Below are 71216 nucleotides of genomic sequence, written 5' to 3'. Positions count from 1 at the left end.
TATATTCCATGAACCGAGAACCACCTCTGCAGGTTACAAGTTTACAGTAAAGTCATGGATCAGGCATGTCTGCACCTCTTTTCAAATCCACCCATGCCCTGTTGTGTAGACCCTTGTCTGTACATTCACTTTGTATGATCAGCTACAGTGCATTCAACATAAAGCATCTACAGGTAACAGCTGGATAGTACCCAGGGACTGCTTTAATAATTGACCCATTTAGCCATGTCATTATCCAGTCCTCTGGAGTATAGGCACTCAGTTCAAAAGCACTCGTGTCTAGAATATGAAAAGTACTTGGGTTGACATTCCTTGTTTAAACGAGTCCACGCTGCTTGCTTAGCGAGGACCACTTCCTCCTGATTCGGCTCATACCGAGGTTGGAACCCAGGACCTCTGCCGCGCTAACACACGTAACCGCCCTCCTGATGTGTCTTACCAAGTCTCACCAACGAAAAGCTATAGCTATTCGGCAGAGTTCTAGAAATCGTCGGGGAGGTACTCAGATCCAGACACATTGCGGAGAAAGAAATTAACGTATGTGGGTGTGGCGTAGCATTTGCCCGGAGCAAGGAGTTTGGGTAGCCAGGCAACCTTATCCCTTCATCTATAAAATGTTTAGCACACATTGTGGTGTAGATATTGGGGGGTGGACGAACAGTAGATGTGTGGTCTGTGGGTCCTCCCCTGAATTTTACAATGCATTTTCTGCAATTCTACACAGTTTGACATGACTTACTATGCCTCTCTTGAGGGGTATTTTGAGGGGTGTTTTGAAAACACAGTATATGTGGAAGGATATCACTAGAATGGCGCTGGAGAAGATGGCTGCCGTTTTACAGCCCTCTAACCAATTGTACTGTTATGTGTGTTTTTCCGCGTTATTTGTAATTTATTCTGTACATAATGTTTATGCATAGTCACTTTTAACTCTACCCACATGTACAGTGGGGAAAAAAATTATTTAGTCAGCCACCAATTGTGCAAGTTCTCCCATTTAAAAAGATGAGAGAGGTCTGTAATTTTCATCATAGGTACACGTCAACTATGACAGACAAAATGAGGAAAAAAAATACAGAAAATCACATTGTAGGATTTTTAATGAATTTATTTGCAAATTATGGTGGAAAATAAGTATTTGGTCAATAACAAAAGTTTCTCAATACTTTTATATACCCTTTGTTGGCAATGACACAGGTCAAACGTTTTCTGTAAGTCTTCACAAGGTTTTCACACACTGTTGCTGATATTTTGGCCCATTTCTCCATGCAGATCTCCTCTAGAGCAGTGATGTTTTGGGGCTGTCGCTGGGCAACACAGACTTTCAACTCCCTCCAAATATTTTCTATGGGGTTGAGATCTGGAGACTGGCTAGGCCACTCTAGGACCTTGAAATGCTTCTTACGAAGCCACTCCTTCGTTGCCCGGGCGGTGTGTTTGGGATCATTGTCATGCTGAAAGACCCAGCCACGTTTCATCTTCAATGCCCTTGCTGATGGAAGGAGGTTTTCACTCAAAATCTCACGATACATGGCCCCATTCATTCTTTCCTTTACACGGATCAGTCGTCCTGGTCCCTTTGCAGAAAAACAGCCCCAAAGCATGATGTTTCCACCCCCATGCTTCACAGTAGGTATGGTGTTCTTTGGATGCAACTCAGCATTCTTTGTCCTCCAAACACGACATGTTGAGTTTTTACCAAAAAGTTCTATTTTGGTTTCATCTGACCATATGACATTCTCCCAATCCTCTTCTGGATCATCCAAATGCACTCTAGCAAACTTCAGACGGGCCTGGACATGTACTGGCTTAAGCAGGGGGACACGTCTGGCACTGCAGGATTTCAGTCCCTGGCGGCGTAGTGTGTTACTGATGGTAGGCTTTGTTACTTTGGTCCCAGCTCTCTGCAGGTCATTCACTAGGTCCCCCCGTGTGGTTCTGGGATTTTTGCTCACCATTCTTGTGATCATTTTGACCCCACGGGGTGAGATCTTGCGTGGAGCCCCAGATCGAGGGAGATTATCAGTGGTCTTGTATGTCTTCCATTTCCTAATAATTGCTCTCACAGTTGATTTCTTCAAACCAAGCTGCTTACCTATTGCAGATTCAGTCTTCCCAGCCTGGTGCAGGTCTACAATTTTGTTTCTGGTGTCCTTTCACAGCTCTTTGGTCTTGGCCATAGTGGAGTTTGGAGTGTGACTGTTTGAGGTTGTGAACAGGTGTCTTTTATACTGATAACAAGTTCAAACAGGTGCCATTAATACAGGTAACGAGTGGAGGACAGAGGAGCCTCTTAAAGAAGAAGTTATAGGTCCGTGAGAGCCAGAATTCTTGCTTGTTTGTAGGTGACCAAATACTTATTTTCCACCATAATTTGCAAATAAATTCATTAAAAATCCTACAATGTGATTTTCTGGATTTTTTTCCTCAATTTGTCTGTCATAGTTGACATGTACCTATGATGAAAATTACAGGCCTCTCTCATCTTTTTAAGTGGGAGAACTTGCACAATTGGTGGCTGACTAAATACTTTTTTTCCCCACTGTACATATTACTTCAACTACCTCAACTAGCCGGTGCCCCCGCACATTGACTCTGCACCGGTACCCCCCTGTATATATAGCCTCCCTACTGTTATTTTATTTTACTTCTGCTCTTTTTTTCTCAACACTTTTTTGTTGTTGTTTTGTTTTATTTTTTTATTTAAAAATAAATGCACTGTTGGTTAAGGGCTGTAAGTAAGGATTTCACTGTAATGTCTGCACCTGTTGTATTCGGCGCATGTGGCCAATAACATTTGATTTGATTTGATTTGATATGTCGTCACCATCATTAATGAAGGTTTTTCAAGGCAAATATTAAGAAGACACAAAAGATGAAGACTGAGTTGTCTCCCGACCATATTGTACTTGTTCTCGAGGCAGCTCTGCAGACTGGTCACTAGCTGGCACAGCCACAAAGTCATAAAATCAGATTTTAAGCCTAAACATAACGTTAACCACACTGCTAACCCTAATGCCTAACCCTAACCTTAACTGAAGACCAAAAACGATTTACAATATAGCCAATTTTGACTTTGCAGCTGGCCCATCTAGCGGAAATCGCTCAGTTCTGCATCAAGGACAAGACTCATCCCGATAAACGTCAACCTGCCCGTATCCTGTCAGCATCTCGGTCATTCTGAAAGTTTTTCTTCAAATGACATAGTCAGTCGCTTGCTAGGCTATGATTGGCATTGCTGCCCCGCCTCCTCCAGCAGGGCACCCAATGGAGATGCAGACCTAGGGTCCCACCCCGCCCATCAGGTGAGCTATAGAAGGACTCCACCAGACTGTCGAGCTCATAACGGAGCTCGTAATAGACAGTTGTCATTTTCTTCTATATTCTTCTTCTCTCCTCTTCGTTGACCCGATGGTGTTCAGATCGCAGCTAGAGCTCTTTCCTGCCCATCTCCTCCTGTCCCGCATGCTGTTACTGGAGGAGCCCCCCGCATGCGCATCTGCCTCTGCTCTCCCTGGGCTCCGCTTCTCTGCAGCGCAGGTGTGTGTGTGTTTTTATTTGTTTGTGGTGGGTGTATGTCTTACTTCTGGAGATGACAGTTGTTGTTGTTCTTGTCAGGTGGCCGGTGTGTGTGAGACTCTGGAGGAGACCGGGGATGTCGAGCGGCTCGCGCGGTTCCTGTGGTCCCTGCCGGTGGCCCCAGGTGGCGCGTGCTTCATCGCCGAGCATGAGTCCGTCCGGAGGGCGCGTGCCGTGGTCGCCTTTCACACCGGGAACTACCGCGAACTCTACTGCATCCTGGAGAACCACAGCTTTACGCGCCGCGCCTCGCACGTTAAACTACAGGCCATGTGGCTCGAGGCACACTACCGGGAGGCTGAGAGGCTGCGCGGGCGGTCGCTGGGCCCGGTGGACAAGTACCGTATCAGGAAGAAATTCCCTTTACCAAGAACCATCTGGGACGGTGAGACGAAGACACACTGCTTCAAGGTTTGTTCGTTTTATTGGTGATTATTGGTGTTTAATATTCACCAGGCTATGGCTATTCTGGAGCTGTAGCCCAATTCTACACTTTAATTGCTATGGATAGCCTACATTTCATTTCGATGTATTTACCTGTTGTTTGGATTACATTTTTTTTTTCTTCCATAAATAACCTACAGTTTATGATAATGACAGTGATGATGATGATGATGATGTTGATGATGATAACGATGATAATTTCCAGGAGCGGACGCGGGGCCTGCTGAGGGAACGATACCTCCAGGACCCCTACCCAGACCCCGCGAGGAAACGGGAGCTGGCGCGCGCCACCGGGCTCACTCCAACACAGGTCGGGAACTGGTTCAAGAACCGGAGACAGAGAGACCGCGCGGCCGCCAACAAGAACAGGTTAATACAATAAATAAATAAACGTGATTATATCATAACCCACAACTTCTGTTCAGGGAGAATTCCATGTAGGCTAATGTATGAAAATAGACGGGAAATCTGATTCTGCAAAGTAAACCCAAATGGAAAGCTTTGGATTTTACATGAGTTTTGGATAAACATCTAGGATTACTTTTACCTCTTTTGCAACAATTGCACTAAGTTTGTGTCTAGGTCTATAAACATTTGGGTGGTGTACTGGTGATGTCATGGGTAATAAAACTATTGTTGTGTTATTTCCCAGGCTTGCGCACCACGGTATGCGACCAGGTGCCATGCTCGCTCTGGCCAGGAAAGAATGCAGCCCCACCAGAAGTGCATGCAGCCCGGAGATGATCCTCTCGGTAATGGACAGCGACTCAGACTTTGACATCTGAAACTCAGCCCACTGATAACGGGTTGCATGCTACTAAGGGGCCGGGAAATCACGGAGAATTCCGGATATTTTTTTAGATTGTATTACCATTTTTGGCCAACAAGCTAGGTTATATTTCACCTGGCCACGTTTGCATCAGGATGCACTGAAGCCACATCTCCAACAGCACGCAATGGACATATTTCTTTCTTTATTTTTGTTATGTTATAAGAGTTTGCTGTTTGAAACAGGCCTACATGATATTTACAATGTGCAGAACATCCATCTCTTTATTTCGCTTTCTCTGTCTCTTCTGATGCTTTTCTAACAGTCATGGTGTCTAGTGCACCTTCCCTGTATGTCTGTCTGTCTGTCTGTCTCTCTGAAAATAAATTATTCACCTGATGTCAGGAAAATTGACTGAAGGTCCTTTGAAGCGCTGTAAAGGCCTATTTGTTCGTTTATAATTTACAAATACGTACTTTATAAAAAATAAATTAAGTTGATATAATTGTTAATTTATTATTGGCTTGAGTTGGTCGTTGTTCTACAAAGCATAAAGCGTTGTCATACACGGAATCGGACTGCTTTTTGCTATGAGGTGTTATTTAATCACTGCGTGAACATAAACTGGCATCAAGTCATGGGAAACAGCGCATTCTGGTGGCTACAATGAGATGTCATTATTCTGGCAGACGCACTTCCTCCTTGAGGCCACGAGATGGAGACAATAGACTGTAGAATGCAGAGCCAATTACCTATTTGCATGGCTCCAGTAGCATGTTCTTGGTCTTTTACACAAGTCAAATACATATTTATTGGTCGCGTACACATATTTTGCAGATATTATCGCGGGTGTAGCGAAATGCTTATGTTCCTAGCGCCAACAGTGCAGTAATACCTAACAATACAAAACAGAGGGGTTGGGTTAAATGCATAAGACACATTTCGGTTGAATGCATTCAGTTGTGCAACTGACTAGGTATCCTCTTTCCCTATCAATACAAGCAATGTCAGAGTCCGGTATATAAATATAAACTCAGCAAAAAAAGAAACGTCCTCTCACTGTCAACTGCGTTTATTTTCAGCAAACTTAACGTGTAAATATGTGTATGAACATAACAATATTAAACAACTAAGACATAAACTGAACAAGTTCCACAGACATATGACTAACAGAAATTGAATAATGTGTCCCTGAACAAAGATTGCCTGCAATGACAACAAGCTCAGTCCGATGATGCTGTGACACACTGCCCCAGACCATGACGGACCCTCCACCTCCAAATCGATCCCGCTCCAGAGTACAGGCCTCGGTGTAATGCTCATTCCTTCGACGATAAACGAGAATCCGACCATCACCCCTGGTGAGACAAAACCGCGACTCGTCAGTGAAGAGCACTTTTTGCCAGTCCTGTCTGGTCCAGCGACGGTGAGTTTGTGCCCATAGGCATGGTTGTTGCCGGTGATGTCTGGTGAGGACCTGCCTTACAACAGGCCTACAAGCCCTCAGTCCAGCCTCTCTCAGCCTATTGCAGACAGTCTGAGCACTGATGGAGGGATTGTGCGTTCCTGGTGTAACTCGGGCAGTTGTTGTTGCCATCCTGTACCTGTCCCGCAGGTGTGAAGTTTGGATGTACCGATCCTGTGCAGGTGTTGTTACACGTGGTCTGCCACTGCGAGGACGATCAGCTGTCTGTCCTGTCTCCCTGTAGCGCTGTCTTAGGCGTCTCACAGTACGGACATTGCAATTTATTGCCCTGGCCACATCTGCAGTCCTTATGCCTTTCAGCATGCCTAAGGCACATTCACGCAGATGAGCAGGGACCCTGGGCATCTTTCTTTTGGTGTTTTTCAGAGTCAGTAGAAAGGCCTCTTTAGTGTCCTAAGTTTTCATAACTGTGACCTTCATTGCCTACCATCTGTAAGCTACCTGGGGCGGCAGGTAGCTTAGTGGGTAAGAGCGTTGTGCCAGTAACCGAAAGGTCGCTGGTTCTAATCCCTGAGCCGACTAGGTGAAAAATCTGTCGATGTGCCCTTGAGCATGGCACTTAACCCTAATTGCTCCTGTAAGTCGCTCTGGATAAGAGCGTCTGCTAAATGACTAAAATGTAAAAAATTTAAATGTAAGCAGTTAGTGTCTTAACGACGTTCCAATGGTGTGTAATAGATGTATATCGTACTCTCCTTGCGTTGTGTTTTCTCTTAATAAATCACATCAGCCAGTGGTCCCAGTTGAGCATAATTTATTTCTGTTGTTAAATGGGAAACAGCACGTTAGTTGTGCAGAGTTTAACGATATTGATGGCTGTCGATGGCAAAATCCCTTGCATCACATTTTCATACTGGGCGAACAAAATACAAAAATACAATACAAAATATAACATGTGTAAATACCTGTTGTTAAATTTGAAACAGCACGTTAGTTGTGCAGAGCTTAACGATATTGATGGCTGTCGATGGCAAAATCTGTAACATGAAGGCAACTGTGTTAGCAGTGGGCTCATGTGACCATTACGTCGGTGTATGCTAGCTAACACACTTATCTACAGCAATCATATGCCAAAGCACATCCCAGAAAGCCCCTCAATCCCTAACAGGTACCATATACCCACACATGTATGAATCAGTAACGTACAGCAACCTTGCACACATTGTAAAATATATAACAGTATTCAGAACATGACCTACCCCTTGCATCACATTATCATACTGGGAAGACCTGACGTTCACGATCTCCCCCTAGCTGCAAGCGGGGCCAATCACAAAACGCCTTATTGTCATCAGAGTTGAACCAACCAATAAGAATGCTTGAACATTAAATACACATTTCTTTAGAGGCAAGTGGAAACATAACCAACCCTGTTACAGGTGCATGTTCATTAATTGTTTATGGTTCATTGAACAAGCATGGGAAACAGTGTTTAAACTCTTTACAATGAAGATCTGTGAAGTTATTTTGATTTTTACGAATTATCTTTGAAAGACAGGGTCCTGAGAAAGGGACGTTTTTTTGTTGTTGCTGAGTTTATATGTACAGTGGGGAGAACAAGTATTTGATACACTGCCGATTTTGCAGGTTTTCCTACTTACAAGGCATGTAGAGGTCTGTAATTTTTATCATAGGTACACTTCAACTGTGAGAGACGGAATCTAAAACAAAAATCCAGAAAATCACATTGTATGATTTTAAAGTAATTAATTTGCATTTTATTGCATGACATAAGTATTTGATACATCAGAAAAGCAGAACTTAATATTTGGCACAGAAACCTTTGTTTGCAATTACAGAGATCATACATTTCCTGTAGGTCTTGACCAGGTTTGCACACACTGCAGCAGGGATTTTGGCCCACTCCTCCATACAGATCTTCTCCAGATCCTTCAGGTTTCGGGGCTGTCGCTGGGCAATACGGACTTTCAGCTCCCTCCAAAGATTTTCTATTGGGTTCAGGTCTGGAGACTGGCTAGGCCACTCCAGGACCTTGAGATGCTTCTTACGGAGCCACTCCTTAGTTGCCCTGGCTGTGTGTTTCGGGTTGTTGTCATGCTGGAAGACCCAGCCACGACCCATCTTCAATCCTCTTACTGAGGGAAGGAGGTTGTTGGCCAAGATCTCGCGATACATGGCCCCATCCATCCTCCCCTCAATACGGTGCAGTCGTCCTGACCCCTTTGCAGAAAAGCATCCCCAAAGAATGATGTTTCCCCCTCTATGCTTCACGGTTGGGATGGTGTTCTTGGGGTTGTACTCATCCTTCTTCTTCCTCCAAACACGGCGAGTGGAGTTTAGACCAAAAAGCTCTATTTTTGTCTCATCAGACCACATGACCTTCTCCCATTCCTCCTCTGGATCATCCAGATGGTCATTGGCAAACTTCAGACAGGCCTGGACATGTGCTGGCTTGAGCAGGGGGACCTTGCGTGCACTGCAGGATTTTAATCCATGACGGCGTAGTGTGTTACTAATGGTTTTCTTTGAGACTGTGGTCCCAGCTCTCTTCAGGTCATTGACCAGGTCCTGCCGTGTAGTTCTGGGCTGATCCCTCACCTTCCTCATGATCATTGATGCCCCACGAGGTGAGATCTTGCATGGAGCCCCAGACCGAGGGTGATTGACCGTCATCTTGAACTTCTTCCATTTTCCAATAATTGCGCAAACAGTTATTGCTTTCTCACCAAGCTGCTTGCCTATTGTCCTGTAGCCCATCCCAGCCTTGTGCAGGTCTACAATTTTATCCCTGATGTCCTTACACAGCTCTCTGGTCTTGGCCATTGTGGAGAGGTTGGAGTCTGTTTGATTGAGTGTGTGGACAGGTGTCTTTTATACAGGTAACGAGTTCAAACAGGTGCAGTTAATACAGGTAATGAGTGGAGAACAGGAGGGCTTCTTAAAGAAAAACTAACAGGTCTGTGAGAGCCGGAATTCTTACTGGTTGGTAGGTGATCAAATACTTATGTCATGCAATAAAATGCAAATTAATTACTTTAAAATCATACAATGTGATTTTCTGGATTTTTGTTTTAGATTCCGTCTCTCACAGTTGAAGTGTACCTATGATAAAAATTACAGACCTCTACATGCTTTGTAAGTAGGAAAACCTGCAAAATCGACAGTGCATCAAATACTTGTTCTCCCCACTGTCTATGATGGTGTGTATCAGTAGAGGCTGCTGAGGGGAGGACGGCTCATAATAATGTCTGGAACGGAGTCAATGGAATGGCATCAAACACATGGCAACCATGTGTTTAATGTATTTGATACCATGTCACTCATTCCGCTCCAGCCATTACCAAGAGCCTGTCCTCTCCAATTAAGGTACCACCAACCTCCTGTGGTGTGTATAGACATTATGGACAGTATATCAATAGAAAAGGTAGTTATATAGGATGAGCCTTGACTAGAAGACAGTATGTAAACATTATTAAATTGACCAGTGTTCAATGACTATGTACATAGGGCAGTACTAAGGTGCAGGGTTGAGTACCGGGTGGTAGCCGGCTAGTAAAAGTGATTAAAGTTCAGGGCAGGGTACTGGGCGGAGGCCGGCTATTGGTGACTATTTAACAATTTGATGGCCTGGTGATAGAAGCTGTTTTTCAGTCTCTTGGTCCCAGCTTTGATGCACCTGTACTGTCTCCGCCTTCTATATGGTAGGGTGAACAGGCCGTGACTCGGGTGGCTGAGGTCCTTGATGATCTTCTTGGCCTTCCTGTGACACCGGGTGCTGTAGATGTCCTGGAGGGATGACAGTGTGCCCCCGGTGATGCGTTGAGCTGATCGCACCACCCTCTGGAGAGCCCTGCAGTTGCGGACGGTGCAGTTGCTGTACCAGGCGATGACACAGCCCACAAGAGGATCTCTCAATGGTGCGTCTGTAGAAGTTTGTGAGGGTCTGAGGGGCCAAGCCGAATTCCTTCAGCCTCCTGAGGTTGAAGAAGCGCCGTTGTGCCTTCTTCACACCACACTGTCTATGTGGATGGACCATATCAGATTGTCAGTGATGTGCACGCCGCCGAGGAACTTGAAGCTTTTCACCCTCTCCACTGGGCCCCGTCGATGTGGATGCGGGCGTGCTACCTCTACTGTTTCCTGAAGTCCACGATCAGCTCCTTCGTTTTGTCGACTGTGAGGTTGTTGTCCCTGGCACCGCTCCGCCAGGGCCCTCACCTCCTACCTGTAGGCTGTCTCGTCGTTGTTGGCAATCAGGCCTACCACTGTTGTGTCGTCTGCAAACTTGATGATTGAGTTGGAGACATGCGTGGCCACGCAGTCATGGGTGAACTGGGAGTACAGGAGGGGGCTGAGCATGCACCCTTGTGGGGCCCCCGTGTTGAGGATCAGCGTAGCAGAGGTGTTGTTGCCTACCTTCACCACCTGGGGTCAGCCCATCAGGAAGTCCAGGACCCAGTTGCACAGAGCGGGGTTCAGACCCAGGGCCTCAAGCTTAGTGATGAGCTTGGAGGGCACTATGGTGTTGAATGCTGAGCTGTAGTCGGTGAACAGCATTCTTACAGTATTTCCAGATGGGATAGGGCAGTGTGCAGTGCGATGGCGATGGCGATTGCGTAATCCGTGGATCTGTTGGAGCGGTATGCAAATTCTAGTGGGTCTAGGGTGTCGGGTAAGGTGTAGGTGATATGATCCTTAACTAGCCGCTCAAAGCACTTCGTGATGACAGAAGTGAGTGCTACGGGGTGATAGTCATTTAGTTCAGTTACCTTCACTTTCTTGGATACAGGAACAATGGTGGACATCTTGAAGCAAGTGGGGACAACAGACTGGGATAGGGAGAGATTGAATTTGTCCGTAAACACTCCAGCCAGCTGGTCTGCACATGCTCTGAGGACGCAGCTAGGGATGCCATCTGGGCCGGCAGCCTTGCTAGGGTTACCACGCTTAAATGTCTTACACACTTCGGCCGCGGAGAACGAGAGCTCACAGTCCTCGTGTGCGGCAGTGAAGGTGTTTAGTTCGCCCGGGAGCAAGGCGTCGGTGTCCGCGACGTGGCTGGTTTTCCTTTTATAATCCGTGATTGTCTGGAGTCCCTGCCACATATGTCTCGTGTCTAAGCCGTTGAATTGCGACTCCGCTTTGTTTCTGTGATGACGTTTTGCCTGTCTGATTGCCTTACGGAGAGCATAGCTGGACTGTTTGTACTCGTCCATGTTCCCAGTCACCTTGCCGTGGTTAAATGCAGTGGTTCACGCTTTCAGTTTTGCGCAAATGCTGCCAACTATCAACGCTTTTTGGTTTGGATAAGATCTAATCGTCACAATGAGATCAACATCCTCTATGCACTTCCAGATGAACTCAGTCACCAAGTCAGTGTATACGTACGTCAATGTAATTCTCAGAGGCAACCCAGAACATATCCGTGAAACAGTCCATGTGATCAAAACAATCTTGAAGCATAGATTCTGATTGGTCAGACCAAAGTTGTTGAACATTCCTTACCACGGGTACATCCTGTTTTTATTTCTGCCTATAGGAAGGGAGGAGCAGAATGGAGGCGCGATCTGACTTGCCGGGGGGAGGGCGGGGGAGGGCCTTGTAGCCATCCTGGAAGTGGGAGTAGAAATGGTCAAGAATTCTTGATGAGTGAGTAGCGCAGGCGAAATGTTGATAAAACGTCAGTAGCGTTTTCATAAATTTTGCTTTATTTTAAGTCCCCAGCTACAATAAATGCGGCCTCAGGATATGCGGTTTCCAGTGTAGTTCCTTGAGAGCCGTCGTGGTGTCGGCTTGAGGGGGAATATACACAGCCGTGTCGATGACCGAAGAGAATTCTCTCGGGAGGTAATTCGGTCGGCATTTGATAGTGAGTTATTCCAGATCGGGAGAACAAAAGGATTTGAGTTCCTGTACGTTAACACAATCATACCATGAGTAGTTAATCATGAAACATACTCTGCCTTTCTTTTCCCGGAGAGTTCTTTCTTCCTGTCCTCACAATATACGGAGAACACCTCTAGCTGTATGGACGGGGACAGTATATGCGGAGAGAGCCATGATTCTGTGAAACAGAGTATGTTACAGTCAAATCAAATCAAATCTAATTTTATTGGCCACATGCGCCGAATACAACAGGTGCAGACATTACAGTGAAATGCTCACTTACAGCCCTTAACCAACAGTGCATTTCTTTTTAATAAAAAAAGTAGAATAAAACAAAAAAGTGTTGAGAGAAAAGAGCAGAAGTAAAATAAAATAACAGTAGGGAGGCTATATATACAGGGGGGTACCGGTGCAGAGTCAATGTGCGGGGGCACCGGCTAGTTGAGGTAGTTGAAGTAATATGTATATGTGGGTAGAGTTAAAGTGACTATGCATAAATAATTAACAGAGTAGCAGCAGCGTAAAATGATGGGGGGGCAGTGCAAATAGCCCGGGTAGCCATGATTAGCTGTTTAGGAGTCTTATGGCTTGGGGGTAGAAGCTGTTGAGAAGTCATTTGGACCTAGACTTGGCACTCCAGTACCGCTTGCCGTGCGGTAGCAGAGAGAACAGTCTATGACTATGGTGGCTGGAGTCTTTGACAATTTTGAGGGCCTTCCTCTGACACCGCCTGGTATAGAGGTCCTGGATGGCAGGAAGCTTGGCCCCAGTGATGTACTGGGCCGTACGCACTAACCTCTGTAGTGCCTTACGGTCGGAGGCCAAGCAGTTGCCATATCAGGCGGTGATGCAACCAGTCAGGATGCTCTCGATGGTGCAGCTGTAGAATTTTTTGAGGATCTGAGGACCCATGCCAAATCTTTTCAGTCTCCTGAGGGGGAATAGGCTTTGTCGTGCCCTCTTCACGACTGTCTTGGTGTGTTTGGACCATGATAGTTTGTTGGTGATGTGGACACCAAGGAACTTGAAGTCACGTTGAGGGAGAGGTTGTTATCCTGGCACCACATGGCCAGGTCTGTGACCTCCTCCCTATAGGCTGTCTCATCGTTGTCGGTGATCAGGCCTACCACTGTTGTGTCGTCGGCAAACTTAATGATGGTGTTGGAGTCGTGCCTGGCCATGCAGTCATGGGTGAACAGGGAGTACAGGAGGGGACTGAGCACGCACCCCTGAGGGGCCCCCGTGTTGAGGATCAGTGTGGCAGATGTGTTGTTACCTACCCTTACCACCTGGGGGCGGCCCGTCAGGAAGTCCAGGATCCAGTTGCAGAGGGAGGTGTTTAGTCCCAGGATCCTTAGCTTAGTGATGAGCTTTGAGGGCACTATGGTGTTGAATGCTGAGCTGTAGTCAATGAATAGCATTCTCACGTAGTTGTTCCTCTTGTCCAGGTGGGAAAGGGCAGTGTGGAGTGCAATAGAGATTGCATCATCTGTGGATCTGTTGGGGCGGTATGCAAATTATGGTGGGTCTAGGGTTTCTGGGATAATGGTGTTGATGTGAGCCATGACCAGCCTTTCAAAGCACTTCATGGCTACAGACGTCAGTGCTACGGGTCGGTAGTCATTTAGGCAGGTTATCTTAGAGTCCTTGGGCACGGGGACTATGGTGGTCTGTTTGAAACATGTTGGTATTACAGACTCAGTCAGGGACATGTTGAAAATGTCAGTGAAGACACTTGCCAGTTGGTCAGCACATGCTCGGAGTACACGTCCTGGTAATCCGTCTTTGTGAATGTTGACCTGCTTAAAAGTCTTACTCACATCGGCTACGGAGAGCGTGATCACATAGTCATCCGGAACAGCTGGTGCTCTCATGCATGCTTCAGTGTTGCTTGCCTCGAAGTGAGCATAGAAGTGCTTTAGCTCGTCTGGAAGTCTTGTGTCACTGGGCAGCTCGCGGCTGTGCTTCCCTTTGTAGTCTTTAATAGTTTTCAAGCCCTGCCACATCCGACGAGCGTCAGAGCCGGTGTAGTATGATTCAATCTTAGTCCTGTATTGACTCTTTGCCTGTTTGATGGTTCGTCGGAGGGCATAGCGGGATTTCTTATAAGCGTCCGGGTTAGAGTCCCGCTCCTTGAAAGCGGCAGCTCTACCCTTTAGCTCAGTGCGGATGTTGCCTGTAATCCATGGCTTCTGGTTGGGGTATGTACGTACGGTCACTGTGGGGACGACATCATCGATGCACTTATTGATGAAGCCAGTGACTGATGTGGTGTACTCCTCAATGCTATCTGAAGAATCCCGGAACATGTTCCAGTCTGTGCTAGCAAAACAGTCCTGTAGCTTAGCATCTGCGTCATCTGACCACTTTTTTATTAACCGAGTCACTGGTGCTTCCTGCTTTAGTTTTTGCTTATAAGCAGGAATCAGTCCCTGATGTCTCTCTGGAAGGAGATCCTCGCCCTGAGCTCGTCTATTTTATAGTCCAGGGACTGAATATTAGCGAGTAATATACTCGGAAGTAGTAGATGGTGTGCATGCCTCCTGAGTCAGACTAAAATCCCACTCCGTATTCCTCTTCTCCGTTTGCGGCGTCTTGGGTTTACGAACAAAGGATCCAATTCAAGAAAGTAAGATTTCTGGTCTAAATGCTGGTGAGTGACTGCCGAGCTAATATCCCAAAGTTATTTTCGGCTGTAGATAATAATGCAAGAAACGTTCTGAGAAAATAATGTAAGAAATAACACTACAAAAAGAAAATACTGCAAAGTTGGCTAGGAGCTAGGAATAGGGCAACCATGTCTGTCAGCGCCATCTTGTAGATCGCTGTCAGACGAAAACCTCTTATCTCTAGAACAGAAACTTTTCAGGAAATGGAAAAAACTGCCATATTTTCCTATTAACGAACATACAATTATGAAACATCAGAAGCTATCCTTACGAAAAAAATGTGTGTGCATTTTCCATTAACTTAATGGCAACTTGTTGCCAGAAGTTGCTGTGAATTTGTACTTTTTTTCACTGGATACTACTTTCTGTTGACAACATGCACGTCACTTGCTGATTGGCAGCATACTGTATCAGCGGCAGCCTATTAGAAGATTGCATGAGTAACAGAAAGGAAAACGCTGCACACTGCTGCTCATGCTAGGTGATATTTATTTATAACAACGTTTCGACCCTTAGGTCTTCATCAGGCAGGGGTGCAGGAGTGGCTTATTTAAGGAGTGGCTTTTCAGCTAGCTCTTTTTGGTCTCCCGTGAGAGGGAATGTCATCCCAGTTAATGTGGTCTGTTGTATTCTGTTAGTAAGTAGTAAGCTTGCATACCATCAGTTCTGCAGCCTTGTTAAAGGCTGATATAAGTGCATGTTATACCAAAGAGCCATATGATATTTCATTCATAGCAGTCACCATGTTATTGTAATACTTCTTACTTACCAGACTGTCAGGTCAGTGACAGGTTACCTACAGTAAATTACTGTGAATTTTACAATAACCCACTTGCAACTAGTTGATATTAAGTTACTGAGAATTAAACAGTACCATCCTGTAAACCAACTGGCATTAAGCTTTTGGAAGAAGCACAATAATCTCTTAACATTGCAGCTCTTGATTAACACAAGTTCGTACACAGAATGCAGAACTGACAGTGTCAAAAGAGGTGCTCAACCTTAATCAACATAACAATAAAAACACTTAAACTGGTACAACATTTCCAGTGACGTTTATTTTCCCATGCCCCCAAATATGCTAATGAGCACATTGCCCGCACCTACATTTCAAAGTGCAGTAACGATTCGTAACCAAGTGGGAAGTGGGAATTTACGACATAGAACTGGGAAAAATCCATTTGAACGGCCCCCCAACTGGTAATTACTGGTGGGAAATGCGTATATCTCCCTGAGCTCCTACTTCTCCCACATGCTGACATCTGACATCACCTACTAAGGAAATGACCTTGATAACAGCATTTTCGGCAGTTAAATGTAACAACAAAACGTTATTTATAAAAAGCAATCTATTAATATGGTTTTTGGACTCATGATAGCTGTACTTTTAGTTTATGGTTGAGGCAGCTTGTTGGCTATTAGCCAATTGGTGTTTCTCAACGAGTTCAAAGCACATGAATGCATCTAATTGGTAGTTATGACTTCACAACTGGTAAATTCCCACCTCCCAAATGGTTACGAACACAGCATGATATTGAACATATTGTGTAGAAAAATTTACTATTACAGTGCCTTGCAAAAGTATTCATCCCCCTTGGCATTTTTCCTATTTGGTTGCATTACAACCTGTAATTTAAATGGATTTTTATTAGGATTTCATGTAATGGACATACACAAAATAGTCCAAATTGGTGAAGTGAAATGAAAAAAATTACTTGTTTCAAAAAATTCTAAAAAATTAATAACGGAAAAGTGGTACGTGCATATGTATTCACCCCTTTGCTATTAAGCCCCTAAATAAGATCTGGTGCAATCAATTACCTTCAGAAGTCACATAATTAGTTAAATAAAGTCCACCTGTGTGAAATCTAAGTGTCACATGATCTGTCACATGATCTCAGTATATATACACCTGTTCTGAAAGGCCCCAGAGTCTGCAACACCACTAAGCAAGGGGCACCACCAAGCAAGCGGCACCATAAAGATCAAGGAACTCTCCAAACAGGTCAGGGACAAAGTTGTGGAGAAGTACAGATCAGAAACTTTGAACATCCCACGGAGCACCATTAAATCTATTATTAAAAAATGGAAAGAATATGGCACCACAACAAACCTGCCAAGAGAGGGCCGCCCACCAGAACTCACGGACCAGGCAAGGAGGGCATTAATCAGAGAGGCAACAAAGAGACCAAAGATAACCCTGAAGGAGCTGCAAAGCTCCACAGTGGATATTTGAGGATCTGTCCATAGGACCACTTTAAGCCGTACACTCCACAGAGCTGGGCTTTACGGAAGAGTGGCCAGAAAAAAGCCATTGCTTAAAGAATAAAATAAGCAAACAAGTTTGGTGTTCGCGAAAAGGCATGTGGGAGACTCCCCAAACATATGGAAGAAGGTACTCTGGTCAAATGAGACAAAAATTGAGCTTTTTGGCCATCAAGGAAAACGCTATGTCTGGCACAAACCCAACACCTCTCATCACCCCGAGAACACCATCCCCACAGTGAAGCATGGTGGTGGCAGCATCATGCTGTGGGATGTTTTTCATTGGCAGGGACTGGGAAACTGGTCAGAATTGAAAGAATGATGGATGGCACTTATTACAGGGAAATTCTTGAGGGAAACCTGTTTCAGTCTTCCAGAGATTTGAGACTGGGACGGAGGTTCACCTTCCAGCAGGACAATGACCCTAAGCATACTGCTAAAGCAACACTTGAGTGGTTTAAGGGGAAACATTTAAATGTCTTGGAATGGCCTAGTCAAAGCCCAGACCTCAATCAAATGATACAAACCCCCAAAAATCCATTTTAATTCCAGGTTGTAAGGCAACAAAATAAGACAAATGCCAAGGGGGGTGAATAGTTTCGCAAGCCACTGTATACTAGATTATCCGCACATGTACCCTAAAAGGTACCGACCAGTACCATGTGAGTTCCTTTGTGTACTTCTGAAGGTACCTTATGTGTACCTTTGACCATTTTGTACACCAGGGAAAAACACTTTACCGTAACCGTACTCTTACAGTATATTTGAAAGTGTGTGGATATACAGGACCAGTCAAAAGTTTGGACACACCTACTCATTCAAGGGTTATTCTTTATTTTTACTATTTTCTACATTGTAGAATAATAGTGAAGACATCAAAACTATGAAATAACACATATAGAATCATGTAGTAACCAAAAAAGTGTTAAACAGATGTCAAGGGTGGAGTGAAGTGGGATGTGGAATCACACGCAGGACACAGAGAATAAATCCAAATAGTCTTTAGTGTAGTCCGTAGAAACACGCCAAACAACGGCCACAGGCCACAGGCGAAAATGACGCACACTAAACTATACACAAAGTAAGTGTGCCAAAAGGCAGGACTCTCCAAAATACAGCATACGACACAAGGAGAGAACAAACATAACGACCAAAACTACCACACGACAGTAAAACAATTACACACAACACCTAAACTCACACAAGGAACTAAATAGGGTGCTTAATGAGACATAACACAAAACAGGTGTGACAAACAGACAAAACCAATCAAACATGAAACATAGAACGGTGGCAGCTAGTACTCCGGAGACGACGACCGCCGAAACCTGCCCGAACAAGGAGGAGGGGCCGCCTCGGCCGAAACCGTGACAACAGATCAAAATATATTTTACATTTGAGATTCTTCAAATAGCCACCCTTTGCCTCAATGACAGCTTTGCACATTCTTGGCATTCTCCAAACCAGCTTCACCTGGAAGGCTTTTCCAACAGTCTTGAAGGAGTTCCCACATATGCTGAGCACTTGTTGGCTGCTTTTCCTTCACTCTGCTGTCCGACTCATCCCAAACTATTTCAATTTAGTAGTGGTTTCTTTGCAGCAATTTGACCATGAAGGCCTGATTCACACAGTCCCCTCTGAACAGTTGATGTTGAGATGTGTCTGTGACTTGAACTCGGCAAAGCATTTATTTGGGCTGCAATTTCTGAGGCTGGTAACTCTAATGAACTTATCCTCTGCAGCAGAGGTAACTCTGGGTCTTCCATTCCTGTGGCGGTCCTTATGAGAGCCAGTTTCATCATAGCGCTTGATGGTTTTTGTGACTGCACTTGAAGAAACTTTCAAAGTTCTTGAAATGTTCCGCATTGAGTGTCCTTCATGTCTTAAAGTAATGATAGACTGTCGTTTCTCTTTGCTTATTTGAGCTCTTCTTGCCATAATATGGACTTGGTCTTTTACCAAATAGGGCTATCTTCTGTATACCCCCCCCCCAGGGACGGCTTGTTCAATAGGGCGATATGGGCGACGCACTGCCAAACGGGAAAAGGAAGGGATTTTTTTTCTAATCAATTATATCACGGCAACAGCAGTTATCAGTGTTCACGTCTGATCTGCCAGCCACTAAATGTCAAATCAGGCTAAAGTCGTGCTTCAAATGGCCCCGCCCGTTTTTTGGGCGATTTCAGTCAGGTTGAAAATCGCCCAGAAGTCTCTCATAGCCTGTCATGTAAAATCTATTTTTTTCACATTTCAAAGCTTTCAATACATTCTCTATGGGTGTCTGTGGGCATGCACTTACGCGCTTTCGTCATACGTGACGTAACGTTGAACGTAACTAAGACAATGGCGGCTAGCAGCGTCTATGTTGCGACCTGCAGTGTGGCGTTATTTTATGTTTTTAATTTGTAGACTTAGTTTACAAACATTCTGAAAACATTCTGCTTTGGACTGATCTTCGGTTTTGGACTGATCTTGTTGATCGTGTACATACCCGCTACGAACGGACTAAATAATGAAAACGCTGCTGGCAGCGGAATCCCAATACAGCTGGGAGACTTGGCTGGATGACAGAGTCCCGGACAGAGAGGTGGAGCCGGCCGGCTTCACCCTGGTCAGAGCGGACCGCGATCCTGGTAAGAGAGCGACTCTGTACCCCGACATTGAACTGCTTTCTGTGTCATTGAACCTTACTATTGTTGATAAAACAAGTTTACTGGAGAACGGAGACCAAGTAGAGACTTTTGGACAAGGTGGATAATTGTATAATATAAGGCAGTTTATTCAGAGGTAAAGATATCTGGAATCGCGTGCACGGACCCGTTCGTCAAACACGTAGGGAGTTTATCAGAAGAGCCCCTAAACATTGTGTGCTGACATTTTATACAATAAAATGAAGTAGGTTGAATCTAGTAGTTCTGATCTTCTGATTGGTCCTGATGAGTTGGGCGAGGTCACCTCCAGGCTAGTGTCACTGTTGCATTGGCTCTGAGTCGGGTTCTCTGTCTTCAGATGTTCAGCCTAAGAGAAGAGGATTTGTGTGTGTGTGTGTGTGTTTGTTATCAGTGTGTGTGTGTGTGTGTGTGTGTGTGTGTGTGTTTGTTATCAGTGATGATGTGTGTGTGTGTGTGTGTGTGTTTATCAGTGATGATGTGTGTGTGTGTGTGTGTGTGTGTGGGTGTGTGTGTGTGTGTCCTCAGGGCAAGAACTCGTGAGTTGGAAGAACTGAGAGACCTATGGCGTGGGTGTTATCCTTAGCCACCCGCTGACAAGGCTGACAAGATAGGACTCTTGTTCATTGTATTGAATACAAAGGCCCAACACAAAATGGGTCATGCACAAGATTTTAGTCAGACCAAGCTATAACATTATATATTTACTACGACAGTACATTCAACCAAAAGCTAATATAACAAAGGCATCAGAGATTATTTATAATCTGTCACAGAAACTGGAATCCATCTCCCCAGATCAGTCAATAAATGCTTCTGGTATTGACTTATATGCTGCCCCTGTCTTCATGTTGTTGCTGGACATATCTTTTTTAAAATGTGTGTAGGTCACCTAAATCATCAGAAAAATTGCCCCTCCTGAGAATTTTTTCAGGAGCCGCCACTGCCCCCCCCCCTTATTGGCTCAAACGCATTAAGAAGGAAAGAAATTCCATAAATTAACTTTTAAGAAGGCACACCTGTTAATTGAAATGCATTCCATGTGACTACCTCATTAAGCTGGTTGAGAGAATGCCAAGAGTGTGCATGTACTGCATGTTCTTGGTAACGCTCTAGACCAAAAGGTTGCAAGTTCAAATACCGAGAGCATTTATGCACACTTAAGGCTAGATTGTATCAGCTATGTGAGTGTTGGCAAGCGCTTGATCTGATTGAATCTAGACCTTAATGTCAAGTGTCCCTGAGCACAGCTACTTTCTCGTTGGTGTTGTCAGACAATTGTACGATTATTGACTTGATTCAGGGCAACTTTTAGCAAAGTACAGAAATGTTTTCTTGCCAAAACATCTGTGGCCGATCTCTGTCATGGTGAAGCAGGAAATTGAGGTTGCTGGCATCCAAGAGGTTGTGAGTTCAAATCCTAGGTGTGGTTGAGTCCCAAGTGTGCTAAATTTAATTTAAGTTCCAGTCAATTCAGAAAGTAAACACAATTCAAAATGTTCCGGTATTGAAAATAAGTGGAATTAGAATTTCTGTTTACTTCCTGAATACAGTTCGTTGTTGTACATTATATACAAAATACAGTTCAGGTGTAGAAATACATTAAAGTTATTAACACTATTTTCACCGCAACTCAGTAGCCGGTAACTTACAATAAAATTACAGGATAAAAAAAATACAGTTTGTGCCATAAGCACATCTAAACAAGTACAAGTTTAAATGCAATTACAAGTGAGGCGTGCCAAGTTAATTTGCAGGAGGGGCCAAAAAGTAGCCAAGTGTATTGCGATTCACAGTAAATATATAGCAAAACACTATTACTGTAGAAATGTACTGAAAAAATGACAAGAATTTACAGCAAAATTAACAGCAATGGCTAACAATGTAGTTTCATGTTATCACATGTTGAACCACATGATTTCACGTGGAAAATCACATGATTTTACAAGACGTGAAAACGTGTTTTTGGAACACTTCATGTGACATTTCACATGTGAAAATATGTGTTTTTGGAACACTTCACGCGAAAAGATGTGAAGTTTCAAAAACATGTGATCACTTGTTATCGCTATTCAGCTGAAGTATGGCCCATCCCTGGGATTTGAACTCAAAACCTCTGGATTTGAGGTACACTGACCTTTGTGCTGGACCACAAAATCTCTAGCATTGTCATACACATTCATTACCTATACTCTTTCGCACTGTCATTGATTTAATTAACTTTTTTGATTTGAAGGTTTTCTGTATTGTCTAATGTTGGTGTGGCATATTATTCTGTTTTAATGTTACTCCTGAATCACTATGATAAATATAATTGTTTTTCTTGAGTGTATTTTTTACAAAGCTGAGATTTACTTTTAAGTCCAAAGTGTAGGAGTACAGGTGTAGTCAGTTATTGACACAGACATGGTGGCATATCAGGAAGTTTGCAGTGAACCAAGAAGTTGTGAGTTCGAATCCCAGGCAAGGACATGTTGAGTAATAATTACTGTATAAATAAACACAATGTAGTCATGTAAGTTGAAAACACTGTATGGTAAAAGCACTGTATGTGTATCATAAAACTAAATTTTGTTTGCAGGGCATCACCTGTGAAATCTCATGTGAAAATTTGAATCAACATGTGAAAGGTTATGCGATCACGTGAAAATCCACGTGAAACTTCATGTGAAATAGCATCACATGTGAAGTATTCCAAAAACACATGGTTTGACATGATTTCACATGTGAAATTTCACATGTGAAGTGTTCCAAAAACACATGGTTTCACATGATTTCACATGTGAAATTTCACATGTGAAGTGTTCCAAAAACACATGGTTTCACATGATTCCACATGTGAAACCATGTGTTTCTTCCCATAAGAGTATTTTGAATACATTTTCTTAGTCCTAGAGTCATGAAATGTTCAGAGTACGATGTAAAAATTAAGTGCTTTGTACATAGCCGTGGGAAGCACACCCACCCTCAAACTACTTTCCGTGGCTATGTCTTTGTAACACCAAAACTAGTGACAACTGAGCTGCCACCAAACGCGAAGGAGACAAAACCTTAATTTGGCTGGAGTATTGAAACACATCATCCTGAGATGTTTCCGAAACATGGTGTGTTGTAATGCCTCTTAATCAAGAGTTGTGCAACACCTTGCCAGGGACTGGGAGCCCTAATGGAAAGGTTTAAAACACTATTTTGGTGTTTCGAGTTGTGTTTAGTGCAGAATTAGATACTTTCTCTTTTGGTGTCGTTTCCTCTATCTAAAGATTTTAAACACTAGAAGGTGTTTCAAATCCTAGTGTAGAATTAGATAACTTATTTTGCAGTATTTCTATGTCTAAAATTGTATCTGATCATTTGCCAGTTTAACCCATTTAGGCAAGAAACCCACCAGCAGTAACTAGAGGTTATACAACAAGCATGACGGTTTTGATATCCGTTCGTCATGATCCATTACAACTCATGGCACAACAAGCTGCTTAATACTAACATAGAAGTATACTTTTTTTTCTTCAAACATGCATACAACATTGTGTAAAATAATCATAAAGTGTAAAACATTTGAATGACCCATAATCCTCTAAAAACAAAGCCACGTGGCAAGATAAGATTAAAACCAATGAGTTCAAAGAGTGCGGTTACATGTACACAATAATGTGATTACTATGGATAGTCAGATTAATATAATAGTTAGATCAACCGTTAACATGCGTTGCAAGAAGAACGATTTCCCTAATAATCCTGTTTACATGGACACATCTGAAATCAAGCTACCTGATTGCACTCTGAAAATGCAGAAAATCGACAATAAAAATAAAAGTTATACCACAGCAAACATGTTATTTTTGGGAAGAATATTTTATTCTGAGTTCGGACATATAAAGTTTGCATGTGAAAACGACTTCTAAGATGCATACTTTCAGTTGTTCCGAACACACTTCACTTGCACTAAAAAGGGAGGCTCGCTCAGCTGGTGCTAGCACATGTGCAGATCAAATACACAGCTGGAATGCCAATTAAAAGATTGCTTAGAAAGATTGCTTTGAAAAATCGGCGTATGCTTACTTAGATTTTGACCTTAGTTTGATTAAGATAAGCAGAGTAAGGTGTTTACATGACTAATGCATAATCTGCCTACTGCCATAATCAGTTTAATATCGAATTATATATAATAGTTTGATGTAAACATACTATTTTCTCTGTATTTGGTTGACCTCATAAAATATACTTACATTTTGAGCAACATAAGTTCACTGAAACATATTTTTTTTTTTTACAGTTAGCTACTGTAATTCTATATTACAGTACAATACTGTAAAGAGCAATACATTACGGGGGCTCTATGGCATTCCGCTACACTATTGTAAAATTACAGCAATTTGTTGCACCCATTAGTGAGAATGCTGTACCACACAGAATACAGTACCATACCATAACATTTATTTCCTTTTTCTTTTTCTTTTTTTTACGTGTCCTGTAAATCTACAGTAATTTACTGGCTACTGTGCTGCCAGTAATTTATTGAAATTCAGTACCACCCCACAAAATACATTACCATACTGTATTTTTGGAATCTAAAAACCTTTTAATGTAAATCTACAGTAATTTACTGGCTACTGTGCTGCCAGTAATTTACTATAATTCAGTACCACCCCCACAGAATACAGTACCATACTGTAATTTTGGAGCGCCAACATTTTTTAGTGGGTGGCATGGTATACTGTAAAACTGGATAAGTTCTGGCTACTCAAAAATGTTGAGGAAACCGATTACCTAAAAAACAGTAGGTTAAAAATAATTAAAAAGCTGAAGTGAGCAGTACTACCTTCATATGAGTAATACAAATGCCGTTTTTTGAGTAAGGTATACTTAAGCAATAAGGCCCGAGGGGTTGTGGTATATTGCCAATATACCAAGGCTAAGGGCTGTTCTTAGTCACGATGCAACGCAGGCCTTATTGCTTAAGTATATACCACACCCCCTTGACTGAATTCCTTATATGAATAGTAACTCAGTAAAATCTTTGAAATTGTAGCATGTTGTGTTTATATTTTTGTTCAGTATACTTTGCACTAGCCAGAGATGGGCAAAGATACATCCAAAAGGCATTTTGTTACAAATACAGTATATTTTGAAGACCAATGTATCCTTAACTACAGTAACGGTCAAAGATACTTTTTACTTGATATGACTGTGATATGTTTTTTTAAAATCAACCTTAGATGAATGCACTGACTGGATGTCGCTCTGTAAAGGGAGTCTGCTAAATGACCAAAATGTAAATGTTAAAAAGAGCATTTGCAAAGCACACTGCTGGGTATTATTCTAATAAACTCTGCTTTCAAACTATTTGTATTTTGATCAAATCTGGCGTTGTTTGGGGGCAAAGGTCATTAGAATCTTACCCAGCAGTGTGCTTCGCAAGTGTTCATTTTTACATTTACATTTACATTTTGGTCATTTAGCAGACACTCTTATACAGTCAGTGTATTAAACTAAGTTAAACAAGAATATACCACAGTCATAGTAAGTAAAATTATTACATTACCATTACAGAGAATGTTGTAGTTAAGCGGGCTTCTAGCAAGTATATATTTTTATTAGGAAATACAAAATACATGTATTCTAATTAAATGCTTACAAAATAGTTTGCATGAATTGTATTTCAGGCCAGTGAAATACAAATGACAAAATAGGTATTGAAAGTGTTGAAATACTTATATCAAATACATGTAACAGAAATACTGCCCGTTGTTGGCACTAGCTACCTGCACTGTAAATATGCAACAGTTTACTAACCACTGTGCTTCCAGTAATGCACTGTAAATGCTACTGTAGTCAGTTGCTCCAGTAATATGCTGCAAATGTGTGTTACAGTAAAGGTCCTGTAAATCTGAAGTAATTCACTGTACATTTACAGTAACATACTGGCTACTGTGCTGCCAGTAATTTAATGTAAAAATTACAGGTAATGTTTTATAGTGCAGATCTCAGCTTAGGTGCACTACTTTTCATGGTGTCATTACACAATGATAGTGTTTTGAGTATTTTCTATTTTACAGTGTAGGCTACATTTGAGGGGAGTTAGCCAACTGTTTTCAGAAGCCTAGGCCTACATGTACAAAACGAAAATTGGCAAGAATGGAGTTACACGGTTTCATCCAACAGTGTGTGCATAACAGTGACAGAAGGCATTACTGACAGCATGGAGATATATATAATTAATGTATGATGTTATAGCAGGGACACAGTCAAGCTTTTATCAACACACCCCTCTTGTGTCCTTTGGTAAACCACAGGATTTGAACCTGGGTTGTCTGCGCAGTCAGTGTGCCACAATACTGTTAGCCCGCGGAGCTAAAGCCAAACCATTAGGCTATTCATCAGTGTAGTTCACTGAACCATCTCTTCTACAGTTGTGTGTGATAGTGTGTGTGTATCCGTATCATTTCGTTATGCAGAGACTGTCTGATTGACCATATTGGGTGTGGTATCTAGCACACACATACACACAATTCCTATCCCGCAAGCGGCGCGGCTGATGCGTTTCGCGCATTTCCTGAAGCTTGCGCTCACAGTGAAATGGGTGAGCGCGCACAGGGAGACCGATAGAGAGAGAGAGAAAAACGAGAGAGCGATTGAGGGGATCGACAGTCTGTCACTGGTTAGCTCTGTTAGCCGTGGGACCCACCGGACAAGCAGACTGACATCCCGGGAAAAAAAGAGAACCAGCGCCGATAAATAGCCGACTGATTTTATCGGAGCTGTTTAGGCTACTGAGCTGGAGCTGCTTACTGCACCGGACACGGTGGAGGGATCGCGGGTGTCTAGGTCACCTCCCCCGCCCGGGTCAGAAGCTGTTCTACCGGGGACAGTCTACGATCAGATGATCAGGACTGGAGCTGTTCTCTGTGATTCTTCATCGGTGTTCTCTCCTCTCCTCCCGCCACCGAGACCGCTTCCATATTATTTCCGCTAACGATAACCTTCCTTATATCTACCATCTGCACAGGACAGACTGTAAACAAACACAGAGGGCACCGTCTGTCGTCTGTCCTTCCCGATCTGGTTTGGCGCGATCAGGTTCGGTACCGGACGGTGTCCTAGACTATTAGGGGCGAATAGTTTTTTTTCTTCTTTTAAACTCATGTTAACTTTTAACATTACCGTGTGTGTGAGACAGTGTGTGTGTGTAGGCTATGTGTGTATCTGTGACAGTGTGTTGTAACTGTCAGAGTCTGAGTGGTTGAATGGATTCTTGGATGTAGGATCACCCATCTAATATGGTGACTAGTTAGAACTAACAGACTAACAGACAGACAGACCATCTGCACACACACCCCACCATGCCAGTGTTCAGTGGGTTGTTGAAGGTGCGTGTGTGTGAGGCGGTGGATTTGAAGCCCACCCCCTGGGCACTCCGCCATGCAGGGGGGAAGAACTCATCCTCATTCCTCCTGGATCCCTACCTCACCCTCAACCTGGACCAGACCCACCTGGGACAGACCTGCACCAAGAACAGGACCAACTCACCGGCATGGAACCAGGTACTGCACCATGTCCACTCCTCCAGGGCTGGTCAGCATTGGTGGCACACTTTTGCTCCAGCCCAACACTAACACACCTGAACTGATCATGATCTACAGTTTAGGGCCAGCCTAAAGGTTAAAGAGGCGGACTAATCATGCTCTACAGTTTAGGGCCAGCCTAAAGGTTACAGAGGCTATCTAATCATGCTCTACAGTTTAGGGCCAGCCTAAAGGTTAAAGAGGCAGACTAATCATGCTCTACAGTTTAGGGCCAGCCTAAAGGTTACAGAGGTGGACTAATCATGCTCTACAGTTTAGGGCCAGCCTAAAGGTTAGATAGGTGGACTGATCATGCTCTACAGTTTAGGGCCAGCCTAAAGGTTACAGAGGCTATCTAATCATGCTCTACAGTTTAGGGCCAGCCTAAAGGTTACAGAGGCTATCTAATCATGCTCTACAGTTTAGGGCCAGCCTAAAGGTTAAAGAGGCGGACTAATCATGCTCTACAGTTTAGGGCCAGCCTAAAGGTTACAGAGGCAGACTAATCATGCTCTACAGTTTAGGGCCAGCCTAAAGGTTACCGAGGCGGACTAATCATGCTCTACAGTTTAGGGCCAGCCTAAAGGTTAAAGAGGCGGACTAATCATGCTCTACAGTTTAGGGCCAGCCTAAAGGTTACAGAGGCAGACTAATCATGCTCTACAGTTTAGGGCCAGCCTAAAGGTTACCGAGGCGGACTAATCATGCTCTACAGTTTAGGGCCAGCCTAAAGGTTAAAGAGGCGGACTAATCATGCTCTACAGTTTAGGGCCAGCCTAAAGGTTACAGAGGCAGACTAATCATGCTCTACAGTTTAGGGCCAGCCTAAAGGTTACCGAGGCGGACTAATCATGCTCTACAGTTTAGGGCCAGCCTAAAGGTTAAAGAGGCGGACTAATTATGCTCTACAGTTTAGGGCCAGCCTAAAGGTTAAAGAGGCTATCTAATCATGCTCTACAGTTTAGGGCCAGCCTAAAGGTTACAGAGGCGGACTAATCATGCTCTACAGTTTAGGGCCAGCCTAAAGGTTAAAGAGGCTATCTAATCATGCTCTACAGTTTAGGGCCAGCCTAAAGGTTACAGAGGCGGACTAATCATGCTCTACAGTTTAGGGCCAACCTAAAGGTTAAAGAGGCTATCTAATCATGCTCTACAGTTTAGGGCCAGCCTAAAGGTTAGAGAGGTGGACTGATGGGCAGAAGGTTTGCAGTTGTATAAAGAGTGACACAAATGCTATTCTATTCTATTTTTTGTAGGACTTTACAGCCCAGATGACGGAGGGGCGGAAATTGGAGATGTCAGTGTTCCATGATGCACCAATCGGATATGACGACTTTGTGGCAAACTGTACCATACAGCTGGAGGACGTTCTGCAGAACAGCAGCACACACTACCAGGCCTGGGTAGGAAGATGTGTGTGTGTGTGTGAGAGAGAGAGAGAATCATGCTTGCATGATGAGTAACCTTGGCAGAGACATTAAGACATGCATTAGCTCCCCAAACTAATGCCTAGGCTTTTGTTCAGCGGGCTAACATAGTTATGTGGTGCGACTTGGGTTCATTTGGGAACATTTGTGTCTGTTCGTCCTTGTGTGTGACTTGTAGAGGTTGAGGGGGACCTGCGCTGATGAGTATGTAACTCACAAACACCCCAGGGCTTCCAGTCCTGCTCTGTCAACCAGTGTGATGTCAGAGTGTTCAGATCAATGGATCACTCCGCTGATCCATCAGTTCTTATCGATTAGCCAGCCTGGTCAATACTCTGCATATCTCTCTCTGTACTGCTACAGCTAGTGAACCTCTACTCCTCTCCGCTCCTCTCCGCTCCTCCCTCTACTCTCCTCTCCGCTCCGCTCCTCCCCTCTACTCTCCGCTCCTCTACTCTCCGCTCCTCCCCTCTACTCTCCGCTCCTCTACTCTCCTCTCCGCTCCTCCCCTCTACTCTCCGCTCCTCTACTCTCCTCTCCTCTCCGCTCCTCCTCCCCTCTACTCTCCTCTCCGCTCCTCTACTCTCCTCTCCGCTCCTCCCCTCTACTCTCCTCCCCTCTACTCTCCGCTCCTCTACTCTCCTCTCCGCTCCTCCCCTCTGCTCTCCGCTCCTCTACTCTCCTCTCCGCTCCTCCCCTCTACTCTCCGCTCCTCTACTCTCCTCTCCGCTCCGCTCCTCCCCTCTGCTCTCCGCTCCTCTACTCTCCTCTCCTCTCCTCTCCTCTCCGCTCCGCTCCTCCCCTCTGCTCTCCGCTCCTCTACTCTCCTCTCCTCCCCTCTACTCTCCGCTCCTCTACTCTCCTCTCCTCTCCGCTCCTCTCCTCTCCTCTCCGCTCCTCCCCTCCCCTCTACTCTCCTCTCCGCTCCTCCCCTCTACTCTCCTCTCCTCTCCACTCCTCTCCTCCTCTCCTCTCCTCTCCTCTCCTCTCCTCTCCCTCTCCTCTCCTCTCCTCTCCTCTCCTCTCCTCTCCCTCTCCTCTCTCCTCTCCTCTCCTCCCTCCCCCCTCCCCTCCCCTCCCTCCCCTCCCCTCTCCTCTCCTCTCCTCCCCTCTGCTCTCCGCTCCTCTACTCTCCTCTCCGCTCCTCCCCTCTACGCTCCGCTCCTCTACTCTCCTCTCCGCTCCTCCCCTCTACTCTCCTCTCCGCTCCTCTACTCTCCTCTCCGCTCCTCCCCTCCCCTCTACTCTCCTCTCTGCTCCTCCCCTCTACTCTCCTCTCCGCTCCTCTACTCTCCTCTCCTCCCCTCTACTCTCCTCTCCGCTCCTCCCCTCCCCTCTACTCTCCTATCCTCCCCTCTACTCTCCTCTCTGCTCCTCTACTCTCCTCTCCTCTACTCTCCTCTCTGTTCCTCCCCTCTACTCTCCTCTCCTCTCCGCTCCTCTCCTCTGCTCCTCTCCTCTCCTCTCCTCTCCTCTCCTCTCCTCTCCTCTCCTCTCCTCTCCTCTCCTCTCCTCTCCTCTCCTCTCCTCTCCTCTCCTCTCCTCTCCGCTCCTCCCCTCTACTCTCCGCTACTCTCCGCTCCTCTACTCTCCTCTCCGCTCCTTCCCTCTACTCTCCGCTACTCTCCGCTACTCTCCGCTCCTCTACTCTCCTCTCCGCTCCTCTCCGCTCCTCCCCTCTACTCTCCACTACTCTCCGCTCCTCTACTCTCCTCTCCGCTCCTCCCCTCTACTCTCCTCTCCGCTCCTCTACTCTCCTCTCCGCTCCTCCCCTCTACTCTCCTCTCCGCTCCTCTACTCTCCTCTCCGCTCCTCCCCTCTACTCTCCTCTCCTCTCCGCTCCGCTCCTCTACTCTCCGCTCCTCTACTCTCCTCTCCTCCCCTCTACTCTCCGCTCCTCTACTCTACTCTCCGCTCCTCCCCTCTACTCTCCTCTCCACTCCTCTACTCTCCTCTCCACTCCTCCCCTCTATTCTCCTCTCCTCCCCTCTACTCTGCTTTCCGCTCCTCCCCTCAACTTTCCTCTCTGCTCCTCTACTCTCCTCTCCTCCCCTCTACTCTCCTCTCCGCTCCTCCCCTCTACTCTCCTCTCCGCTCCTCCCCTCTACTCTCCTCTTCGCTCCTCTCCTCTCCTCCCCTCTCCGCTCCTCCCCTCTCCGCTCTGCTCCTCTCCTGTCTCTGTGGTGACATCACTGACTGTGGCCTTCTGGGTAATAACTGGATGGTTGCTGGGCAGTAACATCACTGGCTACACCCCTCAGTGACCTGCTGTGGAAGTAGGGCAGACTGGGCTTAAGATGCCCTGGCAAACACACACACACAGAAACACACACACACACACACAAACAAATGGTCCTGTGCACACACAAGCACAAAGGCACGTGTGTGTGTGTGTGTGTGTGTGTGTGTGTGTCTACCTAGCGTGTGTCATGCATGGCCTTAGTGAAAGGGAAGAAATAGGGTGACATTTGAGAACTCTATTTCTGTGAGGTGTGTGTGTGTGGGTGTGTGTTTGGTGTAAATGCTGAAATCTCTATGCTGTAATTTGTTGGAGGCTGTCATTGAGCCCAAACTCTGCAGAGAGAGAGAAATACATATTTCTAAAATGTATGATAATGTCTGTTACTATACCATTATTACTTTTTGTTTAATTTAATTTAATTTAATTTAATTTACCCACCAATTGAATACTTTATATCTCTTGAGATGTACTTGTCATCAGAAACAATGCATGTGATTTTAATGTGGTGTTAAGGGATTTAAATGTGATTTAAAAAGTGATTTTGTTGATTAATTGCATTTAAAACTCCCTTACTTTTGCTAAATGTACCTATGCATGTCAGTAAAGCACATTTCATTTAATTTGAGAGAGAGAAGGGAGGTAGAGAAGGGGAGAGAGAGAAATGGAGAGAGAGAAATGGAGAGAGAGAAATGGAGAGAGAGAGAAGGGGAGAGAGAAATCGGGAGAGAGAGAAGGAGAGAGAGAGAAAGGGAGAGAGAGAAAGTGAGAGAGAGAAATGGAGAGAGAGAAAGGGAGAGAGAGAAATGGAGAGAGAGAAAGGGAGGGAGAGAAGGGGAGAGATAGAAATGGAGAGATAGAAATGGAGAGAGAAAGGGAGAGAGAGAAATGGAGAGAGAGAAATGGAGAGAGAGAAAAGGGGAGAGAGAAAGGGAGAGAGAGAAAGGGAGAGGGAGAAATTGAGAGAGAGAAGGGGAGAGAGAGAAAGGGAGAGAGAGAAATGGAGAGAGAGATGTGGAGAGAGAGAGAAGGGGAGAGAGAGAAGGGGAGAGAGAGAAATGGAGAGAGATAAATGGAGAGAGAGAAAGGGAGAGAGAGAGAAGGGGAGAGAGAGAAAGGGAGAGAGAAATGAAGAGCGATAAATGGAGAGAGAGAGGGAGAGAGAGAAAGGGAGAGAGAGAAAGGGAGAGAGAGAAAGGGAGAGAGAGAAAGGGAGAGAGAGAAAGGGAGAGAGAGTAATGGAGAGAGAGAAATGGAGAGAGAGCAGGGGAGAGAGAGAAATGGAGAGAGAGAAATGGAGAGAGATGAGGGAGAGAAAGGGAGAGAGATAAATGTAGAGAGAGAAATGGAGAGAGAGAAAGGGAGAGAGAGAAGGGGAGAGAGAGAAAGGGAGAGAGAGAAATGGAGAGAGAGAAAGGGAGGGAGAGAAGTTGCTGGACTGGAGGGAGAAGAAGAGGGAGAAAGGGAGAGAGAGAAGTGGAGAGAGAGCAGGGGAGAGAGAGAAATGGAGAGAGAGAAATGGAGAGAGATGAGGGAGAGAAAGGGAGAGAGATAAATGTAGAGAGAGAAATGGAGAGAGAGAAAGGGAGAGAGAGAAGGGGAGAGAGAGAAAGGGAGAGAGAGAAATGGAGAGAGAGAAAGGGAGGGAGAGAAGTTGCTGGACTGGAGGGAGAAGAAGAGGGATAGAGAGAGGATGATAGGAAGGGGTGCAGTCACAGTCTAAGTGTAATGTGAGCTGTGTGTGTGAATTGTTAGTGTGTCTGTGTGTGTGTGTGTGTGAGTGTGTGTCAGGGACTGAGAACTCAGATGTGTGTTTAAGGCTGGATTCAGTCTTCAACCTACTTTTGGTTCCCTAGGCACCAGACACTCACAGATCACACTCACACCCAATGATACGGTGTGTGTGTGTGTGTGTGTGTGTGTGTGTGTGTGTACGGCTGTATCCCTGCGACCTTATTGGCTAACCAGATTAATGAGGTGAACTAGTTTTGTCATGTCCATGGCGACAGTACAGAACTTAAAGTGAATCTCAGCAAGGCAACGTCTCTAAATGTGTGATTCTAACTTAGCCATCTGGTTCCAGAGACAATTGAAACCCTACCTCTTTAAGGAATACCTGGAATAGTATAAAGTAATCCTTCTTCCCCCACCCCCCATAAAAAAATAAAATAAAATAAAAGGTGGTTGTCCCACTGGCTATCATAAGTTGAATGCACCAATTTGTAAGTCGCTCTGGATAAGAGCATCTGCTAAATGATGTAAATGTAAATGTAAATGTAAATGTTGTGTGTGTGTGTTTACATTATGCCTACATACATATGTATTGCTCTGTGTGTGTGTGTGAGTGTGTGGCTCTGTGTGTGTGTGTGTCTGTGTGTATGTATACGGTGGCAGATCTCCTATATGACAGGCAGAGCGTTGCGTAAGAGGATCTATGGCTGTCCAGAGCTTAGCCAAGGATTTAACCCTCATCCCACGCTACATCTCTCTCCCTCTCTATCACTCTCTCTCTCTCTCTCTCTCTCTTTTCCCCTCTCTCTATCTCTCTCTCTCTCTCTCTCTCTCTCTCTCTCTCTCTCTATCACTCTCTCTGTCTCTCTCTCTCTCTCTCTCTCTCTCTCTCTCTCTATCTCTCTCTCTCTCTCCCTCTCTATCATCTCTCTCTCTCTCTCTCTCTCTCTCTCTCTCTTTTCCCCTCTCTCTTTCGCTCTCTCTTTCCCTTCTCTCTCTCAATTCAATTTCAATTTAAGGGCTTTATTGGCATAGGAAACAAGCAAGTGAAATAGATAATAAACAAAAGTGAAATAAACAATAAAAAATTAACAGTGAACATTACTCTCACAAAAGTTCCAAAAGAATAAAGACATTTCAAGTGTCATATTATGATGTGCAAATAGTTAAAGTACAAAAAGGTAAATAAATAAACATAAATATAGGTTGTATTTACAATGGTGTTTGTTCTTCACTGGTTGCCCTTTTCTTGTAGCAACAGGTCACAAATCTTTTATTATTATTTTTTTTTGGGGGGGGTAGATCAGCTTAATATTGCAGATAGATTGTAACTTCTATCAATGTAATTGTCTGCATCACTTCCAATCCCCCATGTTTTTTATATATATACTCCCCTTTATTACTTTCCAACCCCACCACCCTTTCCCTACTCGGAGTAAACTAGTGAACAACAATGCTTAGGCCTCTACTTCCAGCTTATACTTACTATCTACATTTTATGGACACAGTCAATTTTACAATAATTCTATTTTATTTGTTTTTGCTCCTGAACTTCTTCTACTCTCAACCTCTCCGATCATTTTCATGATGTCCATCCGGTTTGCTTCTATATGCCATATCTTTCTAACTGTGCTCTTCCCAAAAGCTCCCAACATACAACCTATATACTTATTATGGACACAATATGCTTACATTATTAGTTATCTTGTTATTATTTGTTATTAGTCCCATCCTTCAACTCCATTCAACACCTTCAACTCCATTCAACACCTCCCATCTATCTCTTAACACCATCCATATAGGATTTCTATTTGCCATATATATTTCAACTGTACTGTGATGTTTTACAAAAGTTCTGAACCTTTCTATTCTCATTTCTATTCTCATTCAACAGGTCACAAATCTTGCTGCTGTGATGGCACACTGTGGTATTTCACCCAATAGATATGGGAGTTTATCCAAATTGGATTTGTTTTCAAATTCTTTGTGGGTCTGTGTAATCTGAGGGAAGTATGTGTCTCTAATATGGTCATACATTTGGCAGGAAGTTAGGAAGTGCAGCTCAGTTTCCACCTCATTTTGTGGTCAGTGTGCACCAGAGCATATGAGCGGAGTGGAGCGGGAGCGAGCGTGGAGCGTGAGCGGACGGATTTTGAACAGAGCGCAGAGCGGCATTTTTAAAAGGACGGAGCGTCGCCCTATGTCCCGCTCCAATTTCGCTCGCTCACACCACGAGTCTGAAGCATGCTCAAGCCTGACCCAGAATCCATCTGTTTAATTTAATTTGTGTCATCCATGAATTTGTATTTTATAGAGCAAGAGGAGCAGCAGCAGCAACAAGAGAAAAGGGTTGAGGAATTCAAAAGTTTATTCACTGCACGCAAAGGCCCAACCATAACAAGGGAGAGAAAAAGAGAGCTGGATGTAGCATTTTTTGAAATGATTTTCATGGACTATGAACCGCTGAGTAAAGGAGAACGCGAAGGGATGCAACACTTCGCCAGCGCAGCTCAACGGGCTACACCCCCCCAAGAAACTATGATAAATCAGTACTTTACTTTGTCAAATTTACATCTGAGATGCCCCATTCACATGCTTCAGCTGGCGATCAAAAACGCCTTTAACGAGCACGACAACATTAATAGGCTGTTAGTGAAAGTCGGGCACCTGGTGAAAAGTGTACGCAAGAGCACAGAGGAAACCGACCAATTAGGTGTCCGCCCCACAAATGCCTGCGCCATTCGATGGAGCAGCCAGCTGCGGATGATTCAGTCGTTCATCCGGTTGTTCCAAAAATACCCGTTATGGCAAAACACACTCAAGTCTAATGTTGCTAACATCACCCTGAATCAAGTACGGCAGCTGACGCACCTTGTCAGTGGGCTGACACCACTAGCAGATCTCACAGACAAAATGCAGAAGGAGCTGGGGAACCTGGGGATGATCCTCCCTGCTGTCACAGAAATCAAATCCCTGCTCACCGATTACACTCACGCTGCACTTCCAATGGGCATCGCTGCTTTTGCAGAAACATTGGCAAACAACGTGTCAATTCGCTATGGAATATACTATACTGATTAACATCTCATTTTAGCGTCAGTGTTCGATCCCCGTTTCAAGACAGAATGGATAATCCGAGATGAGTCTGTATGCAACAAATTCGGGGAGATAAAGTAAGGCTGTGGTTTAAGCTAAAAGTGAAATACATGCAGATTTTGTTCCTTTTTTGGAGTGAGCGGGGGGCGATTTGAGTGGAGCGCGATGCAAACTGCGTTGAGCGCTGAGCGATAATGAGCGGACTGGCCTGATGTGGCTTTGAGCGGGGGGAGCGGAGGGGTGAACAGCTCCGTGAGCGAGGAGCTGAGATTCTCACCGCTCCACTCCGCTCATATGCTCTGGTGTGCACATAGCCTGTCTTCTCTTGAGAGCTAGGTCTGCCTACGGCAGCCTTCCTCAATAGCAAGGCTATGCTCACTGAGTCTGTACATAGTCAAAGCTTTCCTTCATTTTGGTCAGGTATTCTGCCACTGTGTACTCTTTGTTTAGGGCCAAATAGCATTCTAGTTTGCTCTGTGTTTTTGTAAATTCTTTCCAATGTGTCAAGTAATTATCTTTTTGTTTTCTAATGATTTGGTTGGGTCTAATTGTGTTGCTGTCCTGGGGCTCTGTGGGGTCTGTTTGTGTTCGTGAACAGAGCCCCAGGACCAGCTTGTTTAAGGGACTCTTCTCCAGGTTAATCTCGCTGTAGGTGACGGCTTTGTTATGGAAGGTTTGGGAATCTCTTCCTTTTAGATGGTTGTAGAATTTAATGGCTTTTTTCAGGATTTTGATAATTAGCGGGTATCGGCCTAATTCTGCTCTGCGTGCATTATTTGGTGTTTTACGTTGTACACAGGAGATATTTTTGCAGAATTCTGCATGCAGAGTCTCAATTTGGTGTTTGTCCCATTTTGTGAATTCTTGGTTGGTGAGCGGACCCCAGACTTTACAACCATAAAGGGCAATGGGTTCTATAACTGATGAAAGCATTTTTAGCCAGATCCTAATTGGTATGTCGAATTTCGTGTTCCTTTTGATGGCATAGAAGGCCCTTCTTGCCTTGTCTCTCAGATCGTTCACAGCTTTGTGGAAGTTACCTGTGGCGCTGATGTTTAGGCCGAGGTATGTATAGATTTTTGTGTGCTCTATGGCAACGGTGTCTAGATGGAATTTGTATTTGTGGTTCTGGCAACTGGACCTTTTTTGGAACACCATTATTTTTGTCTTAGTGAGATTTACTGTCAGGGCCCAGGTCTGACAGAATCTGTGCAGAAGATCTAGGTGCTGCTGTAGGCCCTCCTTGGTTGGGGACAGAAGCACCAGATCATCAGCAAACAGTAGACATTTGACTTCAGATTCTAGTAGGGTGAGGCCAGGTGATTTCTGACGTGCTGTTCCTTCTTTTTCCGTAGTGTATTTCTGTATTGTTTTAGTGATTCACCATAGTGAAAGCGTAGGCTCAGGTTTTCTGGGTCTCTATGTTTTTGGTTGGATAGGTTTCTCAATTTCTTTCTTAGGTTTTTGCATTCTTCATCAAACCATTTGTCATTGTTGTTAATTTTCTTTGGTTTTCTGTTAGAAATGTTTAGATTTGATAGGGAAGCTGAGAGGTCAAAAATACTGTTTAGGTTTTCTACTGCCAAGTTTACACCTTCACTATTACAGTAAAATGTTTTGTCCAGGAAGTTGTCTAAAAGGGATTGAATTTGTTGTTGCTTAATTGTTTTTTGGTAGGTTTCTACACTACTTTCCTTCCATCTATAGCATATCTTAATATTATTTAGTTCCTTTGGCTTTGATGCCTCATGATTGAGTATTGCTCTGTTAAAGTAGACTGTGATTTTGCTGTGATCTGATAGGGGTGTCAGTGAGCTGACTGTGAACACTCTGAGAGACTCTGGGTTGAGGTCAGTGATAAAGTAGTCTACAGTACTACTGCCAAGAGATGAGCTATAGGTGTACCTACCATAGGAGTCCCCTCGACGCCTACCATTGACTATGTACATACCCAGCGTGCGACAGAGCTGCAGGAGTTGTGACCTGTTTTTGTTGGTTATGTTGTCGTAGTTGTGTCTAGGGGGGCATATGGGGGAGGGAATGCTGTCACCTCCAGGTATGTGTTTGTCCCCCTGTGTGCTGAGGGTGTCAGGTTCTTGTCCAGTTCTGGCATTTAGGTCGCCACAGACTAGTACATGTCCCTGGGCCTGGAAGTGATTGATTTCCCCCTCCAGGTTGGAGAAGCTGTCTTTTTTTAAAGTATGGGGATTCTAGTGGGAGGATAAAGGTAGCACACAGGAGGATATTTTTCTCTGTTGAGATCATTTCCTTTTGAATTTCTAGCCAAATGTAAAATGTTCCTGTTTTGATTAATTGAATAGAGTGAGTTAGGTCTGCTCTATACCAAATTAGCATACCCCCTGAGTCCCTTCCCTGTTTCACACCTGGTAGTTTGGTGGATGGGACTACCAGATCTCTGTAACCTAGAGGGCAACCAGTGGGTCCATCTTCTCTATACCATGTTTCTTGTAGGATGACAATGTCTGTATTTCTGAATTATTTGGTGAAGTCCAGGTTCCTGCTCTTTAGGCCAAAGGCAGATGACCTCAGGCCTTGGATATTCCAGGATGAGATAGTGAAGGCTTTGTGCTCCATAAAGTGTCCAATGTTGTTAGTCGTGTAGTTTGGCCTCAGACCAGTAAGTGTGAGCAGAGCCTGCTGAGCATCTGGTACATGGCATCTCTCTCTCTCTCTCTCTCTCTCTCTCTCTCTCTCTCTCTCTCTCTCTCTCGCTCTCTCTGTCTCTGTCTCTGTCTCTGTCTCTCTCTCTCTCTCTCTCTCTCTCTGTCTCTCTCTCTCTCTCTCTCTCTCTCTGTCTCTCTCTCTCTCTCTCTCTCTCTCTCTCTCTCTCTCTCTCTCTCTCTCTCTCTTTCTCTCTCTCTCTCTCTTTCTCCTCCCCCCTCTCTCTCCATTTGGAAAATGGAAAATACTTGTGACCAACTGTCATTGACGCTATGAAGAGTGGCAGGAAGCCTAGGTTACAGAAACAGGTTCAAATCCTGATGTTGGTAAGAAAACGTGAGAATTAACTGACAACTCTTACATGGCTCCAGAAGCTATAGGTGCTCCTCTCAATAATATGTGTTTGAATGTCTGGGGGTTGGGGATACATATCTGTCATAACATAATTGTGTGTGTGTGTGTTTATATGTATGTGTGCATACAGTGTGTTGCATATCAAAACAGACTCTATTTCTTTCTCTCCAGGTTGATTTAGAACCAGAGGGGAAGGTCTATGTAATTATCGATCTGTCAGGATCTTCTACTGAAGGTAAAACTACTCTACCCACAACCCTCTGCTCTACCCATAACCCACTTCTCTCTCTCTTTCTCTCTATCTTTCTCTCTGTCTCTCTCTAGCTCTCTCTCTCTCTCTCTCTCTCTCTCTCTCTCTCTCAACATGTAAGTGACCAGGTCTATATGATATTGCAGTCTAATGCCTAACTGTTGTAGATGACGTTGGTTAATTTGTGCAGCCAGACTGCTTCCCAGACCCCCTCTTACACATGAACTTCCACCCAGTTCAGCTGGCTAATTCAGGATAATATATACTTATTATTAATATGTACTATATTTGGATATAAGGCAAATACTGGGGAGAGAGAGAGAGAGAGAGAGAGAGAGACAGAGAGAGAGGAGGTATATTTAGCAGGTTTCTTCTCGCTGCCTTCCCCTCCCTCCACCTCCCTCCATCATCTCTCTTCCTCACACCTTTTGTTTCTGCTGTGTATCCTCCTATAATTCTCCTACCTCTACTCCACAATTCTCTCCTCTTCACTCCCGTTACCGTAGTTGTTGAGCTTTTATCTACTCTCTTTCCTGTGTTTTGGATCTACTCTGAAAATATAGTTTACAAGCTACCAATTAATTCACATCAATTACTTCACACGTAGGAATCTATAACTAGAGGACTCCTGATATCTCCAGGAGTGATAATACGTTTAGTTTTAATCTTTTTTTTTTTTTGCTAGCTAGGGCCATCTACTGTCTCCATTTCTTGCAGTCAAATGACAAAACCGCCCTCTAGTGGCATCATGGGTGGAATGTTATTCATATTTTTCAGAATTTCATAATTAATACACATTACTTTTTTTGAAGCACAAAAATTGGTGTTTCTATGTTAAACTGTTTTGTTATATTTCAGTCTTCTGTGGTGTATATAAAGTGTCATATTGGGATGCAAACTCAAAATTGAATACAAGTCAACTCTATATCTGACATGGTACAGGTCTCTTCTTTTTGTTGTTGCCCATAACCATGTGTGTGAGGTGTAGACTTTTGTTTCAAAGTAGATTTGTTTAAGACTACCAAGAAACACTCTGTGTGACCCTGATTTAGCCCACTGCAGTAAAAGGTTAAGTGCTGTCTGTCTTCCCAGTGGCCTACTTGGTATGAGAACTGCAGACTGCTCATAACTTGCAGCTGATTGTTGACACATCAACCAGGACTAAGGGGCGGGGCAATTTGTGACTGTTGTTGTTTTGGTAATCAGTGGCTGTATTGGAGGGGGAGTGGTTTCTCATCTCCTAGGCAATCAGCAATTAGTACCGGGAGGTGTGCTCTTCACCTCTGCTAGGCAATTAGCAATTAGTGTCAGTACTTCAGTCTGCCCTGTTTTTTTCTGCGGAGGTCGTGTCAGCGGCGGTCTCATCACCAAAAATAAGATGGTTCAGCAGAGTTGTTATGCAGAGTTGTTGGAGGAAGGAAAGAGAGGAAGACTCCACACCACTCTCTCACTTGAGTATCTTACCTTGGTATTTTCTGATCTCATTTGCTCTTTTGCAGCTTTGTGAACGATATGTGTTTTCTATACCTGTTCGCTCCTCTCCCGACTTTACAGACGCTCCCCGCCCCTTGGCTGCAACCCATCGAATTTACTGTACCCTGCGCGCACAACCCATGTGGAATTCCTGGTCTCCGGCAGCATTTGGAACTGCGGATCTGCGGTCAAGAACGCAGAGTTCATCTCAGCCTATGCTACCCTTCAGTCTCTTTACTTTTTGACCCTGACGGAGACATGGATCACCCCAGAGAACACTGCTACTCCAGCTGCTCTCTCTTAACTTGACTTCGTGTTCTCTCATAGTTCGAGAGCATCTGGTCATCGTGGTGGTGGCACAGGGCTACTCATTTCTCCTAAGTAGAGATTTTATATTTTCTCCCTCACTCACCTGTCTATCTCCTCATTTGAATTCCATGCTGTCACTGTCACTTGCCCACTCAAGTTTAACATTGTTTAACACCCCTCCAGGTCACTACTTTGTTTTTCCTTTTCTGTCTCCTCCAACCCTACCCACTCAGCCCCTACCCAGATGGTCATGCGTCATCGTAATCTTTGTTCTCTCGCTCCCACTACTCTCTCCTCTTCTATCCTATCATCTCTCCCTTCTGCTAAATCATTCTCCCTCCTGTCTCCTGATTCTGCCTCTTCTACCCTACTTTCCTCATCCTATGACTCACACTGTCCCCTTTCCTCCCGGCCGGCTCGGCCCTCCCCTCCTGCTCCTTGGCTGAGTAACTCATTGCGAGCTTACAGAACAGGGCTGTGGGCAGCTGAGCGAAAATGGAGGAAAACTTTTACTTTTTTTATTTAACCTTTATTTAACTAGGCAAGTCAGTTAAGAACAAATTCTTATTTACAATGACGGCCTACATCCTGCGGGGACAGGGGCTGGGATAAAAAAATATAGGACAAAACACACATCACGACAAGAGAGACACCACAACACTACATAAAGAGAGACCTAAGACAACAACATAGCATGGCAGCAAAACATGACAGCACAGCATGGTAGCAACACCACATGACAACAACATGGTAGCAACACAACATGGTAGCAGCACAACATGGTAGCAGCACAAAACATGGTACGAACATTATTGGGCACAGACAACAGCACAAAGGGCAAGAAGGTAGAGACAACAATACATCACGCGAAGCAGCCACAACTGTCAGTAAGAGTGTCCATGATTGAGTCTTTGAATGAAGAGATGGAGAAAAAACTGTCCAGTTTGAGTGTTTTTTGCAGCTCGTTCCAGTCGCTAGCTGCTGCGAACTGAAAAGAGGAGCGACCCAGGGATGTGTGTGCTTTGGGGACCTTTAACAGAATGTGACTGGCAGAACGGGTGTTGTATGTGGAGGATGAGGGCTGCAGTAGGTATCTCAGATAGGGGGGAGTGAAGCCTAAGAGGATTTTATAAATAAGCATCAACCAGTGGGTCTTGTGATGGGTATACAGAGATGACCAGTTTACAGAGGAGTATAGAGTGCATTGATGTGTCCTATAAGGAGCATTGATGGCAAATCTGATGGCCGAATGGTAAAGAACATCTAGCTGCTCGAGAGCACCCTTACCTGCCGATCTATAAATGATGTTTCTGTAATCTAGCATGGGTAGGATGGTCATATGAATCAGGGTTTGGCAGCTGGGGTGAAAGAGGAACGATTACGATTGAGGAAACCAAGTCTAGATTTAACCTTAGCCTGCAGATTTGATATGTGCTGAGAGAAGGACAGTGTACCATCTAGCCATACTCCCAAGTAATTGTATGAGGTGACTACCTCAAGCTCTAAACCATCAGAGGTAGTAATCACACTAGTGGGGAGAGGGGCATTCTTCTTACCAAACCACATTACCTTTGTTTTGGAGGTGTTCAGAACAAGGTTAAGGGCAGAGAAAGCTTGTTGGACACTAAGAAAGCTTTGTTGTAGAGCGTTTAACACAAAATCCGGGGAGGGGCCAGCTGAGTATAAGACTGTATATAAATGGATGAGCGCTTCCTACTGCCTGAGCTATGTTGTTGATGTAAATTGAGAAGAGCATGGGGCCTAGGATCGAGCCTTGGGGTACTCCCTTGGTGACAGGCAGTGGCTGAGACAGCAGATGTTCTGACTTTCTACACTGCACTCTTTGAGAGTTAGCAAACCAGGCCAAAGACCACTCAGAGACACCAATACTCCTTAGCCGGCCCACAAGAATGGAATGGTCTACCACAGTGTTTCCCAAACTCGGTCCTGGTGCCCCCCCTGGGTGCACGTTTTGGTTTTTGCCCTAGCACGACACAGCTGATTCAAATAACCAAGTCATCATCAACCTTTGATTATTTGAATCAGCTGTGTAGTCCTAAGGCAAAAACCAAAACGTGCACCCAGGGGGGGCCCCAGGACCGAGTTTGGGAAACCCTGGTCTACCGTATCAAAAGCTTTGGCCAAGTCAATAAAAATAGCAGCACAACATTGCTTAGAATCAAGGGCATTGGTTCCATCATTTAGGAGCTTGCAGTGACACATCCATAACCTGAGCGGAAACCAGATTGCATACCAGAGAGAATACTATAGACATCAAGAAAGCCAGTCAGTTGATTATTGACAAGTTTTTCCAACACTTTTGACAAACAGGGAAACATAGAAATTGGCCTATAGCAGTTAGGATCAGCTTGATCTCCCCCTTTAAATAAAGGATGCGCCGTGGCTGCCTTCCAAGCAATGGGAACCTCCTCAGAGAGGAGAGACAGGCTCGGCGATGATAGGGGCTGCAACCTTAATGAAGAAAGGATCTTTTTTGGGGGTCAAGTTTAAGGACTTCCTTTAGCACTTCAGACTCAGTGACCGCCTGCAGGGGGAAACTTTGTAGTGGGGCAGGGGGGAAAAGAGGGTGGAGCATCGGGGCTTGTCGCATTAGAAGGGCTGGGAGATGAGGAAATGTTGGACGGGCAAGGAGGCATGGCTGAGTCAAATAGGAATCCTGACTTAATTAAGTGGTGATTAAAGAGCTCAGCCATGTGCTCCTTGTCAGTAACAACCACATCATCAACATTAAGGGACATGGGCAGCTGTGAGGAGGAGGGTTTATTCTCCAGGTCTTTCACCGTTTTCCAGAACTTCTTGGGGTTAGACCCACAGAGAGAGAACTGCTCCTTAAAGTAACTAACTTTAGCCTTCCGGATAGCCTGAGTGCACTTATTTCTAATTTGCCTGAACGACAGCCAGTCAGCCTGAGTATGCGTGTGCCGAGCCTTTTGCCAAATGGAATTCCTGAGGTGGAGTAACTCTGCAAGATCACGGTCGAACCAGGGGCTGAACCTGTTTAAATTCTCATTTCTTTATGGGGGCGTGTTTGTTAACAATATCACTGAAAATATCGAAAAAGAAGGTCCAAGCGTCTTCGACAGAGGGGATCAAGCTGATTCTATACCAATTTACAGAGGCCTGGTCATGAAGGAAGGCTTGCTCATTAAAGTTTTTTTGCAAGCGTCTATGACAAATCAGGACAGGTCGTTTAACTGAGCAGCCATTACGAACACAGGCTGTAAAACAGTGATCACTCAGGTCATTACAGAAAACCAGAGCACAAGTCAGGATTGGGGCTAGCAACAGTAGATTGGCCAGGGTGTACATGCTCATTTCCAGATATCATCAGCAGTAATACAATCAGGGCACAGCAGAGGACAGGGAGAGCTCTACAGTGTTGATTTTTTATGACATTTGAATGTGCATCAGATGGTAACAAGATCATATTGTACAGCAATTTCATCAGGTAACATGGATACAAAGCCGGCGAGAGATGGTAAGAATAGGATGGGAGGCCAAGAGTCCGTGTAACCAATAGAGAGTCAGAGTCGCGAGTGTGGGAACAAACATTGTCTGTCCCACAGTTAGGTAAACAAGCAAGTTCATAGTCAACAAAGCACGCAGGTGTCATATGGCAAATAGCATAAAGCACAAGAAAAAAGTAAAAAGACTTGGGGCTAGCCATTGTAAGTTCAAAGAGTCACTCGCCCCAACAAGAAAACTTGAGAGAGTAGCTCTCGATGAGTCCGGTAGGCTATAAAAGTCTGAGATAAAATAAATAAATAGTAGTCCTATGCTAGTTAATTAAAGTGTTTCTGAGTAAGCTCACATAATAAGCTTCACAAGCGAATAAGCCTACATAAAATTCAGATCAGTCCAAAGTCTGCGGTGTGTGTGTATGTGTGTGTGTGCTGGAGGCGAGCGAAAGCTCGGGAGAGAGGGGGGAGTGTGGCGGGGGTACCTGTACCAGACGGTGAACAGATCGCCGGGTGGGATCCAAGCAGCAGTGCAGCAGGTAAAGGGAGTAGGTGTCACACCCGCTTGGAATACGTTTTTTTAGGGAGGCTGATTAGGAGAGGAGGCGTTCAACCTTACCAGAAAGGTGCGTGGTAGAGCAGATAAAATCGTCCGAAGTGAAAAGTTAGTTGAAAAACCGTGGTCAAGTTGGCTTGAGTTTCGATATGGGCCAGACATCCGGGCCATCAAACATCAATAGCTCGGATTTCCCTGCTCCAGAGTCCAATGGTGGCAAAACTAAACATCCGGAGGACCTATCATCCTATCACTCCCCTCTCTCTACCTTCGCTTTCTCTGTATCTGCTGCTAAAACCACTTTCTATCCCTCTAAATTTAAAGCTTCTGCATCTAACCCTAGAAAACTATTTTCCACCTTCTCCTCCCTCCTTAATCCTCCACCCCCTCCCCCTCCTTCCTCCCTCTCTGCGGACAACTTTTCTCATTCACTCAGCCTATTGAGTCCACTGGTCCCACTCACGCAGAACTACCCTACGCCTTGACCACTTTCTTCCCTTTCTGTCCAGATGACATTTTGTACTTTTTTTTTTATATATATATTTTTGGTCATTTATCCAGAGCGACTTACAGGAGCAATTAGGGTTAAGTGCCTTGATACCTTTCGGTTACTGGCCCAACGCTCTTAACCACTAGGCTGCCCAACAACCTGCCCGCTCGACCCCATCCAGATCATCTCTGGAGACGTTCTCCCATTCTTTACTTCCCTCATCAACTGGCCAATGGCTGCGTCCCTTCTGACTTCAAAATGGCCAGATTCGCTTCCCTCCTCAAGAAACCAGCGCTCGACCCCTCTGATGTCAAAAACTACAGACCGGTATTCCTTCTTTCTTTTCTTTCCAAAACACTTGAGCGTGCTGTCTCTGACCAACTCTCTCGCTATCTCCCTCAGAACGATCTTCTTGACCCTAACCATTCAAGCTTCAAGATGGGTCAATCAACCGAGACTGCTCTTCTCTGTGTCACGGAGGCTCTCCACACTACCAAAGCTAAATCTCTATCCTCTGTTCTCATCCTCCTAGATCTATCTGCTGCATTCGACACCGTGAACCATCAGATCCTCCTCTCCACCCTCTCAGGGCTGGGCGTCTCAGGCTCTGCACACTCTTGGATTGCATCCTACCTGGCAGGCCGCTCCTACCAGGTGACGTGGAGAGGATCTGTGTCTGCACCACGCACTCTCACTACTGGTGTCCCCCAGGGCTCGGTTCTAGGCCCTCTCCTCTTCTCTCAGCTTGGGTGTCGGTCCACCACCTCAAGCTCAACAAGACGGAGCTGCTCTTCCTCCCGGGGAAGGCCTGCCCGCTCCCAACTCCTCTCCATCCCGGTTGACAACTCCACGGAGTCCCCCTCCCAAAGTGCAAAGAACCTTGGCGTGACCCTGGACAACACCCTGTCGTTCTCTGCAAACATCAAAGCAGTGACTAGCTCCTGCAGGTTCATGCTCTACAACATCCGTATGACCCTACCTCACACAGAAAGCAGCGCAGGTCCTAATCTAGGCACTTGTCATCTCCCGTCTGGACTACTGCAACTCACTGTTGGCTAGGCATCCCACTTGTGCCATCAAACCCCTGCAACTTATCCAGAATACTGCAGCCCGCCTGGTGTTCAACCTTCCCAAGTTCTCCCATGTCACCCTGCTCCTCTGCACACTCCACTGGCTTCCAGTCAAAGCTCACATCCACTATAAGACCATGGTACTTGCCTACAGAGCTGCAAGAGGAACTGCCCCTCCCTACCTTCAGGCTATGCTCAAACCCTACACCCCAACCCAAGTACTCCGTTCTGCCACCTCTGGTGTCTTGGCCCTCCCACCCCTACGGGAGGGCAGCTCCCGCTCAGCCCAGTCAAAGCTCTTTTCTGTCCTGACACCCCAATGGTGGAACCAGCGTCCCCCTGAAGCTAGGACAGCAGAGTCCCTGCCCATCTTCCGAAAACAATTTAAACCCTACCACTTCAAAGAGTATCATACTATAAATAATTCCACAGCACCCCACTCGCACCCCCTCCTAAAAATTATTTGCCTTTTGTGAAACAACACTCGCACTTCACAGCTGTAGATCAGCTTTAATATTGCAGATATATTGTGGCTTCTATCAATGTAATTGACTGCATCATTTCCAATCCTTGGGGTCATATGTTAACATAATGTGTAATATAGCCAATTAAACACATCCATGTTTCAAGTGAGAATTAAGCAGGTCTGATGCAGAAAAAAGAAAGGAAATGACTTCACCCGTATTCTATTTTATTTTTGGAAAGAAAGTACTGCGTAGTTCCAGTAGTTACACCGCCACATGATAAAAAGTAATTAACTACTGAAAACCCTACATAGATTTGAATTTAGTTCAACTACCACCAAGCTACTGCAAAATATAGTTAAATGACTAGTTGAACTACATGTAGTTCACTTCTCCCCAACACTGTCTCTTTCTACCCTCCTCTCTCACTTTTCCTTATTTGAGATTGTGTGTGTGTGTGCTGTGATTGGTCAGTAAGTGTTCTGTGAGTCCATAGTACACCCGTCTCCACGGCAGTCACTCACACCTGCCTAACCCCTCTGTCGTGTGTGTGTGTGTGTGTGTGTGTGTGTGTGAACAGATGGATGATGTGTTATCTAAAACACACTGATCTCAGCCTGTTTAGCTGCTCCACTTTCTCACTTAGTCTCTCAAACACACACACACACACACACACACACACACGGACACACACACACGGACACACTGTAACCACCTCTGCATCACAACCTAGAGAGACAGAGAAAGTGAGAGAGTAGGAGGGGAGTGGAGGTGGTTCTCTTGTCTCATAAGGCTAATTCTGTCCCAGGGACAGGGCGAGATGGAGGGAGGGAGGGAGGTAAAACGATGGGGTTGGAGGATATATATATATCTTCAAATTCTGTTCTTTGGTTTAGTGCCCACGCAGAAAGACATAAAGCGAGGTAGAGGAGGAGGGAGAAAGATGGGGAGTGAGAAAGATACTGTACTTTTAGGAATGGTCTCATGATCTCTTGTGCCCAATCCCCAGTCAGACCCTAGCCTATACCCCAACCCCCTTCCACTGACCCCTCTTTAATGCTATCTGTCTGTCTGTTAGCCTCAGCAGCCAAAGAGAATGAGGAGCGTGTGTTCCGAGAGCGGATTGGTCCTCGGCGGCGGCAGGGGGCCGTCCGGAGGCGTGTCCACCAGGTTAACGGACACAAGTTCATGGCCACGTATCTACGGCAACCGACCTACTGCTCACACTGCCGAGACTTCATCTGGTGAGAAACACACACACACACGTCAGCCTCAACCCTCCACCCTCTGTCATCTGTCCCATCCTAGGGCTCCCTCTGCTGGCGAGACCCAGATAAAGCGGCTCATAAATCAGCTCCAATAATTATTATATTATAATTGTCCCTGTTTTCTCTATAAATCTCTATCTGACTTTCTCTCTTCCTCTTTTTCTCCCTTTCTTTCTCTTTTGATTTAATAGGGGAGTGCTGGGAAAGCAGGGTTATCAATGCCAGGGTGAGAACAAGTTGTCTCAGTATGAAAATGTATGACCTCACTAACTGTAAGTCGCTCTGGATAAGAGCGTCTGCTAAATGACTAAAATGTAAATGTAAAATGTATCTCTTTCTGTCTGGGTTCTTGAATGATTCTGAAAGTTCTAGAGCAGTGGTTCTCAAACTTTTTATAGTCCCGTACCCCTTCAAACGTTCAACCTCCAGCTGTGTACCCCCTCTAGCACCAGGGTCAGCGCACTCTCAAATATTGTTTTTTTGCCATCATTGTAAAGCCTGCCACACACACACTATACGATACATTTATTAAACATAAGAATGAGTGTGAGTTTTTGTCACAACCCGGCTCGTGGGAAGTGAAAAAGAGCTCTTATAGGACCAGGGCACAAATAATAATAATAATTTAAAAAAATCTCTTTATTTAGCCATCTTACATATAAAACCTTATTCGTTCATCAAAGATTGTGAATAACTCACCACAGGTTAATGAATAGGGTGTTCTTGAAAGGATGCACATACCTCTGCAATTTTGGGTTGTATTGTAGAGAGTCTCAGTCTTAAATCATTTTCCACACACAGTCTGTGCCTGTATTTAGTTTTCATGCTAGTGAGGGCCGAGAATCCACTCTCACATACTGTAGGTACGTGGTTGCAAAGGGCATTAGCAACAAATGCAGAATTACTGATGCTAGCATTGGATGTGCCGGTGGAAGCAGAACAACTTGTGTCGTCGACAGTTACAGGTATAGTACTGCTGGTAGTAGTAGTATACCAGTAGAGCTGGTATGTGTCTCTATGGACGCGGGCCTTACTTCTTTTTAACCATTTATCAATTTTCGAGCAAACGGAATGAGCAGCAGCTACGTTTGGCCACATACGGACCGTTAGTGGAATTCCCGCGAGAGAGCAACTGTTAATGTGATTGGATGTTAAGTATTTGACTAGGCTACCTGTATTTACCTGACATTGTGTTGTTATTTCTCTGAACACTAGATGGTTTAATTTCATTTTTGGCAGTGAAACGAGGCTACTCAGGCGAGAAAAAAACATCACCCAAATATATAGCCCCATTGAAAAATCTAAATGGACTGTTTGAAAAAAAGATTTGGGCGTAGCCCCGACGGCATTGCGCGTACCCCTGGGGCTAGCCCAGTTTGGGAATAGCAGTTCTAGAGTGATACTTGAACATTCTAAAATGAATTGAGACATTGTCTGTCTGTTGTATTATTATCGTGTGTTGTTCAGTGTGGAAGTGTGTAATTGTGTGTGTGTTTATTGCAGTGTGCACGTGTGTGGTCCATAAGCGCTGCCATGAGCACATTATCACCAAGTGTGCCGGGATGAAGAAGCAGGAGGATACACCAGAGGAGGTATTGCGGACTGTTTATGTTGACCAATGAGTTACCGCAATGTGTTTTGGTTTGGAACCCAGATGCGTTGCAATCTTCGTTCCCTCTCTCCCACTACTCTCTCCTCTTCTATCCTATCATCTCTTCCTTCTGATAAATCCTTCTCAATCCTGACTCCTGATTCTGCCTCTTCGACCCTACTCTCCTCCCTTTCCTCATCCTATGACTCACACTGTCCCCTCTCCTCCCAGCCGGCTCGGCCCTCCCCTCCTGCACCTTGGCTGAGAAACTCATTGCGAGCTTACAGAACAGGGCTGCAGGCAATTGCCAAACTCTCTCTATTATAGACTATATGGTATATTATTATATTTGGGCTGTATTTCTCTGTGCTCTGTTAGATGTTATAAGAGAGATGTTCCCATGTAGATATAGATTCACATCAACAAACAGTCACCAATTCTCCCTCCCTCCTTTCCTCCCTCCTTCCCTCCTCCCCTCCTACTCCCTCTCTCCAGGTTGGTGCCCAGAGGTTTAGTGTCAACATGCCTCATAAGTTCAGAAACCACAACTACAAGGCCCCTACCTTCTGTGACCACTGTGGATCTCTACTATGGGGACTGATGAGGCAGGGCCTGCAATGCAAGGGTATGTGTGTGTGTGTATGTGTTCACTTTGATAATGAAGGTGGTTATGTTTTCATAGGTCAGATAAAACAGATCCACTGATGTGTGTGTGTGTGTGTGTGTAGCATCTTTCAACACACACTGTGTGTGTGTGTGTGTTTGTGTGGTAGTGTGTAAGATGAGTGTTCATTGTCAACAGATGGTGTGAGAATAATGTAGGTGCTAATTATGGTGTGTGTGTGTTTAGTGTGTAAGATGAATGTCCACAAGAGGTGTGAGGCCAACGTAGCTCCCAACTGCGGTGTGGACGCCAAAGGCATTGCCAAAGTCCTGGCTGAAATGGGAGTCACTCCTGACAAGATTTCCACTTCTGCACAGCGCAGGAAAAAGGTACACACACATACAAGCAAGCTTTTCTGTCCTTATTGGGACCTAACATTTATTTCCATTCAATATCCTATTTTCCCTAAAAACCTAACGTAAACCCCTATTCCTAACCCTAACCCTAATTCTAATTCTAACCCTTAACCTAAACCTAACCCCTATGCTTAAAATAGCCATTGTCCTCATGGGGACGTGGGAAATGTCCCCACAAGGGAGAATTTTCCTTGTTTTACTATCCTTGTGGGGACTTTTGGGGATTTCAGGTCCCCACAAGGATAGAAGAACCAGTACACACACACACACACACACACACACACACACACACACACTGATGATGGCGATGATGATGGGGAGATGATGGCTCTCTTTCCTCTCTCTCTCTCTAGTTACCACCAGGGGTAGACTCCCAGTCACCTTCAGAACTCTCAGACGAGCTTCCCCCCACATCCCCCTCACAGCACGGTAACACACACATGGTCACAAACACACGCTCACACACATGGTCACAGACACACGCTCACACACATGGTCACAGACACACCCGAAGTCACACAGTTGTCTGACTTTCTTTATGTGCGTGTGTGCAGAACTGGCTGAGTTGGAGCGGCTACAACGGGGGATGTCGTTAGAGATGCGAGGTTCTTCCTCCTCCTCCTCCGGTTCCTCCTCTACCTTGCGGGACAACGGAGCAGCGAAGAGGACTCTCAAAGACTTCAGCTTCATCAAGGTCCTGGGAAAAGGAAGCTTTGGAAAGGTAAGGAGAAGGGAGAGGGAGGAGGGAGGAGGAAGAGAAGGAGGAGGAGAAGGAGGGAGGAGGGAGGAGGAGTAGAAGGAGGGAGGAGGAGAAGGAGGGAGGAGGGAGGAGAAGGAGGGAGGAGGAGGATAAGGAGGGAGGAGGAGGGAGGAGGAAAAGGGAGGAGGAGGAGAGGGAGGAGGGAGGAGGAGGAGGAGAAGGAGGGAGGAGGAGGAGAAGGAGGGAGGAGGTGAAGGAGGGAGGAGGAGGACAGAAGGAGGGAGGAGGAGGAGAAGGAGGAGAAGGAGGGAGGAGGAGGAGGGAGGAGGAGGAGAAGGAGGGAGGAGGGAGAAGGAGGGAGGAGGAGGGAGGAGGAGGAGAAGGAGGGAGGAAGGAGAAGGAGGGAGGAGAAGGAGGGAGGAGAAGGAGGGATGAGGAGGAGAAGGAGGGAGGAGGAGGAGACGGAGGGAGGAGGAGGAGAAGGAGGGAGGAGAAGGAGGGAGGAAGAGAAGGAGTGAGGAGGGAGGAGGAGGAGGGGAAAGAGCTGATGGTCGTGAGGAAGTGTAAAGTATCTGTCTCTGTCGCTCTATTTTTGTCTCTCTCTACCTCTCCCCCCCTCTCCCTCCCTCAGGTGATGTTAGCAGAGCTGAAAGGCAGTGAGGAGGTGTTTGCAGTGAAGGTGTTGAAGAAGGATGTGATCCAGCAGGATGATGATGTGGACTGCACCCTGACAGAGAAACGCATCCTGGCCCTGGCTCGCACACACCCCTACCTCTGCCAGCTCTACTGCTGCTTCCAGACCCGGGTACACACACACACATGTGCTTGCATTCGTGCGCACACACACACACACACAGAGCCACACACCAACCGTCTCCTCTCCTCTCCAGGACCGTCTGTTCTTTGTGATGGAGTATGTGAACGGAGGAGACCTGATGTTTCAGATCCAACGCTCCAGGAAGTTTGACGAGGCTCGCTCTTGCTTCTATGCTGCTGAAGTCACCTCCGCACTCATGTTCCTGCACCGCAACGGGGTCATATACAGGTAACCTCTGACCCCTAACCTCCGCACTCATGTTCCTGCACCGCAACGGGGTCAAATACAGGTAACCTCTGGCCCCTAACCTCTGCACTCATGTTCCTGCACCGCAACGGGGTCAAATACAGGTAACCTCTGCCCTCTAACCACAGCCCACATGTTCCAGCACCACATAAGAATGATATACAGTAATCCCTCGTTTATCGCGGGGGTTACGTTCCGAAAATGACCCGCGATAAGTGAAATCCGCGAAATAGAAAACTTTTTTTTTTTTACAATTAGCAACTATTACATGTATACAAATACAGTGACTCACGTGTAGGCCGTTTCACTGCTCTTCAGACTGGGCCGCTGCATCCTGACTGCGCTCTGCAGTGTTCTCTTCTTCTGAAGCCCGCGGTGCAGGTGTGTTTGTTCGGGAGAAGAACATAGTGATAGGCAGCTGTTGTCGCTCTTTTTCTTCTTTGCAAAAAGATCCTTGTACACCGACATGCCACCATCGATTACGTTGGAGAACTGTAACGAAACGGCTCATCAAAGGGTCCCATTCCTCAGCTACTCGCTTAAGTTCAGTGGCCATTCGCACCATGGTTGCTAAGCGACCAAGCGTTAGTCCTTCCTCCTCATCTCTCGTGTCCTCTTCTCCCTCTTCTCTTTCATCGTCGCTTTGTGGCTTTGTCATTTCTGCCAGCTCTGCATCGGTCAGCGGCTGTGCGTCTCCATCAATCAGGGCGTTTATGTCATCCGGACTCATGTCATTAAAGCCGTCTCCTCCAATCTGTTTAGCCAGATTCACAGCTGTTTCTACGGCAGAGTGGTGGACCTCGTCAGCGAGCCTCCGGTTGCGTTTTGCACTGCCTCTGGCCATAGTTTTTTCCAGCAGGCCTTCAGAGTTTCCGTTTTCATTTCCTGAATGGCCCTCTGAATGTTTTGGAGACACGATGCGATGGTGTATCCACGCCAGTAGTCCTTCAGTGAGAAATCTTGATCCGAGTCCATAGCGTCAACAAGATGTTGCAGGGGTGTTGCGCGTATAGAGAGCCTTGAAAGCACGGATGACTCCTTGGTCCATGGGCTGAATCAGGGATGTAGTGTTTGGCGGCAGAAATTCGATTTGCACACCATCATATGCCAAATCATTACCGTGACCTCCGGCGTTGTCAAGGAGCAGAAGCACTTTAAAGTCCAGTCCCTTTCCTCTCAAATAACACTTGACCTCCGGGATGAAACAGTTTTTGAACCAATCCAGATTGAGCGCTTTTGTCATCCAAGCCTTTGCATTGTACATCCAGTAAACAGGCAAATCATCCTTATTTTTGTTTTTCAGCGCCCTGGGATTTTTAGACCTGTAAATCAGCCCCGGTTTAATCATGAAACCTGCGGCATTTCCGCACATAGCCAGGGTCAAACGGTCTTTGTGAACTTTAAATCCTGGGGCTTTGGCTTCTTCCTGCATGATGAAGGTGCGGGAGGGCATTCGTTTCCAAAATAAGGCAGTCTCATCCATGTTAAAAACTTGTTCGGGCTTATATCCCCCCTCCTCAATGATCGCCTTGAATTTATTGTTCACGAAGGCTTCTGCCTCAGCGGTATCCGCAGACGCCATCTCACCGTGCAGACAAACATTTTTAAGTCCAAAGCGTTTCTTAAACTTTTCAAACCAGCCCTTGCTTGCATTAAATGCGCTTGGCACTTTGTCAGCAGCACTTGCTGGGGGCCTGGCATCCTCTCCCACTGTGTCAGCAGCACTTGCTGAGGGCCCGGCATCCTCTCCCTCTTCCCCGTCACTGACAGCAAAGTTTTCATACAGCATTCTCGCTTTTGTGCAGATAACGTTTGTATCCAGGGTTATGTTTTTTTCCTGCAGTCATTAGTCCACAGAGCTAATGCCGTCTCCATCCGTACCATGGTCTTGTTGCGGACAGTTACAACCCTTTTTGCATTCGTATTAAAATTGACTGCTGCTGTCGTCCTTATGTTTTTTTCCTCCTTCTTTATGTAACGAACGGAAGATTCATTGATTCCGTAATGGCGAGCAACGGCTGCATAGCTTTTACCTTCCCTTAGCATGTCCAGAAGTTTAACTTTATCTGAGATAGGTAGCATCTTCCGCCGTTTGGGCCCATCCGCAGGTGCTTTTGTCGGTCCAGGCCGTTTAATTCGACATTATGGGTTTAGGAGATGTTCGAAATTACAAGATAATTTGGCCAACTTAATGTAAATTTGCCAAGCTGTTTTATGTACGTACACATAACTGCACGAGACGACAAAATGATAGCACAATTCGTAGCATGTTTTGATACAAGAAGCGGGAGTGAGTTTTTAGCGAATCAGAATGCAGAGCACAATGCACCAAAACAAAAAAAATGCATTATGAAAATCCGCGAAATAGCGAATCCGCGATAAGTGAACCGCGAAGTGGCGAGGGATCACTGTAGTGCTAACTGCTTTCATTGAGCCAGTGTTACAGGTAACCATGTCTCTCTCTCTCTCAATTTCAATTTCAATTTAAGGGACTTTATTGGCATGGGAAACATATGTTTACATTGCCAAATCAAGTGAAATAGATAATAAACAAAAGTGAAATAAACAATAAAAAATGAACATTAAACATTACACTCAGAAAAGTTCCAAAAGAATAAAGACATTTCAAATGTCATATTATGTATATATACAGTGTTGTAATGATGTGCAAATAGTTAAAGTACAAAAGGGAAAATAAGGTGCTTGTTCTTCACTGGTTGCCCTTTTCTTGTGGCAACAGGTCACAAATCTTGCTGCTGTGATGGCACACTGTGGTATTGGGAGTTTATCAAAATTGGATTTGTTTTCGAATTCTTTGTGGGTTAGGAAGTGCAGCTCAGTTTCCACCTCATTTTGTGGTCAGTGTGCTCATAGCCTGTCTTCTCTTGAGAGCCAGGTCTGCCTTCAGCGGCCTTTCTCAATAGCAATGCTCACTGAGTCTGTACATAGTCAAAGATTTCCTTAATTTAGGGTCAGTCACAGTTGTCAGGTAATCTGTGTACTCTCTGTTTAGGGCCAAATAGCATTCTAGTTTGATCTGTTTTTTTGTAAATTCTTTCCAATGTGTCAAGTAATTATATTTTTGTTTTCTTATGATATGGTTGGGTCTAATTGTGTTTCTGTCCTGGGGCTCTGTGGGGTCTGTTTGTGTTTGTGAACAGAGCCCCAGGACCAGCTTGCTTAGGGGGTGCTTCTCCAGGTTCATCTCTCTGTAGGTGATGGCTTTGTTATGGAAGGTTTGGGAATCTCTTCCTTTTAGGTGGTTGTAGAATTTAACGGCTGTTTTCTGGATTTTGATAATTAGCGGGTATCGGCCTAATTTTGCTCTGTATGCATTATTTGGTGTTTTACGTTGCACACTGAGGATATTTATGCAGAATTCTGCATGTCGAATTTTATGTTCCTTTTGATGGCATAGAAGGCCCTTCTTGCCTTCTCTCTCTCTCTCTCTCTCTCTCTCTCTCAGGGATCTAAAGTTAGATAACATATTGTTGGATGCAGAGGGCCACTGTAAGCTGGCAGACTTTGGCATGTGTAAGGAGGGCATCATCAACGGAGTTACCACCACCACATTCTGTGGCACGCCCGACTACATAGCGCCTGAGGTGAGCTTTTTATTTTTATTTTTATTTTACCTTTATTTAACCAGGTAAGCCAGTTGAGAACAAGTTCTCATTTACAACTGCGACCTGGCCAAGATAAAGCAAAGCAGTGCGATTAAAAACAACAACACAGAGTTACATATGGGGTAAAACAAAACATAAAGTCAAAAATACAACAGAAAATATATATACAGTGTGTGCAAATGTACCAAGTTATGGAGGTAAGGCAATAAATAGGCTATTGTGCAAAATAATTACAATTAGTATTAACACTGGAATGATAGATGTGCAAGAGATTATGTGCAAATGAGCAAAATAAATAACAATATGGGGATGAGGTAGTTGGGTGGGCTAATTTCATATGGGCTGTGTACAGGTGCAGTGATCGGTAAGGTGCTCTGACAACTGATGCTTAAAGTTAGTGAGGGAGATAAGAGTCTCCAGCTTCAGAGATTTTTGCAATTCGTTCCAGTCATTGGCAGCAGAGAACTGGAAGGAATGGCGGCCAAAGGAGGTGTTGGCTTTGGGGATGACCAGTGAGAGATACCTGCTGGAGCGCAGACCACGGGTGGGTGTTGCTATGGTGACCAATGAGCTAAGATAAGGCGGGGATTTGCCTAGCAGTGATTTATAGATGGCCTGGAGCCAGTGGGTTTGGCGACAAATATGTAGTGAGGACCAGCCAACAAGAGCGTACAGGTCACAGTGGTGGGTAGTTGTCACGCCCTGGCTCTGGGACTCTGTTATGTTGAGCCAGGGTGTGTTGTTTCTATGTGTTTTGTGTGCTAGGGTGATTTTCTAGTTCATTTGTTTCTGTGTTGGCCGGTGTGGTTCTCAATCAGAGGCAACGTGTATCAGCTGTTGCTTGTTGTCTCTGATTGGGAACCATACTTAGGCAGCCTGTTTCCCACAGTGTGTTGTGGGATCTTGTTCCGTATGGTTTGTATTGTAACCAAGGGACTTCACGTTTCGTATCGTTTGTTGTTTTGTTCGTGTGGTGTTCTCTAAAAAATAAAGTATGTTCGCCTTGGTCCTCTGTGTTTGACGATCGTGACAGTAGTATATGGGGATTTGGTGACAAAACGGATGGCACTGTGATAGACTACATCCAATTTGCTGAGTAGAGTGTTGGAGGCTATTTTGTAAATGACATCGCCGAAGTCAAGGATCGGTAGGATAGTCCGTTTTACGAGGGCCTGTTTGGCAGCATGAGTGAAGGAAGCTTTGTTGCGAAATAGGAAGCCAATTCTAGATTTAACTTTGGATTGGAGATTCTTAATGTGAGTCTGGAAGGAGAGTTTACAGTCTAACCAGACACCTAGGTATTTGTAGTTGTCCACATACTCTAGGTCAGACCCGTCGAGAGTAGTGATTCTAGTCGGGTGGGCGGGTGCCAGCAGCGTTCGATTGAAGAGCATGCATTTAGCTTTACTAGTGTTTAAGAGCAGTTGGAGGCTACTGAAGGAGTGTTGTATGGCATTGAAGCTCGTTTGGAGGTTTGTTAACACAGTGTCCAATGAAGGGCCAGATGTATACAAAATCGTGTTGTCTGCGTAGAGGTGGATCTGAGAGTCACCAGCAGCAAGAGCGACATCATTGATGTACACAGAGAAAAGAGTCGGCCCAATAATTGAACCCTGTGGCACCCCCATAGAGACTGCCATAGGTCCAGACAACAGGCCCTCCGATTTGACACATTGAACTCTATCTGAGAAGTAGTTGGTGAACCAGGCGAGGCAGTCATTTGAGAAACCAAGGCTATTTAGTCTGCCAATAAGAATGCGGTGGTTGACGGAGTCGAAAGCCTTGGCCAGGTCAATGAAGACGGCTGCACAGTACTGTCTATTATCGATCGCGGTTATAATATTGTTTAGGACCTTGAGCGTGGCTGAGGTGCACCCATGACCAGCTCGGAAACCGGATTGCATAGCGGAGAAGGTACGGTGGGATTCGAAATGGTCAGTGATCTGTTTGTTAACTTGGCTTTCAAAAACTTTCGAAACGCAGGGCAGGATGGATATAGGTCTGTAACAGTTTGGATCTAGAGTGTCACCCCCTTTGAAGAGGGGGATGACCGCAGCAGCTTTCCAATCTCTGGGGATCTCAGATGTTACGAAAGAGAGGTTGAACAGGCTAGTAATAGGGGTTGCGACAATTTCAGCGGCTAGTTTTAGAAAGAAAGGGTCCAGATTGTCTAGCCCAGATGATTTGTAGGGGTCCAGATTTTGCAGCTCTTTCAGAACATCAGCTGTCTGAATTTGTGTGAAGGAGAAGCGGGGGGGCATGGGCATGTTGCAGCAGAGGGTGCAGAGCTGGTGGCCGGGGTAGTGGTATCCAGGTGGAAAGCATGGCCAGCCGTAGCAAAATGCTTGTTGAAATTCTCGATTATTGTAGATTTATCGGTGGTGATAGTGTTTCCTAGCCTCAGTGCAGTGGGCAGCTGGGAGGAGGTGCTCTTATTCTCCATGGACTTTACAGTGTCCCAAAACTTTTTGGAGTTAGTGCTACAGGATGCAAATTTCTGTTTGAAAAAGCTAGCCTTTGCTTTCCTAACTGCTTGTGTATATTGGTTTCTGACTTCCCTGAAAAGTTGCATATCGCGGGGGCTATTTGATGCTAATGCAGCACACCACAGGATGTTTTTGTGCTGGTCAAGGGAGGGCAGTCAAGTCTGAGGAGAAACAGGGGCTATAGCTGTTCTTAGTTCTGTATTAGTTCTTAGGGTCTGTAGAAAGCGGCAACAGTGAGAGACTTATTTCTGGAAAGGTGGATTTTTAGAAGTAGAAGCTCAAACTGTTTGGGCACAGACCTGGATAGTATGATAGAGCTCTGCAGGCTATCTCTACAGTAGATTGCAACTCCACCCCCTTTGGCAGTTCTATCTAGATGGAAAATGTTGTAGTTGGGGATGGACATTTCTGAATTTTTTGTGGCCTTCCTAAGCCAGGATTCAGACACTGCTAGAACATCAGGGTTGGCGGAGTGTGCTAACGCAGTGAATAACTCAAACTTAGGAAGTAGACTTCTGATGTTAACGTGCAGAAAACCAAGGCTTTTACGGTTACAGAAATCAACAAATGATAGCTCCTGGGGAGTAGGAGTGATTCTGGGGGCTGCAGGGCCTGGGTTAGCCTCTACATCACCAGAGGAACAGAGGAACAGAGGAGGACTAGAATAAGGATACGGTTAAAGGCTTTAAGAACTGGTCTTCTAGTGCGTTGGGTACAGAGAATAAAGGGGGCAGATTTCCGGGCGTTGTAGAAAAGATTCAGGGCATTATGTACAGACAAGGATATGGAAGGATATGAGTACAGTGGAGGTAAACCTAAGCGTTGGGTAACAATGAAAGAGATAGCATTACTGGAGGCACCGATTGAGCCGTCTCGGCGTGTATGGGGGGTGGAACAAAGGAACTATTTGAGGCAGTTTGAGAGGGACTTGGGGTTCAACAGTGAAATTGTATAATAAGAACTAACCCAAACAGCAATAGGCTAGGCATATTGACATGGGAGACAGGCATAATGCAATCACAGGTGTTATTAGAGAGAGCTAAGACAACAACTGGTAATGGCGATAAAGTTTGGGCTGAGGCTAAACAGAATAAACAGGACAGAGTACCGTATAAAGGAACAGTCCAGCAGGCATCAGCTGTGCAGCTGAGTGATCATAAGGTCCAGTGAACAGCAATATGTGAGTCCAAGAGCAGTTGAAATTGGTGCTTCAGCACAGCGAGCAGGAAGCACGGTTGTAGTATGTGTGTGCTAGCGGGCCGGGGCTAGTAGATGGATCTTCGTGGTCGTCGCAACGGGAAGCCTGTTGAAACCACAGACGATTACATCGGCAGACCAGTCGTGATGGATCGGCAGGGCTCCGTGTGGACTCTAGGAGGTCCCGTCCGGTTGACAGAGAGGTAGATAGCCGGGAGATGTGCTTGACTCAAGGCTAGCTCAAGGCTGATTAGCCAACAACAACGTTCATATGGTTGCAGCTAGCTAGTTGCGATTATCCAGTCCAGTGATTCAGTGATTCCGGCAGAAAATCCGATAGGTTCTGGGTCGATAAGTCGCTGTGCAGACAGTGCAGACTGGCCGATAATAGTCCAGACTAGAGCTGGCTGGTAGGTAGTGCAGGCCACGGACAATGGAGAAAAAGCCGCTAACGGTGGCTAATAGCAAGTAGCTAGTTAGCTGGTTAGCTGGCTACTCCCGTCCGGTAGACAGAGAGGTAGATAGCCGGGGCTAGCTCAAGGCTCAAGGCTAACTGGTGCTACGGGGGCAGTGGTGATTAGCCTACAGCAACATCCATTCGACATCCATTCGGTTGCGGCTAGCTAGATCCTGTGTTAAGGTCCAGTGATTCAGTTATTCCGGCAGAAAATCCAATGTTCTTGGTGAAAACCGCTAACGGTGGCTAATAGCAAGTAGCTAGTTAGCTAGTTAGCTGTCTGGCTAGTTTCAACTGGAGATAAAGGTGAGTAAATAATAGAATCCGTTCCACATTGAGTGAGGCGGGTTGCAGGAAAGTATATTTAGTAGAAGGATGAAAAGTGTGATAGGGAAATATATACGTAAAATAAAAAAAATAAAAAACAACTGGCTATTTACATGGACACACAAGAGAACACGACCGCACTGCTACGCTATCTTGGAGCTGAGCCGGTATTATGCTAATTTCTGTCCCCTAAGGTATATCTAAACTGTCCCTCGTCTCTGACGTGTGATGGCAGTGTTTTTAGATCCTTGAATGATAACGTGTGTGTGTAGATCCTACAGGAACTGGAGTATGGTCCATCAGTGGACTGGTGGGCTCTGGGTGTGTTAATGTATGAGATGTTGGCTGGCCAGCCTCCATTTGAAGCAGACAATGAAGACGACCTGTTTGAGTCTATCCTCCATGATGATGTCCTCTACCCCGTCTGGCTCAGCAAGGAGGCTGTATCCATCCTCAGAGCTGTACGTACCATCACTCCATCATTGTACGCCTTTATCTCATCCATCCATCCATCCCTCATATCTGTGTACTGATCTTTCTTTCTTTCTTTCTCTAACGTCTTTGTGTCTGTACTGATGTCTCTCTCTCTCTCTCTCACTGATGTCTCTCTCTCTCCCTCTGTGTGTGTGTGTGTGTGTGTGTGTGTGTGTGTGTGTGTGTGTGTATAGTTTATGACTAAGAACCCAGGCCAGAGGTTAGGGTGTGTGTTGTCTCAGGGTTGTGAGGAGGCCATTAAGAAACACTCGTTCTTCAAAGACATCGACTGGACGCTGCTGGAGCTGAGACGACTCAAACCCCCCTTCAAACCACGCATTGTAAGTCACACACCCACGCACACACAAACACGTGTCTCCTGGTTGACTCCGCCTTCTCACTCTCTCTCCCACTGTCTCTCTCTCCTCTCCTTCTTTCTATGTAGAAGACAAGGCGTGATGTGAATAACTTTGACCAGGACTTCACCAGAGAAGACCCAGTGTTAACTCCCACTGACGAGGCTGTTATCAGACAGATAAACCAGGAGGACTTTAAAGGTTTCTCTTTCTGTGCAGAGACACAGATCTGAGAACGTAGATGCCCTCTAGGGTTTAGATGTGTGTGTGTGTGTGTGTGTATAAAACCTGTGTTGATTGTTTACGAAGTGTTGTGTCCGTAGAGGAGTCTTGACACGTGGACCGGTGCTACTGGTTACAATTATTACTGCTGCCTGCAAAAAATAAATAAATAAAAACATTTGTCAAATACCTGTGTGTTGTGCTTTATTTGGTTTTTCTGGTACAATGGAACCAATGGAATAGTCCAAAAAGTGCAAACTCCAAGGTAAATGAAGTGCATTGGCTGGATATGTATTGTATTTGTTATTTGTTTAATATTGTTTTGGTTTGTACTGCTTTTTTTTCATTTGCGTCGGCGTCCCATTGGCTCATTTCAACTACCTTCACCAATCAGAGACGAGTAGTCCTCAACGTAGTACAGACCACCTCACTCTCATTCCCTATATCTGTCCTGTGTGAGTCTCTATCTGTGTACGGCGTGTGTTATGTGTTTGGCTTTGAGACTGACATGATGTCCCTGTCACTTTTGTTTCCATAGTAACCACCATCACCCCAACCCCCTTCCTCCCAGAAGCCATCTCATTCAGCCAAAAACACTTTTAGTGTTTCTGCCTCTGCTTTTCTATCCGTTTCCTTTTATGTTCTGTTTTGTAATCGTACCCTTCCCTATATAGTACACTACTTTATGTACACACACACGCACACACGCACGCGCACGCACACACACAAAGAGCGACTTACAGTTAGTGAGTGCATACATTTTTTCATACTGGCCCCCCATGGGAAACGAACCCACAACCCTGGCGTTGCAAGCGCCATGCTCTACCAACTGAGCTACACGGGACTGTATAGTGTACAGTGTTAAGGCTCTGTCGTAGCCGGCCGCGACCGGGAGACCCATGGGGCGGCGCACAATTGGCCCAGCGTCGTCCAGGGTAGGGGAGGGAATGGCCAGCAGGGATGTAGCTCAGTTGGTAGAGCATGGTGTTTGCAACGCCAGGGTTGTGGGTTCGTTTCCCATGGGGGGCCAGTATGAAAAAATAAAAATAATAATGTATGCACTCACTAACTGTAAGTCACTCTGGATAAGAGCGTCTGCTAAATGACTAAAATGTAAATGTAATGCTAGAATCCTTAGTTGCTACATCCATTTCTGGACTTATAAAGTAATGATATATACCCATTGATTCTTGAAGAATATAACTTATAAATGCCTCATGAGCTTAGGTCAACTGTCGTACCCCATCAGAACCCAAAATATAAACTTGTTTTACTCCAATGTTTGTAAACACATTTTTTTTATTTTAGCTTTATTTAACTAGGCAAGTCAGTTAAGAACAAATTCTTATTTACAATGACGGCCTACACCGGCCAAACCCGGACGACGCTGGGTCAATTGTGCGCCGCCCTATGGGACTCCCAATCACGGCCTGAAACTTTCCGAATGCACCGTATTATAGCTCTGAGTGCATGTGAGGACATGAAGACTCCCATGTTGTAACAAGACATGGTTCAGTGTGATGAAATGACTGTGTCAGCATGCAGACACCAACCAAACATCAAACCACAGAAAGACAGCATCCTGTTTTGATGTGCAGCACGCCACAAAGCAGATCACACAGGAAACTGGTTCTTCACTAACTGACACAATGGCACCATAGGACAGATTTATATAAGATAGAAAAGAAGGGATTACTAATAGAGAGAGAGAGAGAGAGACAGCAAAGGAGAGGGAAATGCAGTGATGGACATTTTGGAAGCTAGATTGAGAAATGGTTATCTTTTGGCAGATGACCTCTGTCTATAGATACACAAAGTTCAAATGTTTAACATGTCCATGTCTGAGGAAGGATTCTGGAGTCTTTCTGTAACTTTCTGAGATGGCAACACCTGCTCCTGTCCTGGATCTGCTACTGGCTGCTCTGGAGGAGCTGGTCGAAAAAGACATGAAGACATTTCACTGGTACCTGTCTCAGAGTGTACCAGTTGGCTTTCCTCTCATCCCCAAGGGCCACCTGGAGAACGCTGACAGGCAGGACACCGTGGATAAGATGGTGAACACTTACGGCCATGATGGAGCTATGAAGATCTCACTGGAAATCCTGAGGAAGATGAACCAGAAGGATCTCACCAAGACGTTAACGGCAGATCACCAAGGTTGATGTACCATATTCACACCTACACTGCTTAGTATTGCTTAAGAAAACAAATGCACTGAAATAAATCTGTCTTGGAGTTGACAGAAAACTATATAAAATAGTATGTATAAAATATTTAAATTTTTTCTCTCAAATTTTCTCTCTATCTCTATATGTAGAGGCTGAGGTTGAGGTAGCAGCTGCCTCAATTCCAGTTCCTGCCTCTCCTGTCTACTTCACTTGTACAGCTCAGACTGGCGGCCATGTTGTGGCCCCTTCGCTCTCCGGCTGCCATATTGATGGTCCAGTTCACTTCAACATCAGAGTCAACTCATTAGACGACGGTAAGTCGCCTACATAATACACACGGGAGGGAATGTTGGAGCTCTCAAAATTGATGAAGAAATCACCTTTGTGTAAATGTGTAAAACTACTCTCTGTCTCCCCCCCAGAGCCCATAGTTCCATCTCAAGCGTCACCTGCCCATTTTACCATGTTTCCACCTGAACCTGTAAATACTGAAGACAACGGTAATACTGATAGAAGGGGTGTATGCCAGTGTTACTGTAGATCTGTATAGAGAAGGTTGTTTGGCAGTGGTAAGAACAGGGAAACGCTTTGGAACTTAAGTTGTTTTGGTAAGAAGAACCACAACATGGCAGCGTTGTCCAGTAACCTGTAGTTTACAGAGATTAAGATTAAACAACCATTAGCCTTCATTATTATACTGCAGTCTTTAAACAGTTTCAGTTTGAGTGTAATATTTACAGGATAATCCACAGAACTGTCTATTTTACTTTCACAGGAACCTTTGTATACCGTGTTTTTCCCTTGTTTATTTTACCAGATGAACGAATCAAGAGTTGTCAAAGTAAACTCAAACGCAATCTGCGTAGTAGGTTCTTCAGTGTGTTTGAGGGACTGGCCAGCCACGGGAACAGACAACTTCTCAACAAGATCTACACAGAGCTCTACATCACAGAGGCTGGAAATACAGAGGTCAATAATGAACATGAGGTGAGACAGATTGAGACAACATCCAGAAGAACAGCAACACAAGAAACACCAATCAAATGCAACGACATCTTTCAGCCCTTACTTGGGCAAGATCAATCCATCAGAACTGTGCTGACGAAGGGAGTCGCTGGCATTGGGAAAACCGTCTCAGTGCAGAAGTTCATTCTGGACTGGGCAGATGGAAAAGCCAATCAAGATCTCCAGTTGATATTTCCTATTTCTTTTCGAGAGCTGAATTTGATGAGAAAGAAAATATGTAGTTTGATCGAACTTCTCAATGGCTTATTTACGGAAACAAAAGAAACTGAAATATCAAACTACAACAATTATCAGGTGCTGTTTGTCTTTGATGGTCTGGATGAGTGTCGACTTCCTCTAGACTTCCAGAACAATGACATGCTGTTTGAATTAACCGAGTCAACCTCAGTGGATGTGCTGCTAACAAACCTCATCAAGGGGAATCTGCTTCCCTCTGCTCAACTTTGGATAACCACCAGACCTGCAGCAGCCAATCAAATCCCTCCTGAGTGTGTTGACCAGGTGACAGAGGTACGAGGGTTCAATGACCCACAGAAGGAAGAGTACTTCAGGAATAGAATCAGCGATGAGAACCTGGCCAGCAGAATCATCACACACATAAAGACATCAAGGAGCCTCTACATCATGTGCCACATACCCATTTTCTGTTGGATCTCAGCCATTGTTCTGGAGAGGAAGCTGGGGAAAGCAGGGAGTGGAGAGATGCCAAAGACCCTGACTCAGATGTACTCACACTTCCTGGCTTTTCAGGAGAAAGACATCAGTCTCAGGCTTGAGGGAAGAGGAACACCTGACCCTGACTGGATGAGAAAGAACATCATGTCCCTGGGAAAACTGGCTTTCCAACAACTGGAGAAAGGCAACCTGATCTTCTATGAGGAAGACCTGAGAGAGTGTGGCATAAACATTGGTCAGGCATCAGTGTACTCAGGAGTGTGTACTGAGATTTTCAGTGAGGAACTGACCTTATGCCAGGGAAAGGTGTTCTGCTTTGTTCATCTAAGCATTCAGGAGTTTATGGCTGCCCTGTATGTGTTTCTCACATTCATCAACGACAATGTGAATCTATTAGCCAAACAGCAATCATTTCTTAGACATTTTCCATTTGGAAATTCAACCACAACCAGCTTCTACAAAGCAGCAGTTGACAAGGCATTACAGAGTGAGAGTGGACACCTGGACCTGTTCCTCCGATTCCTTCTGGGCCTCTCACTGGAGTCCAATCAGATTCTCCTACGAGGCTTGCTAACTCAGAGAATAAGTAGATCACATACCAACAAGGAAACAGTCAAGTGCATCAAGGAGAAGATCAAGGCGAATCCTTCTCCAGAGAGATGCATCAATCTGTTCCACTGTCTTAATGAACTGCATGACCATTCTCTAGTGGAAGAGATCCAAAGCTACCTGAGCTCAGGAAGTCTCTCTAGGGCCAAACTCTCACCTGCACAGTGGTCAGCTCTGGTCTTTGTGTTGCTGACTTCAGAAGAGGAGCTGGATGAGTTTGAGCTGAAGAAATACTCCAGGTCAGAGGAGGGTCTTCTGAGACTGCTGCCGGTCGTCAAAGCCTCCAGAGCAGCCCTGTGAGTACAAGATCAGCAACAATAGCTCAGATCTCATCATCAGACACACATTCTTCTCACTCTTTCTGTTTAGTCAGGTAAAGAGTTGTGTTTATATATTCTATTTCCTAGACTGAGGCGATGCAAACTCACAGAGAGATGCTGTGAAGCGTTGGCCGCAGCTCTCAGCTCAAACTCCTCACACCAGAGAGAGCTGGACCTGAGTGACAACGACCTGCAGGATTCAGGAGTGAAGCTGCTCTCTGCTGGACTGGCAAGTCCACAGTGTAAACTGGAAACATTAAGGTCAGCATTTCTGTGATTTTACAACATGATCATTATTTCCACAATGAATGTAAAATCAATGTTGTCTAGTATATTTTAGCAAAGCATCAGTATTTGTTTGTTATGTATGTCCCCTATTCATTTGATCTATTTTAATTCTAGCCTGAGGCGATGCAAACTCACAGAGAGATGCTGTGAAGCGTTGGCCTCAGCTCTCAGCTCAAACTCCTCACACCTGAGAGAGCTGGACCTGAGTGACAACGACCTGCAGGATTCAGGAGTGAAGCTGCTCTCTGCTGGACTGGCAAGTCCACACTGTAAACTAGAGGTAGTAAGGTGAGTGATTTATAAACAATCTGATTATACTGGTAAAAAAAACAAGTATATAAATGTAATATATATATTTATAATATAATAATAATAATATGAACTGTAATATTAATAATATATATTCACCACTTTTAGAGGCAGCTAAATGTCAAATGTTTTTCTCTTTTTGTTTAAAGGTTGTCACTTTGTGGTGTCACAGAGGAAGGATGTGCTTTGCTAGCCTCCTCTCTTAATTCCAACCCCTCACACCTGAGAGAGCTGGACTTGAGCTATAATCACCCAGGAGACTCAGGAGTGAAGCTGCTCTCTGCTGTACTGGAAGATCCACACTGTAAACTGGAGAAACTTAGGTAAGAATGAATTTGGAAAACAAAGCTATTAACGGTTTGGGATTGAGTGAAACTGTGAATCACAGCCCTGTTTTTCTGCCTCTCTGACAGTGTGGAGTGCTGTGCTGAGTTCAGGATCAGACCAGGACCACAGAGATGTGAGTATGTACATTATGTGTGTGTGTGTGTGTGTGTGTGTGTGTGTGTTATTTTACTATGCGTTTCATAATTTGTTCAGATGCCTGTGAGCTCACACTGGATCCAAACACAGCACACAAAGAGCTCTCGCTGTCTGACGAGAACAGGACGGTGACGCGAGGGAAAGAGCAGCCGTTTCCTGATCACCCAGAGAGATTTAACTACTGGAGGCAGGTGCTGTGTCGAGAGGGTCTGGATGGGCACTGCTATTGGGAGGCAGAGTGTAGTGGGAGAGCTCTGATGGGAGTAGCTTACAGAGGGATCAGCAGGAGAGGAGAGGGACATGACTGCTGGCTTGGACGAAACGCTGTATCCTGGAGTCTGAACTGCTCTAATGACAGTTACACTGCCTGGCACAATGACAAGAGCACTGCCATAACCATCCCCTCTCTCTCTAACAGAGTAGGAGTTTATCTGGACTGGACGGCCGGCACTCTGTCCTTCTACAGTGTCTCTAGCACACTGACCCACCTGCACACGTTCCACTCCACGTTCACTGAGCCCCTCTATCCAGGGTTTAGGCTAGGCTGGGTGGACTCATCAGTGTCCTTGTGTCAGGTAGAATAGCCTCTCTGGAGGAACACCTGCGATTTCAGGGAGATCACACACGTTTTTGTGTGTAACATAGTTGACAAAGTGATTATATCAACTAATAGAGGAGAGTAGGCTAATTAATTTGAAGCAGCGAATTCTGAGTGTGTAAATAATGCAACAAAGTTGTGCTTTTAATACAATAAGTAGGCTAACGCATGCAAAGCAGAAAGACGACGAATAATATGAGGGACAACAAAAATATTTTCAGCTCAAAGTTGTCTGTCTGACCAACCGACTCTGCCGCAATGATCTCTGTCCAGCCTGGTCTCATAGAGTAGACGTATCATAGTAAGTGTAAATCCGGGACACTCAAATGAGTATGTTATGTTACGTTTGGTATGGTTACATAAGACAGATGGTTACTTAATTCATCAGATTCTAGGCCCTGTCTAAGGGGGGGGCAGAGGGGGGTGGGGTTCTACTAAGCTACATGGAATTGGAATTGTTTTAAGAAGGTCGTACCAAGGATCATTTAGCGATTTGATTTTGAATTGTAAGACCCATTGAAGTTAAAAAATAAAGTACAAAAATGATGAAAAATACTTTTTGGTCTTACTGCTAATATTAACCCATACAAAAGCATTGAATAACAGATTCACTACATGGAACAACAGATAGTCCCTAAAAAATATCAAAAGGAAGTTTGTTCTGAAGCGTCTCTCCTATATCTGAGAGATATACGGTACCAGTCAAAAGTTTGGACACACCTACTCATTCCAGGGTTTTTCTTTATTTTTACTATTTTCTACACTGTAGAATAATAGTGAAGACATCAAAACTATGAAATAACACATATGGAATCATGTAGTAACCAAAAAAGTGTTTTAGATATATAAAAAGTGTTTTTTTAGTAATCAAAATATATTTTAGATTCTTCAAAGTAGCCACCCTTTGCCTTGATGACAGCTTTGCATACAACAAGCTTCATGAAGAATGCTTTTCCAACAGTCTTGAAGGAGTTCCCACATATGCTGAGCACTTGTTGGCTGCTTTTCCTTCACTCTGTGGTCCAACTCATCCCAAACCATCTCAATTGGGTTGAGGTCGGGGGATTGTGGAGGCCAGGTCATCTGATGCAGCAGTCAATCACTCTCCTTCTTGGTCAAATAGCCCTTACACAGCCTGGAGGTGTGTTTTGGGTCATTGTCCTGTTGAAAAACAAATGATAGTCCCACTAAGCGCAAACCAGATGAGATGGCGTATCGCTGCAGAATGCTGTGGTAGCCATGCTGGTTAAGTGTGCCTTGAATTCTAAATAAATCATGGACTGTGTCACCAGCAAAGCACCCCCACACCATCACACCTCCTCCTCCATGCTTCACGGTGGGAACCACACATGTGGAGATCATCCGTTCACCTACTCTGCGTCTCACAAAGACACGGCGGTTGGAACCAAAAATCTCAAATTTGGACTCATTAGACCAAAGGACAGATTTCCACTGGTCTAATGTCCATTGCTCGTGTTTCTTGGCCCAAGCGAGTGGCACAGCAGTCTAAGGCACTGCATCTCAGTGCTTGAGGCGTCACTACAGACCCCCTGGTTCGATTCCAGGCTGTATCACAACCGGCCGTGATTGGGAGTCCCATAGGGCGGCACACAATTGGCCCAGCGTCGTCCGGGTTTGGCCGGTGTAGGCCGTCATTGTAAATAAGAATTTGTTCTTAACTGACTTGCCTAGTTAAATAAAGGCTAAATAAAAGCAAGCCTCTTCTTCTTTTTGGTGTCCTTTAGTAGTGGTTTCTTTGCAGCAATTCGACCATGAAGGCCTGATTCACGCAGTCTCCTCTGAACAGTTGATGTTGAGATGTGTCTGGTTACTTCAACTCTGTGAAGCATTTACTTGGGCTGCAATCTGAGGTGCAGTTAACTCTAATGAAGTTATCCTCTGCAGCAGAGGTAACTCTGGGTCTTCCTTTCCTGTGGTGGTCCTCATGAGAGCCAGTTTCATCATAGCGCAACTGCCCTTGAAGAAACTTTCAAAGTTCTTGAAATGTTCTGTATTGACTGACCTTCATGTCTTAAAGTAACGATGGACTGTCGTTTCTCTTTGCTGTTCTTGCCATAATATGGACTTGGTCTTTTACCAAATAGGGCTATCTTCTGTATACCACCCCTACCTTGTCACAACAAAACTGATTGGCTTAAACATATTAAATTAACTTTTAACAAGGCACACCTGTTAATTGAAATGCATTCCAGGTGACTACCTCATGAAGCTGGTTGAGAGAATGCCGAATGTGCAAAGCTGTCATCAAGGCAAAGGGTGCCTACTTTGAAGAATCTGAAATATAAAATATATTTTGATTTTTTTAACACTTTTTTGGTTACGACATGATTCCATGTGTTATTTCATAGTTTTGTTGTCTTCATGATTATTCAACAATGTAGAAAATAGTAAAAATAAAGAAAAACCCTGGAATGACTAGGTGTCCAAACTTTTGACTGGTACTATTTATATATATATACACTGGGGAAAAAAGTATTTAGTCAGCCACCAATTGTGCAAGTTCTCCCACTTAAAAAGATGAGAGAGGCCTGTAATTTTCATCATAGGTACACGTCAACTATGACAGACTAATTGAGGGAAAAAAATCCAGAAAATCACATTGTAGGATTTTTAATGATTTTATTTGCAAATGATGGTGGAAAATAAGTATTTGGTCACCTACAAACAAGCAAGATTTCTGGCTCTCACAGACCTGTAACTTCTTCTTTAAGAGGCTCCTCTGTCCTCCACTCGTTACCTGTATTAATGGCACCTGTTTGAACTTGTTATCAGTATAAAAGACACCTGTCCACAACCTCAAACAGTCACACTCCAAACTCCACTATGGCCAAGACCAAAGAGCTGTCAAAGGACACCAGAAACAAAATTGTAGACCTGCACCAGGCTGGGAAGACTGAATCTGCAATAGGTAAGCAGCTTGGTTTGAAGAAATCAACTGTGGGAGCAATTATTAGGAAATGGAAGACATACAAGACCACTGATAATCTCCCTCGATCTGGGGCTCCACGCAAGATCTCACCCC

The 71216-nt window shown here is 44.9% G+C and overlaps 3 protein-coding genes across 3 annotated transcripts; all 3 read left to right on the top strand.

Annotated features, from left to right (window-relative positions):
• Positions 1 to 3357: 3357 nt before the first annotated feature.
• LOC121581984 (homeobox protein SIX3-like) lies at positions 3358 to 5308 on the top strand. Its single transcript, XM_041897460.2, has 4 exons — positions 3358 to 3540; positions 3619 to 3990; positions 4229 to 4392; positions 4676 to 5308. The coding sequence occupies exons 1-4, from the start codon at positions 3412 to 3414 to the stop codon at positions 4806 to 4808; spliced, it is 798 nt and encodes a 265-aa protein (XP_041753394.1). The 5' UTR covers positions 3358 to 3411; the 3' UTR covers positions 4809 to 5308.
• A 20945-nt stretch (positions 5309 to 26253) lies between these two features.
• LOC121586923 (protein kinase C epsilon type-like) lies at positions 26254 to 61886 on the top strand. The gene is made up of 16 exons (XM_041904020.2): positions 26254 to 27269; positions 28547 to 28693; positions 38991 to 39054; positions 47989 to 48154; positions 48370 to 48404; positions 49682 to 49770; positions 50265 to 50394; positions 50620 to 50762; positions 51143 to 51218; positions 51344 to 51510; positions 52121 to 52294; positions 52380 to 52534; positions 56019 to 56157; positions 60918 to 61106; positions 61314 to 61460; positions 61565 to 61886. The coding sequence occupies exons 1-16, from the start codon at positions 27069 to 27071 to the stop codon at positions 61706 to 61708; spliced, it is 2166 nt and encodes a 721-aa protein (XP_041759954.1). The 5' UTR covers positions 26254 to 27068; the 3' UTR covers positions 61709 to 61886.
• Positions 61887 to 63256: 1370 nt separating this feature from the next.
• Positions 63257 to 68581, top strand: LOC121586853 (NLR family CARD domain-containing protein 3). Its single transcript, XM_041903899.2, has 9 exons — positions 63257 to 63854; positions 64015 to 64179; positions 64288 to 64365; positions 64683 to 66471; positions 66583 to 66756; positions 66898 to 67071; positions 67242 to 67415; positions 67506 to 67552; positions 67633 to 68581. Exons 1-9 carry the CDS (start codon positions 63578 to 63580, stop codon positions 68157 to 68159), a joined length of 3405 nt encoding a protein of 1134 aa, XP_041759833.1. The 5' UTR covers positions 63257 to 63577; the 3' UTR covers positions 68160 to 68581.
• The last annotated feature ends 2635 nt before the right edge of the window (positions 68582 to 71216 follow it).

This window comes from Coregonus clupeaformis, chromosome 1 (assembly GCF_020615455.1).
Source record: "Coregonus clupeaformis isolate EN_2021a chromosome 1, ASM2061545v1, whole genome shotgun sequence".
Classification (NCBI taxonomy): domain Eukaryota; kingdom Metazoa; phylum Chordata; class Actinopteri; order Salmoniformes; family Salmonidae; genus Coregonus; species Coregonus clupeaformis.
Note: the sequence above shows the minus strand (reverse complement) of the source record. Positions and strands in the feature narration are given on the sequence as shown.

Coding starts and splice junctions, on each gene's coding strand:
- LOC121581984 (XM_041897460.2), top strand. CDS start 3,412: ATGGTGTTCAGATCGCAGCTAGAGCTCTTTCCTGCCCATCTCCTCCTG. Junction 3,541..3,618: donor TCCGCTTCTCTGCAGCGCAG/GTGTGTGTGTGT, acceptor TGTTCTTGTCAG/GTGGCCGGTGTGTGTGAGAC. Junction 3,991..4,228: donor CGAAGACACACTGCTTCAAG/GTTTGTTCGTTT, acceptor GATAATTTCCAG/GAGCGGACGCGGGGCCTGCT.
- LOC121586923 (XM_041904020.2), top strand. CDS start 27,069: ATGCCAGTGTTCAGTGGGTTGTTGAAGGTGCGTGTGTGTGAGGCGGTG. Junction 50,395..50,619: donor GCAGGGCCTGCAATGCAAGG/GTATGTGTGTGT, acceptor GTGTGTGTTTAG/TGTGTAAGATGAATGTCCAC. Junction 52,295..52,379: donor ACTGCTGCTTCCAGACCCGG/GTACACACACAC, acceptor TCTCCTCTCCAG/GACCGTCTGTTCTTTGTGAT.
- LOC121586853 (XM_041903899.2), top strand. CDS start 63,578: ATGGCAACACCTGCTCCTGTCCTGGATCTGCTACTGGCTGCTCTGGAG. Junction 64,366..64,682: donor TGTAAATACTGAAGACAACG/GTAATACTGATA, acceptor TTATTTTACCAG/ATGAACGAATCAAGAGTTGT. Junction 67,416..67,505: donor TGTAAACTGGAGAAACTTAG/GTAAGAATGAAT, acceptor CCTCTCTGACAG/TGTGGAGTGCTGTGCTGAGT.